Source organism: Alosa pseudoharengus, unplaced genomic scaffold (genome assembly GCF_046254945.1).
Source record: "Alosa pseudoharengus isolate Yale_2024_CS ecotype anadromous, Long Island Sound unplaced genomic scaffold, YU_APseudo_1.1 YU_APseudo_1.1_scf_18, whole genome shotgun sequence".
In the NCBI taxonomy this organism is placed as follows: domain Eukaryota; kingdom Metazoa; phylum Chordata; class Actinopteri; order Clupeiformes; family Clupeidae; genus Alosa; species Alosa pseudoharengus.
In genome coordinates, this window is record NW_027468650.1 from 28,571,870 (window position 1) to 28,643,958 (window position 72,089).

At 41.0% G+C, this 72,089-nt stretch overlaps 1 protein-coding gene and 4 long non-coding RNA genes across 9 annotated transcripts; 2 read left to right on the forward strand and 3 right to left on the reverse strand.

Annotated features, from left to right (window-relative positions):
- Positions 1-7,652: 7,652 nt before the first annotated feature.
- Positions 7,653-16,020, reverse strand: LOC143131291 (uncharacterized). Its single transcript, XR_012988083.1, has 3 exons — positions 15,928-16,020; positions 10,610-10,773; positions 7,653-10,208 (listed from the first exon to the last, which is right to left on the reverse strand). It is a non-coding gene; the product is annotated as an uncharacterized LOC143131291 (long non-coding RNA).
- Positions 16,021-16,766: 746 nt separating this feature from the next.
- Positions 16,767-28,930, forward strand: zc2hc1a (zinc finger, C2HC-type containing 1A). The gene is made up of 10 exons (XM_076290817.1): positions 16,767-16,855; positions 17,866-17,942; positions 18,241-18,357; positions 18,532-18,567; positions 19,880-20,021; positions 20,505-20,656; positions 22,799-22,904; positions 23,882-23,987; positions 24,802-24,912; positions 27,591-28,930. The coding sequence occupies exons 1-10, from the start codon at positions 16,840-16,842 to the stop codon at positions 27,727-27,729; spliced, it is 1,002 nt and encodes a 333-aa protein (XP_076146932.1). The 5' UTR covers positions 16,767-16,839; the 3' UTR covers positions 27,730-28,930.
- Positions 22,724-23,950, reverse strand: LOC143131296 (uncharacterized). Its single transcript, XR_012988090.1, has 2 exons — positions 23,864-23,950; positions 22,724-22,980 (listed from the first exon to the last, which is right to left on the reverse strand). It is a non-coding gene; the product is annotated as an uncharacterized LOC143131296 (long non-coding RNA).
- Positions 28,931-30,329: 1,399 nt separating the features above from the next.
- On the reverse strand, positions 30,330-33,237 carry LOC143131294 (uncharacterized). Of its 2 annotated transcripts, XR_012988085.1 has the most exons (7): positions 33,009-33,237; positions 32,738-32,828; positions 32,544-32,603; positions 31,601-31,729; positions 31,438-31,503; positions 31,167-31,331; positions 30,330-31,071 (listed from the first exon to the last, which is right to left on the reverse strand). It is a non-coding gene; the product is annotated as an uncharacterized LOC143131294 (long non-coding RNA). The 2 variants fall into 2 exon arrangements; XR_012988084.1 differs by lacking the exons at positions 32,738-32,828; positions 33,009-33,237 and having other exon boundaries at positions 32,544-32,714.
- On the forward strand, positions 31,676-45,444 carry LOC143131295 (uncharacterized). Of its 4 annotated transcripts, none has more exons than XR_012988088.1 (5): positions 31,676-31,764; positions 32,272-32,385; positions 40,684-40,841; positions 41,573-42,026; positions 42,197-45,444. It is a non-coding gene; the product is annotated as an uncharacterized LOC143131295 (long non-coding RNA). The 4 variants fall into 4 exon arrangements; XR_012988089.1 differs by lacking the exon at positions 31,676-31,764 and adding an exon at positions 31,850-32,142; XR_012988087.1 differs by lacking the exon at positions 31,676-31,764 and having other exon boundaries at positions 31,851-32,385.
- The last annotated feature ends 26,645 nt before the right edge of the window (positions 45,445-72,089 follow it).

Here is a 72,089-nt window from a genome sequence, read left to right on the forward strand (position 1 = left end):
TATCTTAATGTGTGTGGTTTAAAACAAAACAAAAAAAACTCCAGAAAGGAGCCTGATTTGTCATATGAGCACAAACACTTCTGCAGTGGCAGTTATAATCTCTGCAATGTATTATTGGAGACGTTTGCCTAGTCAGAGCTGGCAGTATAAAACCTTGAATTATAGACTTGCCAGTTGGGTCATGTCATGTAAAAATATGTATTTTTAAATGTTCCAGATTGGACTCACGCACACACTCTCTCTCTCTCACACACATACACACACACACACACACACACACAAACACACACACACACACACACACACTCGCTGACATGATGCAAAGGACCAGAGTGCAGTCAAGTGTGCTGCAGACAGAAAGTGACTCAGGACAGACTCAACTCCACGGCCTTTTGGTGAAGGAGCGCAAACACACTCACACGGACGATGCACAAAGATGGAAAATAGAAATGAAGAGTGGGTGAACAGATGAATAAAGAAAGAAAAGAGAATGAGAGAGGGAGCTGAACAGAGACAAAGAGAAAGAGAGAGTGAAAGAGAGACAGAGCTTGTGAAGGAGAAAGAGTGGAGAGAGTTGAGAACAAGATTTAGGGGATGAAAGAGCGACAGAGAGGAAGAGAGACAGAGAAGATGATGGAGGCTGACACACTTCATTGGTTCCTCCGTGACCTTTTGTGCTCATGTGGGGGGGGGGGGGGGGCTGTATGGTCCTGTGCTGTCCTTTGCTGTGCTCTTTTTTGGTGCTGTGCTGTTACAGTATATGCTGTGATGTTCTCTGCTGTCCTGTATAGTAATGTGCTGTGCCATGCCAAGCCGTGCTGTACTGCGCGGTGTTGTGTTGTGTTGTGTTGTGTTGTGTTGTGTTGTGTTGTGTTGTGTTGTGCTGTGCTGTGCTGTGTTGTGCTGTGTTGTGCTGTGCTTTGCTGTGCTGTGCTGTGTTGTGCTGTGCTGTGCTGTGCTGTAATGGGATGTGCTGTGCTGTGCTGTGCTGTGCTGTAATGGGATGTGCTGCACTGTACAATGTACTATAATACTGTACTGTGGTGTATTGGGGATACTCTGCGGGGTTAGTAGAGTCTCAGAGTTTAACCTTGTTCATGCCAGCCTGCCCCTGGCCCCCAAACACACACACATACAAAGGCTAGAGCTAACAGGCTCTCAGTCAGTCTGTTTCTGCAGCCCTCCTCTGCCCTCGCGCTGGCCTTGAGAAAATGTGCTACTGCCTGGCCTGTTTCTGCTCACACAAAATGTGTTCAACAGCCACTTCAGTGTGTCCATGGTATTTTCAATGGTGTATACACTGTTTGTCCATAAGCCCTTAGAAAGACCATGTATGAATGACTTGATTGCTGGGGAACATAAATATGTCAAAGATGAGGCCAAGATTCTCTCTTTTTTCTTTTTTGTAAAATATGGTATAAGATATGGTATAGAAAGCACATATTCATATTTTTTCCTATGTGGTTTGTACAGCAAAATTGGATATGTGTTGCATTTTGCATTTAGTTGTATACAGAAAAATATCTGTAACTACAGTGTGATCTTAGAATATCTTCAAGACATTCTGATAACTCCTGAATCTGAAAGATTTCTGTAAACACATAGACATTCTATCTGAGCACCAGAACAAATGACACTACATCGATCTTGAAAATTTAGGATATACATAAAAACATACTTGTTCTTTACTTTATGAAATATTCTGTGACATCATTACACAACATCACAGCTGAAATTATCGAATGATGATTGATGATTGAGCCACCAAATTTGATTCAGTGATAATGATTGCTGGGCTGTGTTCCTATGAGATTGGAGAATGTTGGGTTTTTGTTATACAACAGCGCATCCTAGTGGACAGGCATGGTTATGAAATAAAGGTGATTACACATTCTCTACAAAGCTTCTCCCTATCACTGAAACACACAGCAACTATACCGTCTTTGTCAACCCAGCGTCCAAAGGCAAAGAAGGCAAATACATTGTTGATGAACACATGTTCTTCTCCCATGACCAGAGATGCTGAGAAGAGTTTGAGGATTTTACATTTTGTTTTGAGAGAATTTTAACATGCATTGAATGAAAACTAAAAATCCTGCTTTTAAAATCCATATTACAACATAATATGAAACAGTTCAGCATAATTTGGAATATACATACAAACATAAGTAACTCTCACAGGATCACATTCCCCCAGAGGCAAAAAATAGAACCTATAAATCTCTTTTGATTTCATGGGAAAGCATTTAAATGGAGTTTAACCTTTAAACAACACAAGCATTTGCTTTTAATATGCTCCTAAAGTCCACCATATAGAAGACCCTAAGCTCTTGAACTGATGGAGAAGGCCATTGCGGAATCCTAAAGACAACGCTTGAACCATGAGAATCACGGCAGCAGCTTCTCTCCCAGAGGTCGAAGGTTAATGTCAGCCAATGCCCCTTATTCCTGGGAAGGAGAGATTCATGGCACATGACCACATATTCTCTCTGAATTTCACAAGCTGAGTATTAGCTTTATTTACGCAGCTCAGCACACAGTATGGGAATATATAGGATGGACAGGCAAGGGTAACCCGATACCTCAGCTTCACGGCACGTTTGTGTATTTTCAATTGGCACAGAGGCAGCTTAATTGTGTTATCGTTTCCCATCCAGACATGTTTATTAGTGGATGGCTTATTAGTCATGGTGACTTGGGTGAGAAATTAAACAGATCATGATATGTTTTCATTGATAATATTGTACGTTTTTCTATGGGATCTTTCTCTTTTCTTCCTCCATCAACACTGGTGTCCTCCCTACTTATGCAGGAGTTCGGAGGTTCAGTCTGATTTACACAGAAATTGCTGCAGCCTCCAAAACATGAGAGCAAGCACCCACTGTGATGGCATTCTCTAAATCAAATTACTGTTTCCTCTCTCCCTATCACATTACACCTACAGTGTTTTATTAGATGTGCGATTGTAATAAGATTAATCCACATTAATATTGTGAAATGTTTCTCTTGTGTGGCTGTGTTGAAGCTGTGGGCCCTGAAATGCAGCACCTCAAGGTAACATAAGAAATATAACAATATAACAATTTGACAGGACATAATATGTATTATAATAAAGCATATTGGAAATGTATGCTCCAATGTAATTTTATTTATTTGTAATGGGTGCATAGGTTAGGATAATTATGTGGTTAGTCCTCAAAGCTTTGTTTTTGATGAATGTGTTTCTTCTCAAGCTCAAAGATTAATAACAAAAAAAAATCTTATTAAAAGCATTACATATGATTTATTTGGAGTCTACTGGAAAATAATGCAGCCATGTGTGTCTATGGTGATAGAGCCATACATTACAGTAAAACACTGCAATATGCCTGAACTCTTTCTGGGACTTCTCAGAGCTCAAATATTTCATGCACCGATTAAATTCAAATTGTGCTGTCTGATAAATCTCCAAAAAGCATTTCTGATTTTATACAGTGATATTTTGAAAAAAAGGGTGCTAAATTGCATATCCAAATACACTTTTAAAAGGGTGAGAAATGTGTTTTCACATCTTTCTGTCTATTTCATTTGATGATTTAGACAGATTGTATCCTTCTTCAGACATCTCCACAGGAAAGCATTTGGCACAGGCATGGACTACGTGTGCCCCGGCTTTGCACCGAATCTATTCCAGAATCAGCAGATTTCTGGGATATCAATCAGCAGTGGCTGACTGCACATCGGGAGCACTGGGACATTTCCTGGTGGCGTGCATGATGGTCATTCTGCCTGCCTTAAACAGTCAACTTGACCAGCACCAAAATCACCCCCATTATTCTCTGTTGAATTGCTCATAAAGTACTTATCACATAGATATCACATGCATATCACATGAAACCACACAACTTCAGCTTTCCAATAATGTCTATCATAAACATATTGTAAGAAAATTAACTGTACAATCAATCAATTTTAATTAGATTTGCATTCTGCACACAGTTTTGCATCCATCTCATTCTTCTTGGTGGCATAGCTCACAAAGTCTTACCACATGACAAACCATACATCAAAATAAACAGCAGAATTTACAGAATGCTGCGTGTTCTCAAGTATGCCGGTTGAAATCACAGCAAATGTCTGCATTGTCTCCAACACTGGGCTGACATAATGTAATTACACCCCAAAATAATCTGTTTGCTTTCCGTAATCAATGATTCAGAAGTTGATCAAAGCATGCACAGATCAGCTGTGACTTGATATTTGCACAGGTCACTTCAGGTCACAAATGCAGGATACACTCTTCATACAATGGATCAGTGACAAGACTTCAGTGGATAAAACAATTTATTATCAATACAATATATATATATATATATATATATATATATATATATATATGTCAGTGCATATATTTTGGAAGTTAAGTTAAGCCATAGACTCCCACCATCATGATTCTGATATTGCAAGATTCCAGACAATCCCATCTACACAAATATGAAGAGATATTTCTACTGGCATGCTTTCTATTGTAATTTACAATACACACAAAAAAATCATAAGACCAAATATGTTTTCTTAGATAGAAAGGCTGTTGCAGGTATGATTACATTATGTGATGCCAGATATCAGTATCCTAAGCTGTCCTATAAAAGGAAATATATAGCATGTATAGATGGTCTTCATAACAACCAAGATAACAGCTTTAAAGTAAAGGTAGTAAAATTACCCTGAAAATCAGGTTAGCCTACAAAAATAGAGGTCTGGTGGTCTGCGTGAAAGGGTGGCCTGGAACGGAGTCAATTTCCTGGCCTGAGTTATTGTCCTACTTTGCCTTTGCCTAGCATGATTATCCTTAACTAGCATGATTATCATATATATCCTTAACTAGCATAATTATACATCCTTAACTAGCATGATTATATATCCTTAACTAGCATGATTATCATATATATCCTTAACTAGCATGATTATACATCCTTAACTAGCATGATTATATATCCTTAACTAGCATGATTATCATATATATCCTTAACTAGCATGATTATACATCCTTAACTAGCATGATTATATATCCTTAACTAGCATGATTATATATCATTAACTACCCCCCCCCCCCCCCCCCCCCCCACACACACACACACACACTTTCTCTCACTGTCATGTCCATATAATTCTATAAAGTCTTCAGATACAAATGCAGAGGCTGAGGGGAACAATAACATAACAATAGCAATCATCGTCATCAAGGAAGCAGGATAATATCTTCAACATCAATAAATAGAACATACATACATATTTCTCTTCTTCTTCTTCTCCTTCTTCTTCTCTCTATCTCTCTCTCCATCTCTACCTGCTGAGTAACACTGAGGCGTCCCATGACCTTTACCTGCTAATTCCTGTGATACATAAATGTGATCTGCTCTCTCCCTCTCTTTCTCCCTCTCTTTCTCTCTCTGTCTCAGTCTCCCTCTCTCTCTTCCCCTCCGGCCTGCCTGTCTCTCTCCACTCCTCCATCCATCCATCCTGCCCGGTTTGGTCCTCATTACTGCCGTTTCACTGTCACCTAATGTCACTGTCTAATTACTACGCATCCTGTTTTGTCAGATCATGACGTGACACCTGCAGCTCTCCACAGCACCAGCTGCTGCTGCTGCCCCTGCTGCACACACACACACACACACACACACACACACACACACACACACACACACTCACACACACACACACACACACACACACACACACACACTCACACACACAGCCATAGGCATAGACACACACATACTCAGTGTGGACACTCGTTTCTCTCTCTCTCTCTCTCGTTCTGTAGGACTCAATCCTGCTGTGTTCCGGAAACGGGCAGACGGGCCGAATGGTCATTAGAGAGCTAGCTGTTAACAAGCATCGACACAATGGCCAATTTCACTTCCTGACAGACCCGCAGAGCCACTGGCGTGGGAGGCTGTGTCGTCTCTCAACTTACACACTGGAGAGAGTTGCTGTTGCTCGGCGCATGTGTGCGCGCGCGCGTGCGTGTGTGTGTGTGTATGTGTGTCTGTCATTTGCACTCCTGTATTCAGTTCAGGTTGTGGCTAATTAGACATGTACGTAAAATGGTTGACTTAGAAAAGATTATTACTTACCCTTTAAAATGTGATAGATAGATAGATAGATAGATAGATAGATAGATAGATAGATAAAGAAAAAGGGAGCGAAGGTCAGACAAGGGTTGGAGAGAGACAAAGAGAGAGAACCTTTGAGATAAATTAGAAATGATGGTATGCCACTGCCTCATCAGGCCTGAATCCATCACTGTCTGTGTGAGCTGTGTGAACGCAGTCTGTGGAGAGCTCCTCCACTTCCACCGCAGAATCCCTTTCACTCCCCAGAGACCCAGCATCACGCTGCCCACACATGCAAACCCTCCCACGGCCCCTAGCACATGACTGTGCCCTCTCTAATGGATACATCTGAATTCAGTCCTGGTCTGGTAGTTCCTGAACAGACTGCACATATTGCATTTTTTATATAGCTGCAACCATGATAGATTCCCCAGGTTTGCGGTCCACGTGTATCATGCTTAGGAATGCAAGCGCAGAGGCATGCATAGCTGAGAATTGGAAATTTGCTAGAATTGCTGGAGCCCATCTGCAGTTTCCTAAATTACCACAAGGGGGTGGAATAGTATAGTGACACACTGACATGAGCTTTCTCAGTGGTGTGGAGAGTTGATGCTGTGCTTGTCAGGGAGAATATTTCCCTTCAGCTGGCATTGTGACATCCTGACACTACACCAATAGCCTCTAGTGACCATGTGGAGATCCAGCTTTCAAAGAATGAAGAGGGAAATTGACATGAGGGGGAGTCTGCACATAAACCACCATGTAAACTAATGACTAAATACCTCCCCTTCCTCTGGCAAGGCTCCGAATCTTGTTATCACCTTCAGATAAGTTGGCATCCCCCTTTCTTTAAATCTTTAAAGGACTTTTGGTTTAAATCTAGTAAATCAACTTAAAAAGTGGGTAAACCCCATGCAAACACTGAAAGCTGAAACATTGAAGGGGCCAACTGGTGTTTTTTGACAAACCATAAATCATAATATTATGTTGTGAATGCATTTCTTACATTCACTGAGTGTTCCACTCACAGTACTAATCACTCAATAGACTGGATGGCTTATGAGAATGACAGCTGCTTATTGGTCATTCTCGTATACCATCAAAATTAATTTGAAGGTCATGTAACTACATGTATTTGTTTACAGAAATACCTCCAAGAGGCAGATTGCTGAATAGTGTTGCTTTAACTCCAGTTTCATCTTGGACTTGAATGCGTGGATGCTTGAACAACAGGGATGAGTATAGCCTGAGAACTGAAATCTGAAGAGAAATGTTCTATTTTTATGCAACTGTTTGCAGCCTACTGGAGTCCAGTTTGATAAATGATTAATGTGTCTGTTTCTGCCACCCAGGAAAGGTCAGCCTGTGGTTTTGTTTGGTCTGAATGCGGCAGGGCTTACATTAAATGGCAAATGTCACTTTCAATGAAGCTATTCAACTGTGCTGGACATAACTCAATCAATGCTACCAGAGAATGAAAAATGGTGAAAATATTCTAGCAAGAAAAATATAACAACATAATGTTTGATTTCTATACTTTTTTATTCTTGGTAAAGCATATAACAGCATATTTTTAATTTTATATAATACATGCTTTGTCTGTGGCGAATCCAGAACTAGTAATTGTCATCTAAAAAGAAGCCATGAAGGAGGAAGTCTATGTCTCCCACTGTGAAAGGTATAAGCTGTCTGTGTCTGTAAGCATATGGGTCAAGCATCTTAACATTACAACCTGGACTTTCAGATTAGGCCTGGAGCGAAGGCTGTAGGAACTCCACAATATAGACCTTCATATACCAACCACCTAATCGTAAAAGTGGATTTTGATTCCAAATCGTAAAAGTGGATTTTGATTCCAAATCCTCTTTCATTGCCGTATTTGAATCAACTGCCTTGTGAATCCATGATATAATTAATAACATCACCCGGAAATGCCCTGTTACATATATTGAATATCATAAAACACATGGACACTGATAACTTTGAATAGTCAAAATTGAATACACACCACAAATCATGAATAAGACTGCAGTTTGTTGGGACAGATTGCTCAATAGAAGCAGCTGGAGGAGCTGCTGAAAGCTTTATTAAGGGATACTGTCTTAGTGTCCCTGGCCCAGATCTGGCCCTGGTGTGGCATGGCTGAGAGCCAGGTTAGGGAGCTGGTAGAATAAAGTCAAAGAGAAGGTCAAAAGCAGTTCAACGTGCATATCCCAGCGGCAGGACAGGGTGAATTCAAACACTACTGTAAAGAGGTCCCGACTCAATTCTTTCATTTTTTGGAGCATTTTTGTATTTATGCTCAATTTTCAAAGAAAACATTGTCTGAGCCCAACAAAATGTGTGCAGACTCCTTTCCAGTAGTTGGTGATCTGAAGTGTAAAAACTGCAGGTTAACTTTCTGTCCACAGGGTGGCCATGTTTTCTTGAAGACGGTCTAAGGGAGCCCAATATGAAAATCTAAAAATAGTCCCATCTAGTGGTCAAAAACAGTACAATAGCGGCATTTTCAATCATAATTTAGGTTAATCTTAAACCTTGCTCTCACAACAGCAAGCAGTATTCCAGCCATTCTTCCTTCATTCTGACTTACACACAATATTACACAATAACACAGAAATGCATAATTGTGAATCAGAAATGTATAACCATAACTGCCTGATATGATAGGCCTACTGTATATGAGTAACACATACAGTATTGTATGAAAATATCAAGTGAAGCTATTGTTGGTCTCTGCAACAATAGGCTTTTTACTGCACCTATAACACACCTTTGCTGACTGGTGAGCTACTTTTCTCAGTGACATTTTGAAATGAACTACTTTATTCAAACTCCTTCACTATTAGTGATAATCACTCTTCATTATACATAAGTAGCTCTTTAATTACCTTTATACACAGTATGAAAAAAAAAGTATCGACCACAAACTCAATGCCTTAGCAGGAGCATCACTGTATAGCTTAAACTTTACTGATATACAGACTGAAGAAATCTCCTACCATCCTATGACAGACTGAAACAGCATGAAAAACATGCCTTCTCCACGGTAGGCCTATGGCTGATCACAGTCTTGACTCTTGGTTACACGGGCAGTAGATTGACAACACTGTCAAAACTCTGACGTGGCAGTTATAGCTCTTCCATATAAAAGTGCACATGAATTTGACCTTAATAGTGTTTTTGTTTTTTCACACGATGGTACTAACACACATGCTGGTTGGATTTTTCAATGTGTTACATGGTATACTGCATACACAAAACCAGTGCAAATATTACTATATGATGGCAGCATAAAGTTAATAAATAAACATACCTACACAAAGAATACAAAAGTATTTACCCCTATACATACATATTGGTAAACAGCAGAGGGTGAGCTACTGTATGCCGTCACATAACACCTACAACGCCACTGAGTGGTAAATATGTGAAGACTAACAACTTTGGCAGCTTGATTTGTCGATCAAAAATCTTTGTCTAGTTATACTGTACTGTAGGTGCGGGTCCAATCTGGACGACAGAACGGTCACCCTACTGTATCCCCCACTCACCTTGTCGCCCAAAAAACAAGTGAGCCTCCCTCGGGGACAAGTCATTGGATATCTGGCGGTGCCGCAAGCAGCCTACTGTGGCGTTTCCTAGTCAACTTTCAGCTACAGAAATGGCTGAGGAGGGGCAGTAGCAAGCCACTGGAGATGTCCACTGCGGCAGTGGAGGTGGTCATGGTAATAGTGGAAGGGTTGGGTTGTCCTCTCAGCCTTCGCCGCAGACCGGTAGCTGCCGCAGTGCTGTGGGTTCCGGCAGCTGTTTTAGGTAAAGCCCTGTCCCTGTGCCTGGGCACACAGCCAGGCGGACAGACATGGACATGTCTCTCAGCGGTTTGACCAGCGGAGCATCCATGGCCTGATCTCACAGATGAGGTTGGGGCTGGAGGAAGTTCACAGCGGGGGAAGCATAAGGGGCGGGGGGGTGGGGGTTTGGGGGGTGCCCAACAAATGCCCTGATAGGTTTCATTTAGCAGTTAGGTGCCCTGCTCTTTAGTCTCCTCTGGCTTAGGAGGTGAGCCTGAGGAGTCCTGGATTTGCTCCCCTGCATCATCACCACCTGAGAGAGAGAGAGAGAGAGAGAGAGAGAGAGAGAGAGAGAGAGAGAGAGAGACTTAAACTGCTTCATTGAACCATTATTTCAAAAGAACCTTAAAAAACAACCACGTCCTCATCCTGCCACATCACAATATCATCCCCACTGTTGTGCACTGCCCACCAAAGTGCAAACCAGAGTCCTCTTTAGGTTTTGGTGCATTCTCTGTACAGGTAATTGATAAATAATTGAGCATGTTCTAATTGCAGATAGATAGCTACTTTATTAATCCTGAAAGATGTATTGGAGTGTTTAGTATATAACACATAAAGGCTTTTAGTTTTGAATGATGTGTCTAATGTATAACCATGCTATTGGCAAAAAGTGTAAGATTACACTAATTTGGTAAGTGACAAACAACCTACCGGTTTTACTGATGTTAAGCTTGGATAGTGACTCAGATAATTCGCTTGATTCGAGGTTGCCTGCGTGGATAGCATTCCTTCTTCCAGTCCTTCCTGAGGCTATGAAGTCTTCATAGGACGATGACTCCACATCAGTCATAGCTGATGCATTTCAGCAAGGTCATCTGAAAGGTAACGAAAAATGACACATAATCAGGAGACAAGAAACTACGAAGAAAAATTCAAACAGTGTGGCCTAGTGCAAGGCAGTGTAGGGTAACATAGTATAGAACACTGCGGTGTAACACATATAAGGCCACGGCTTAATTATTTGATGTGTTTTAATCTAGAAAAAGACCCTGGGGTCAATTTACGCTGGAGTTACACTTTAAATATCTTTAAACTTTCCACCTCTGACCAGACGTTTCATATCGCCAAGATAGGCCCCTAAGGGTGTTTAAGGGCGTGATTTTGTGATCAGAGACCAGGCGCATTGTTCAAAAGGGTTGTTCTACTGTTTCTTAATCAGTCATGGGTGCGTTTTGGCCGTGACATCTGTCATTCCCTTTAACAGCAAGCAGCCCAACTTCAAACAGCGCATCAGTATTTTGACAGTAAGCGCATTTGAAGGATTCTGCTTGCACGCGAGACCGTGGACAGCAAAACACGTTACTAGTAGTTTTGGCATTGTGTGGAAATGCCAAATCCTGCTGGAAAAAGAAATCAGCATCTCCATAAAGCTTATCAGCAGATATAAGCATGAACTACTCTAAAGTCTCCTGCTAGATGGCTACATTGACTCTAGACTTGATAAAAACACAGTGGACCAACACCCGCAAATGAAATGGCACCCATATCACTGACTGGAAACGTCGCACTGGATTTCAAGCAACTTGGATTCTGTGCCTATCCACTCTTCCTCCAGACCTTGATTTACCAAATACAAAATGTACAGTATTTTCATCTGAAAAGAGGACTTTGGACCACTGTGCAACAGCCCAGGTCTTTTTCTCCTTAGCCCAGGTAAGATGCTTCTACAGTACTTTGACACTATGAATATGACACTTGTAGCTCATTTCCTGGACATGTCTGTGCGTGGTGGCTTTTGATACACTGACTCCAGCCTCAGCCCCTCCCTTGTGAAGTGTCTCCAAGTTCTTGAATCGGCTTTACTTTTACCACACTTTTCCCTTCCGGTAAACTTCCCATGAATATGCTTTGATACATCACTCTGTGAACAACCAGCCCTTTCAGCAATGACCTTCTGTGGCTTACCCTCATTGTGGAGGAAGTCAATGACTGTCCTTCTGGACAACTGTCGGGTCAGCAATCTTTCTAATGATTGTGGCCCCTGTGTACTGAATCAGACTGAAGGCTCAGGAAACTGACATTTCTGTGTTATACATTGTTTATTCTAATATTTTGAAATACTGTTTTTTTATTTTTTTATTACTATTTCCAAGTGCTATGAGCTATGGCTTGAAATGTTTCACTTTATGTAATTAATCTAGAATTGATTAATCTCCAGTATGAAATGGAAAAATGTAACTTTTCCACGATATTCAATTTGTTTGAGATGCTCCTGTATTTAGTTCTGTAATCTGCAGACTTCCTTAAAATAGAACTACATCCCACAGAAAAAGAATACTAGTTACTAATATTAGCTACTAATACGAGTATTCTCAGTCAGGAGTCAGGACCTTGTCAAAAAGCACAGTGTTCTTGAAATGCATCAGAAAGAACAACAATGAAGACTGAAGGCCCCTAATTTAAATAACAGGCAAAGGGCAAAGTCAGTCAGTGACCAGAGTGTCTCTCTCATGCGTGAAATAAAGCTATTGTGTAGGGTCTCTGGGAGCGTTGTGTTGACCCACCAATTTTTGTGCTTCGGATCTTGCTCATGGTATTAAAGTGCTGATTAAGATTTTAGGCTTTTTAACTTTTATTAAAAAGGACTGTGAAGAAATGACAGGTAAGAGAGTGGGAGCAAGAGAGGGCATGTGGGTTAGGGAAATGACCTCCGGTCGGATTCGAACCTGGGTCCTCGTGGCCACTTACACCCAAATGTGGTGCGGGTGCGCAACAGCTCCCCATCCCAACCCCCCACCCAAATAGTCATTCAAATTAGGGCCCGGAAAGGTCTATCCTCTCAGTGGCCATACTTCTAATTGCCACTAGGAGACGACATTTATTTTTATTGATAACCATACCAAACATGGCAAAACACAAAAAAAACATTTACAAAGGTTGAGCAAAACATGATAAAAGACTCAGAGCAGGGGCTCAGCTCACATTAAATAAAATAAAGAAGAATAGTGATAGTTATCCTTTAAAAACAGTAGAGACTGTTCAAGATCTAAAATTCATTCTGCCAATGAATTATACAGAGTGCCATTTTTAAGGAAACCTGTTTTACCAACAAAGCTATGGCAATGACAGCAGATGCCTGTGTCAACAATAAAGTTTAATCTTGCTAATTGCTCACATCTCAATACTACCGGAGTCATACCTTTAGAGCCTGATAACATGAATAGACAAGACAAAAAAAGAGATCTCTAACTGAAACTGAAAAAGAGTGTTTTCAAGGCAATCCCCTAAAGGACAAAAACAAAACATAACTTCAATAATCCAGGTTTAACCTACTTTTTATTGTATTAGCCTCAGTTATTATTTTAGTGTGCAGAAAGGTTAATATGTGTAATCCCAGTTGGGAAAGGGCCAAGGTTGAAAAAGGAATGGTCCATTTGTGCAATAAGATATGCTTCAGGCATGGGAATGCTATCACTGTCATCACAATGGCATTGCTTTGTGTGCTGCATCTCTTTCTCTGTGTGTGTGTGTGTGTGTGTGTGTATGTGTGTATGTGTGTGTGTGTGTGTGTGTGTGTGTGTGTGTGTGTGTGTGTGTGTGTGTCCAGTGACAAAACTGGCCCCAGGTTGCAGTCAGAGTATGCCCAAGTACAAGAAAAGCACAATGATGATTACTGTAAGTGCATCTTCGAAGCTCTCGAAACAATCTCACTGAGAATAAGCGCTGTAAAAATCTCATATTAAGAAAAACACAAAGCATACTTGACCATTATGTTTTATATATATATATATATATATATATATATATATATATATATATATATATATAATGGATACCTAATATTTACATTATTTATCAATAAAATGTCAACTGGAACATGCTAATGAGTTAAAACAACAACTTCTCACGTCTTCCTCTTACCTGTCTACATTCACATAAAATAGCACTATGTTCATACAACCTCATTATTTCATTGAATATACTATGTAATAGACTGGAGGTTTCCACGTTTGTATCCCTTAATAAAGTGTATTGCTCTGAACTCTGCTCTGACCTATTGTGTGCTTTGTATCTAGCTTAACAGAATTCCTTGAAGCATTAGAGCCTGCGAGATATGCTCAGCCAAAATACAGAACAGCTGAGCTATATTTAGTCTGTGTTATCATCTCGACTCAATCGCTTTCAGCTGTTGCATTCAAAATTGTGTCACTCGACAGGGTAAACATAAGGAGGTCACCACTATAAAGTCGACCGGCCTGTTTGGGCTGTATGCATATCTAGTAGACACATTGAAAATCTTTGATACAGACTTCCTTTCTACCTCCCTTAACATGATAAGGAGATGACTGAAGAGGTATGTTGGATAAGGCATAGGCAGATGGCTGTCAATGCTGTCACAGGGCCTTATGCCGAGCTTTCGCTGAATAATTTAAAGAGCCGCCTACATTATTCAGTGGCCAACTAATATGGGAAACAACGTCACTTGACCAGGGGAAATTATATTTGAAAACCCTTAACTACCCACTCATGCCATACAGACAATAAGACATAAAATAAGGTCAGTTCTATGAACAGAAAATGCTTGACAAAATTGAACCAAAAGCAACTGCAGTGGTAAAGTCAAGGCACAAGTGCAGGGGCTCTCACTTCCAGGGCCCTCTTTCTCCAGATCCACGTCCAGAAAATCAATATGGACAGTGGGTGGGTGGAGGGAGGAAGCCCACGGGAAGAGAGACAATTGTGAACACTGTCAGTCAGTACGGTATGCCTGGTCTGTGTCCAACAAGGCCTTAACTGTAGCCTACCCTTCCTTCATAGACACATTGGAGTGCATCTGCTGGAGCACAACAGGACTATTTGACATTATTAGACTTGTTAACAAATGGTCTTGATAAAGCTCATCTACTCAATTCCAAATGTTGCCTACTCTGAGTAAAAAAAAAAAAAAAAAATCCTGGCATGATAGCCAACTCTATGGACACGGATGAGAGGAAAGTGACAGGTCAATTTTACCAACTCAAACAAAAGAATATTGCCTAACCCTACTGTTTGAGAAAGGGGCCGCAAGACTTTTTCAGTTTTCCGATTGCATGTTACTACATACACTTGCAAGCAGGGTGTGAAGGCTAAACGCCAGTAGTTTATCCACCTCTGAAATTTCAGAAACAGAGTTTATCCACCTCTTATTAGAGTTTATCCACCCTTCAAAGTTGATTCACCAATTGCAACTTTTAACATTAAAACAGTACACTGTATTATCCACATTCACAATATGTGCACTAACCATTTAATACCACTGGTATTGTTATAAACATTAGACAATAACCTCCACCGTCATCAAACATGTTCTGAATGCTTTTTAAAAAAAATCCAATACCGTATGGCGCAGTCCACCTCACCGAGATTACATAATTCATAGTTTACCCACCTCTTATTTTACCACTACATCCCTGCTTGCAAGCTGAAGGGTCTGGAAATATGCAGGCCTAATGTCATTATTTGAAAGCACAACAAAAAATCAGTTTGTCATAACATAATGTATTCTTCAGCACACTGCCCTCCTAAGTTGCTGACCTTCATAATTGCACATTTACTAGTAAAACTCGATTGATATTAGACAATACGTGTTATGACAAGCTAAAGCACTGACACTGCTAGCTCGTGTAATCTGCAGCCAAGCTGACCACCGAATCTGTCACTTCACTTGTTCCAGGCTAAGTGCAGCGTTCCAAGCACCAAATTGTAGCCTATGCTACTGTCTCAATAGTACGCCATTGAGGCTGGCATTGTTTTAAAAGGCGAAGCTATTGTTATTAGCCTACATAGAGCTAGCTACATTAAATAGCCAGCTTCGATACGTATTTAGATCGATGTCGATGTAACAGGCTATATAAAATTCCTTTGTTCAACATGTCTGAGTAAGATGCTACTACCATACGCATGGATCAGTTATTCTGTAATGAAACGCATGATCAAATATTTCCTACTTCCGACTTAAAAGCTGCACAATTCATTCTGACAACTCCTACCTGTTTTATGCTTTGAGATATCCGAATGTAGGCATGCAGATCGGCATCAATCAGTTGTCGCGTTCGTTTACACTTCAGAGATATGACGGGACACTTTTAGTGGTGCACACTATCTTGACAGCATGACGTTACTGTACTACAGTCTGTCAACAGAAGGGACAGTGTGGGTGTAGCTAGGCTGTTGCAAATGTTTTTATGTGCCCTACTGTATTATTTTAGCCCACAGAATATTTTTATTTTATTAAGGTGACGTAGAAATAAATAATAACGGCTATTGTGTACATTGAGGCTCTTCAGTCATTTTGGTTTGATTAATTGAAAAAATAAAAAAAAGTTTTCTCTCACATCACTAACATATCATTGGTAAACTGCATTGCCACAAATAGCCAAGCAATATTGGTTCATGGTCAGACATTAAAGACATTGTTGTCCTGGCATGGCAGGACATGGCAAAAATACTTCCACTCCATAGAAAATAGCTCGCTTGTTTTGCAGAGCACAAACAAACACATGCCGATTGTTTCTAACGGATTGCATGCATGGGAAACAGACATATGCAATATGCCAGCGAGCACAGCAGCCAGTGCATGCTTTTTAGAAACAGCTTCTTTGAGTCCCTTTTCTCAGTTCATTAGACTTCAGGCTACAAATTCAGTCTGCCTGTAAGGATATTGATCCCTATCAATGGTATTTGACATTTCGTTTTCAAAATTAGAATGATGTGGAGATTTACTTTTTTGCACGAGGGTAACTAGACCGTATGCGCGTCAAAGAGTTCTTTATGCGCGTCCTCGCCGCCGGAGAAAGAACGACCAATAACATTTCTGGATGTTGGAATGCGAAACGCCTTCTGGGACAATCCAGTTGCTACAGTATCATCATCATCGGGGCGCTGTACAGCTAGACTGAGAGATGGAGGATTTTGACGGTGAGCTGATTTTTAACAATAGAGCAAAGTGGAAATGTGAAGTTAGTATTACATGGCATTTCACTTCATTTTTAGTTTGGGGCATTACTGGAATGTCATGACTTTCTCGGACACGGATGTTTGTTTTCATGTCCCTGTGTGTGTGTGTGTCTAGAGAGGAGACGACGACGGTCGACCTCCATCTGTGTTCCAATTTATCATCAGACCATATATAGACTAGATGTAGGAATCAGTGGAAGTTAAGTCCACAAACACAACAGACAAGCTATATTTCCAATCCTCAATGGCTGTTCATGAACTAAAAAGATAATGTCCTAGCGTTGTGAAATGGTAGTTGTGGCAACCGCTTAGCAGTCTTTCAATTGGTTTTGTTAGCATAGTTAGCTACCCGTGGATACCTAGCCAAGGTGTGTAACGTTACGTGCAGTAAACCTTCCAGTTAATCAGTCATTCTGTCTGGTAAGGGTCACATTATGTATCTTGTGATTAATTACAGGTCTGGGTGAACATATACATACATGCACGCTGTTTAGTAGAAGCGGATATTTGGGTCAAGAAAGTGTGGCCTCTTGTCTTAAATGTCTGCCATAGTTAGCGTTAGCTTGCTGTTTTTATTGACATCTGTATGCTAACATTTGTTATGACTGAATACGCTCTGCCACAGGGACATTTTATTCTGGGGCAAGTAAGGCCCTGATGTGGCACAGATAGACACTGAGTGCTTAGATAAACACTTGACTGTCGTGATTATTTTGACAGAGCCAATGTGCCCCGCCCAGATATGCATACAGATATTCATAAATTAGTTTGAAACCAGAGCAGATAAATACGATATTGCAGATAGTTTTGAGCTGTTGTTACATTGTGGAATGATAATTACGCTACTCGCTGCCATATGCTGAGCTAGCAAATTTAATAATGTTTTACAGATAGAAGACGTGTACTATGTGAGTGTCCTCTTAACCCATACTTTGGTGATGTGCATTGTGCACCAATCTTTTATCACACAGATCCAGACTATGTCCCACCAAATGATGAGATGGCTCCGTGCAAAATATGTGGCAGAACCTTTTTCTCCAAAGTTCTTGTAAGGATTGTCAAACTTTGCTTTGCCCCTTGTATGTTTAAATGCACTTAATCTGTCATTTAGAAAGTGTAGCATCCCTTCATCTATGGATGTTGTTGACAAATCACTGTAGCTGTTTTGTTAGTCTGCACCACAGCCCCAGCTTGTTTAGTGTATGTGTTTGTTTGAAGGTGGAGTTGTCTTTACTTGTCTGTTGTGATGCCTAGCAACCAACGACACTGCACTATAAACATACAGCAGGCCGGTTTCTGCCTGGCTATCTGTAATCAGCCCTTCCCACACTGCCATATCCTTGCAGAAGAAGCATACGCCCATCTGTCAGAAGGCAGCAGCCAAGAGGAGGAAGGTGTTTGATTCTGGCAGGCAGAGGGCAGAGGGAACTGAAATCTCGACTGTAAAACCTTTGAAGCCTAAGGTACGAGGATAGACAAGTCACAAGGGAACACATAAACAAAACAAAATATACAAACAAACAAACAAACAGCAAAATACACACTAAAGCAGCTGTTTAAGTACCCTGGTATGGCCCCAGTCTTTACTTTGCCCTGATGTCATGTTATCCCTTAAGCCGCCTTTGATTATATTTCAGTCACAAAGCACATCCAGCACTCCTAAGTCTAATAAAGTAAGTTGACTTTTTTTGACATTGTTTTCATGATTTTAGCACATAAGCCTAAGTATGGCATTTAAGAATGTTTTAAGAATAACACATTGTGATCATCTTAAGATGATCTGTATGTTTGTCTTTAATATTTTACATTGAAGATAGTAGATGGCATATTGTGTAGTCTGCTTCACTCCGTTTTGCAGCCGAAAATGAAAAGTAAACAGACAATGGAAAAGTATGTTTGTAAACGTTTAGCTTACCTCAGACTAATGTTACGTACACCTACCTCTGACAGAACCGTTACGCATCGTTTGTAAGAAGGTAATGTTCTAAAGGCAATTACACATGCCAAAATCTGTTTAGGTTTGCTTTGAGAGTTTTCTCTGTAGATGGCCCTGTAGACTCTTTTAAAATGATTAGAATTGCCCCGTATTGCTGCTTTGCCTCATACTGTAGACAACTACACTGCATTTGATTGTCCCAAAATACCAATCATGTTAGTGGCTTTGATCTTAATAGTACCAGTATGCAGGGTTTGAATTTTTGGGGGGTGTTTGCCAAAAAGAAATTCATGATGATGACAAAAACAATTGGTAGATAGATGGTCCTGATATCAAAGACAGAAGTCTTAACTGTCAAGCTCATGGACCAAACATTATCCTCCAATACCATTATACTTTATGTATATATTCATGTTTTGAGAATGTTGTTTAGTATTAAGACATTAAGTCAACTTGATCAGCCAGGCATTAATATATGCCATGATTTTACTGCAGCACGCCTTCTTGTTAAAGTCAAGGCTCAATTATCCTTAGTGGTAGTGAAGACATGGAGCTAGACAGAGCTAATTTGAGGTCTTAGTCACATGACGATAGACAGGGATGACACTGGACCTGAACTATTTCTGTCAGTTGCTGTCAGTTTCAAGGGAGGGATGTTTGTTTTCAGTCTCCAGATCAGGTCCTCTTTTATCATTTTCAGATAGAGTATAGATTAAGCAGCTCAGGAAATAGACACTCTCCTGTTAAGACAAATTGGTTTTACATACTATGCATATATATAGAATTTACATGGATTTATTAAAAGCCAGACATTTCCAGATATAATGTGTTGTACATAGTATGCTTCATAGAGTTTTTTGTGCTCTTTGACTTCAGATCCCCAGAGAGCAAGTTAGGAGGTTAATATTTTAGGCCTCACAGTACAGTCTTGGCCTACGTCCTCTGCTTTCTGTGCATGATGACTCAGTCTGTAAATATTTGAAGTGTGTGTGTGTGTGCACATGGGTGGGCACGGGTATATCTGTGTCTGTGTGTCTGTGTTTCCATAGCCGGAGCCGCCCAAGAAACAGTCCAACTGGCGCAGGAAGCATGAAGACTTCATCGCAACGATCCGAGCAGCCAAGGGGCTCACTCAAGTGATGAAGGATGGAGGTCCCCTGCCCCCTCCACCTCCTCCATCCTATGATCCAGGTAAATCAGGACGCCTCAGGCATGTCAGGGGACTTGATGTTTTACATAGATGTAAATCTATACATCTAGGGATGTTTCAGACTTTATTTTTAGACTTTAGTAGAGTTTATGCTTCAGGTTTGCTAAATATTTGTGGGTTCAAACCAAACATTTAATATAACAAATAATTTATGTAATATAAGTAAGATTTGTTTTGTGCATGCAAACCTTTCACACATCAGAGTTTAGTGAGGTGGGTTTATGGGGTGGATTTCTGAGCCTGATGCCTTATGCCATCTGGGTGGATAAATTCAAGCCAAAGTAATTGAATGTTTGATATGCACCTATTATTTTATCGGTTTGAATCAATGTTTTCAAATGTTCCAGGATGATGCTTATGACTTCAAATGTGAGTCTGCCTTAATAACTGGCTTTGGTTAGGAATATTTGGCAAGTAGCAACATCACTTTGCTGGAGAATTAAAAACATCTTTCGCTCACCTAGATTACATTCAGTGTCCATACTGTCAGAGAAGGTTCAACGAGTCTGCTGCCGACCGACACATTAAGTTCTGTAAGGAGCAGTCTGCAAGGATCGCCAATAAGGCAAAGCTTCCAGGAGGTGATGCCAAAGGGAAACTCCCGGCTCGAAGCCAGGTAATCATTCTGACTCTAATCTCTCACAAGATTTCAGTATCAGATTTGCCAATGGAGATGAGTGTGTGTGTGTGTGGGGTCAGAGACACCGCTAGTGTGGACATGGCCTCAGATTGGTCCCTGTTGTGAAGAAGTTGTAGTTGGCCAGTAGGTCTCTTTAGAATGGTCAGCTTTGTCGGAATGCTCTGGGCAGTCAAGTGTTTTTTGGCTGGTGAAATGTTTGGTAATTTTACATAATGATGGTCAGTCCTGTTGAAACGTGCTACTGTTGTTGTTGTTGACAACAATACATTTGTTGATGCAGAGCATTCATTTGGCTATTCAGAGCAGTTGTACGATTATCACTTTTGTGACAATGCCATGCTAAAAAAAACACCTCTGCTTCAGAGACAATTGTCAACCCAAATTGTTTGTTGAAACATTCTGTTTTAACTGTTCCATAATCCTAAAACCCTTAAGAATATGCATATAATTGTGTGAGCCATTACAGGGTTAATTTTGTCATGTTTTGTTGATGTTGTTAACAAATAATTCGCTATATAACCTCTTACTTTTGTGAGTGTGTTTACAGTTTTTTCAGATTGATTGTAACTATTGGCTATTTTTGCAAAACTCTACACACAAATGGGAAAACCTTTCACCAAATCAGCAAAACATTGTAGTTCTCTTGCAAAAGCTAACACACCTTGCTTAAAGCAACACCAAAGAGTTTTTTATACCTTAAAATAATGTTTCCAAAATCGTTTCAGTGGTTCATCAACTCGTAACAGGGTGAACGGCAATTCTGCATTCGCTTCGCGGCCCTCTATCGGCTATAACCGCACTATGTAAGTTTGCCAGATCGGGTAGCGGATCTGTAGTTCGATGGAATGAGACATAAGAAACTACAAATTTGACTTGCATGATGTCGCAATACATCGTACTTTTATGTCATGCAAAATATTCTACCTTGTCTGTGGACATCGTTATTTGCAAAGCCGGTGCTGGATAAACAAATATTGTGCGTGCAACAGAGGGGAAAGTTCTTTGGTGTTGCTTTAACTCTTCACACCTTCGTAAAAATGGTGTTTTCGTATCAAACAGTAAACACAAGCCATCACAATAATAAGCACACAATGTGCCAACTACACACTGATGGTATGAATAAAAAACACATCTGGCTTTTGCTTTCTCTGTGCACAAAGTAGGCTATGTCAGTTTGAGGTCATACTTTTGTCATAGTTCTGTAAACATACAGGGATCCAAACTTGTGTTACACATCAAAACAAACACAAGTGTGTTTTTCCAAGTCAAAACACAAAATGGAAATTTCACTGAGAAAAAAAAAATCAGTCTACATCGTGTCGTCTCTCAAAATTTCATCTACATCACATGCAATGTCCTCTAGTCCAAGGCACTGGGGAAAATATTCTGGAATGCCGTATCCAGGCCTGACATGATGCCTGGTCAATATCCCCGCATGTAGACTGATTCTTTTGCCTGTAAAAGGCCTATTTCTTACTCTTCCCCTTCATCTTCCTCCTTGTCCTCTTCCTCTAACTTCACCTCCTTGTCCTTGTCATCCTCTCCCTCTCGCTTCTTCACCTCTGAGTCCTCTTCCTCCTCCTTCTTCACCTCCACTTCCTATTCTTCGGCCTCCTCTAATTCTTACTCTTCTCACTCTTCCTGCTCCCTCCATTGTACCCATTGTACATTACCTGTGGCTTATAGTGCTTAGGCTGATTGCAAAGTGAACTAATTATATAACACAGTTTTCACATGAGAAAGTGTGCCAGAGAGTTGGCAAAATAATAGCCATACATTTGTATAGATTTGCTAGTGTGTTGATCATTTGGAAATTGAGTGTAAAGCAGTGAGTTGTGTTTACAGTTCTGCAAAAAGAGTGCTGTGCAGTGGATTGTACCTACAGTTGTGAAAGTGTTACACAATTGCAAACGGAGTGCAAAGCAGTGTTTGTGCTTTTAGTTTTGCAAACTCAGTGAGTGGTTTTGCTATACAAATTAATAGTTTTAGAAATTTTGCTATAAGAATCACGGTTAGCGTTTGCATTCAGAAAAAAAACTGTAATAAGATTAATTCTTTAATTTATTATTGATTCATACTGAGGTCCTCTTTAAAATGAAGCCGTGTGTTTGGTTTCAGTGCAAGCCCCCTCCAGTGAAGAAGGCCAATTCCACAGTGACGTCCACTTTGCCTGCCTCTTCACGGCTACCACAAAGGTCCATGTCTGGTCCCACAGCAGGCACAGGTACAAGTGTGGTTGCATTTATGCCAGTCAGGGATGTAGTGGAGGCTAAACGCAAACAAACGCAGTTTATCCACCCCTGAAATTTTAGAAATAGATTTTATCCACCTCTTATTAGTTTATCCACCTGTCAAAAGAGTTTATTCACTAATTGCAACTTTTAACAGTCAAAGATTACACTGTATTATCCACATTCACAATATTTACACTCATCAACACTCTATGAACCATTTTTACCATTGGTATTGTTATAAACATTCGACAATAACCTCAACCATCATCAAACATGTTCTGAATGCGTTTTAAAAAAATCTGATACAGCATGGTGCAGTCCACCTCACCGTGATCACAGAATTCATAGTTTACCCACCTCTTATTTTACCACTACATCCCTGATGTTAGCCTCTCCTCTAAAGCTTCTGCTTGCCATGTATTTAAGGTTGAATTATCCTTGGAAGTCTATTTGGAGAGAATTACTACTATGTGTGTATGAAGCTTTAGCCTATCAAACTCGTGCGCTCGTTGTCACTTATATTTGTTTATTTGTTTTGAGATAGTTGTGCAGAAAATGAAGGGATGGATGTCTTTATAGATAGATGTATGGATGGCGGTGCAAAGAAGGAGGCACACTTCAGTTTGGCATCCAAGCTACATTGTCTAGGGGTGAATAAGATAGCAGCCTCTTCCTTAACTTAATCAAACGACCAAGAACGAAACCTTTGCTAAAGGACAAACCTACACACTAGCCCTATGTGATATAAATGAATAACTTGAGAGTAGTAGTGCGTTCATGTGACTGGGAAGTGGGAAGGCGACATTGAAGCCCTTTAAGCTACCATATGCCTAACCTATCCTAACAATAGGAAGAGGGAAGTAAAGAATCCATGCTTGAACAAACACAGAAACATTGAACATATTAAGGGTAATACTGAAGCTTAGCTGAAGCTAAAGTTTGTTCATACATGTATGTCTTTGTCCAGGCATTCCTACAGGCAAAGCATCTTCTGCTGGAGCAGTGAGGACTGTCGCATCTGGGTATGGGCAGATTCGCACCGGACCTACAGGACTGACAAGCCCACCGTCTGGGTAAAAAGGAGCTTGTATCTGTCTGGACTGGAGACAAGCATGATGAAATGCGGTCTTGATTCGGATGGGAAGGGAGGGGGCATAATGCAGCATTAAATGGCATTTTAAATTACTAAACCGAGAAAAATGCCTCCTTAGGACAGGACTAGCAATAGCATCTGAAGTCTTTCATTACAGAAGGTAAAGTAGAGGGGTATGCAAATGATTGGGGAGGCTCTTAGAGAAAAAGGAAGTAGACTTGCCACACACACACAAGTTTCTCAACAAGTTGTCTCCAGACTGTTAACTCCTGTCATACCAGTGCTAAAATCACATCTGACTCTGAACTATCATGTGGGAAACGGACTTTCAAGACCATACCCAGAGACAGCAATGGTCAGGCTATGACGTGTCTAAATGTACAATTTCTAATTAGGTTTATGTTTCTTAGCAGATGCCTTTGTCCTAAGCAACTTCCAGTGTCATCAATAAACATTAAATTAACATTACAATTAACAGTTTAAGCCTAATAAAAAATACAAATAACAATAGTAGACTAGATAAAAAGTAACACGATAATAAGAATAACTATAAACATATACAACCCACAATTCTGTAGGAGTTAGTTCACTAATTAATACATTTAGACTCAAAATCACTACTCCAACCAATCAACAACAAACAATTCATACCCCAACATTTTCTTAGGAGCACACAAGAGAGGGCTTTTGACATCAAATATCCACAACCTTTAACCAGGAACAAACAGTTCAACTTATATAATATGCAGACAGTGTGTTCTTAATCATTCAGTTGCTGTTCAAATTCCCTCTAGAATTAACCCAAAACCCAGAAGTGTTGGAACAGCAGGATCTGTCAAGAATGCATCCTCTGGGATTGCAATGAAAAACAGAAGAGGCTACAATTCAGATATCCACAATTCAAGGTATTTTGATTTCTAAGCCATTCTTAAGTTGTATCATTATTTCTAATTAGAAGCTGTATTTTTGTCATGTTTCATATTTATAAATGCAGTGAAATTTCTGACTGGGAACACATTCACTCCCATTGACGCAATGCAAGTAGCAGTGTAATGTGGTAAATGAAATGGCCTGTGGGATTTGTGGAATATTTGTTTTTTCAGGTATCTGTATTTGTCTACTTCTTGCTGTGCAAAATGTCATGCTTGACGTGATCTGCATTTATAAGCCTAAATATAACAGATACAGATGTCTAGTGCTGCCACTAATTAGTTCTAACGACTAATCTTTCAACAAATTTTTCAATTAATCGACTGATCTAAAAGACAAATTTAAAAAAAAATCAAGTTTGTTTTTTTGTTGTGTCCATTTTATTTTGAACTCAACTGAAGGGCCAAAACATAAAATATGTATCACCCTACTTTTGTTAGGAGCTCATAAAGTAAACTGTTCAATGTATGGAATAAAAAATCACCCATTTAAAATGCTACCCTCAGATCTAATGTCAGACCTTTACTTTGCTAGACTTTATTTGTATGCCAGTCGTTCCCATGGACATAGACAATGTTTGTGACAGGTCATGTTAGACATAATTTTAGCATGGCAGAATATGGCAAAATTACCATGAATACTTGAAGAATGCTTTCACTTTTGTTGAGGACAAAAAGGAGCAGAAACCACAGTGTGTGGTGTGCAGTTAATTACTGGCACATGAGTGCATCAAACCATCAAAACTAAAATGCCATATGGAAATGGAAACAAACACCCTACTATCATAGACAAACCTGTCGAGTACTTTGAAAGGCGACAGGAGTTGAGGACTTTGCAAATGAGCCTAACATCAGCATCTTCCAAACAAGTTACAGGCTACAGGCACTTTGTTCGTCTTACCACATAGGTTACCTCACTTTCAGTTGGTAACCTAAAAAATATGGGTTGTGACTTATTGACCATGGGAAATGATGCGCACCTTGATTGTTGATATCACTTGCGGCGTCATGTTTCGTTTTAAAAAATTTTTGTATGAATGAATAAACGACACGCCGTTGCGTTGTCAATGTGAAACACTCTTCACTTCATTTATTGCAATTTCCACAATACTATATTAGTCAGAGTCTGGACTGTTTGCGACGGACTGTGCCTAGGGTGATGGTTGGCTAGGGTTTTTATGGTTATGGTTCAGTCCGCATCAACAGGACAGACCAACCTAGCCAACCTAGACCATGCCTAGGCTGGTTAAGAGTATTTTGGGTATTGGATATTTCAATGTGGTAATATGGTGGCAGCATGGAGGGGAGTGTCTCCAGGACGCTGGTTTCACTGTTAAGCCTTCATGAGGTCGTGGGCCTAACTTAACTCATTGAGTGCCAAAAACGTAATACTACGTTTTTCCTTCCCATGCGTTGAGTGCCAAAAACGTAATATTAAGTTTTAAGCTTTTTTTTTTAATTCCGAAACTTGACACTCTAACACACCTTATATGTGATTTTGGGAACTCTGTGATTAATGAAAATGAAATATATGACGATCGAAAACTCATGAAAACACACAATCTGGACATTTTATCATAACTCGGTTGCTTTGGGTCGAATCAGTGACGCATGCACGTCAGGTCAAAACCACAAAACCAGGCCATTTTCGTGGGTCTATCAGGTGGCAGTCTCGCCAGGTCTCGCTGATCACTTCCCGGAAAGTTTACACAAGTAAGTAACAGGCAACACTTCATATTTCATGAAAGACGTTATATCTCCATTTCTAGAAAAAAACTGTGATTTTGATGAAAACTAGCCACTGTTTAGCTTGGGATTTCTCAGGAACGAGCCATTGTATGTGTTCATAGCTATAACACAGAATATGCTGTGGCTGTACAAAAATCATCAACAATGGTCTAGATTGCTGGCACTCTAGGACAAAGCTCCTGAAAACAGCTTGGCATTCAATGAGTTATAACCCCAATGACATGCCGCATACTATATACTGCTGTTGGATTGGCCATTTGTCTTGTGTTTGTGACCATTTGTTGGCAGATTTGTGGGTAGCGTGCTTTTTAAAGTTCATTTGAGTAGGGGCTTCTGAATGTGTTTTTACCTTGGATTTTGGCACAAGGGATTGTAACATCTAATCCTGTGTATTAATGTAAAGTCAGAGTCTGGACTAGCGTAACCCACTACGTTCCCCCACTTAGCTCGGCCTAATAATGAATCACGCTGAAAGCAGGCAGACATGCAGCTTTGCTGCTCGCAACACTTGCTTCGTCACTTGGTTTAAAACATGACTGCCAGAGTCTAAGTAGCCTGTTTAACATCCAAAGGCAGTCATTGTAATTCTCAAGCGTTAATAACATTACAGTAAGCTGTTTGAGACGGGAGGCCAAAAATAAATAGGCGGTCAATAGTAAAACGACTCGTCGACTAAAAAAAATGCCGTCGACTAATTTTCATTACGTCGACTAAGTGCGGCAGCACTACAGATGCCATTGAACTTGTTTTTTTCCATTTCAATTGCTCTATTCAGTGCAATTCAGTTATTGTGTGAAAATGATAACCTTTTGAGCTGAAGCCATGGAGGTCATGAGAAAATAGTGAAAAACACAAAAGACTTCTAATATTAAAAGGCTGTTTTCGTGTCTCTTTGCCCTCCTCAGGAATGATGCCCAGACTGTGAATGAGGTGGACAACTCCACAGGGCAGCTGACAAAATTCTGCCATGAATGTGGCACAAAGTACCCCGTGGAGTGCGCCAAGTTCTGCTGCGAGTGTGGGGTCAAACGAATGTGCATTTAGCTGTGCGAGGCGAGCAAAATGGGATGGGTGCACATCGAAAGAGACTCAAGTTGCTGAAATTAATTACTTAAAATACTAAAAACTCGAATGTGCTAGCACATTGCTCTCATTCAGACACTATGAAGCGCTAGACAGATCACTCCTTTTCTGTAATTTTAACCTTCTCGTTTTTTGCTGAAATTGAATTGCTCCCATCCCATGATTCCATAGCTAATGTATTGAGTGCAATATAATTGACTACTGATCAAAATAGTATTTTTTGTCCAGGTTGGTGGGTGGACCTAGATATGAGAAACTTTAGGTCTAAATTTAAAATATCTTTCAAATGGGACCATGAATTATATTGAATTGTATGCCCTCATGTAGCAAATGTCAGTTATTTTCGTCTGGGATATGACAACTGTTTGAATTAAGATGCGGTCAACTAAGTTATTATTTATGATATTGTTTCACATTTATATTTTTAAACATATTGTGACAGATAAAATGATTTCATATTCAGCTTACCAATCTTATTTTGTATATATACGTTTTGTACCATTTCTTTATGCTATGTTAGCTGATATCTGTTTTTATTGTACCAGTATTGCAAAACATTTCACAATGTTTACTCATATTTTCCACACAAATGCTGTCCATCAGAAAGCCTTCCTTGCAATCATACATAAGCCTAACTTTCCCACAGCTACTGCTCACATTTCCAACAGAAAGACAAGTCGGTTGAGTAACTGACTGCATGACTGATCACAATTACGCTTTTTTGTGGCAACTCAGTCCAAAGAGGTGATAGAACTCAAGCGTCAGTTTGCTGTGCACTCATGTAACCTTTGTAAGTTTGTGGTATCTGAATTAAGATCAACATGCTTTCATGGAAAAAAGATAGCCAAAGGTTGAAAATACACTGCATTTCAAAAAATCAGTTATCACCATAAATAATTTAAAAAAAAGGTACACATTCTGTTTGCTTGTTGTGTGATGCTGTCTGTCATATTTACTAATTTCATACTTATGATTTTCTTGCTCACTTTCATACTTTATTTTGTTGCACTGACTGGAATTCTTTGCAGATACTGATGTTAAATAACAATTTGGTTGAGGGCCGATGCTGATACCAATGCTATTTTTCATTTGTTTGGTTACTTTATTATTGTTGTTAATTGTACCCTTTTAAAACCAATATATAAAAAGTAAATGAACCATTTTCAAGTGTTTCAGCCCTTCATAGCACATCTCTGTATGTGCCAGTCTGTGCATAGCTAGTGCAAAATTGCTATATATATTAGCCACTATCAATTTTGATGTTACACCATTAGTGTTCACATACTGCAACATTTTAGTCTAGTTTCAAGGGTCTTTTTGACCCTGACCCTTGCAATGGTTCATGTTTTGATGAGTAGGTAGAGGTTTGGCATCAAGACAGCATCAAAGAATCTTGCTATATCATGGATTAAAAACACATTTCACCTAAGCAGCCTAAAAGTACCAAAAGTAACACCTGCCATATTAAGTAGCCTGAAATGTGCCTGAACTTGTTTTAAAACAATTGACGTACTTTGGATTTTATGGTATTGCGGTCATGAACTTTGCCTTAAAGGAGAATTCCGGTGTGATACTGACCTAAAGTGTGTTGAAGCATGATACCGAGTGTGAACGTATGTCTCATAGCTCATCTCGGCTTGTCCCCTTCACTCCGAAATCTGGCGCTAGTTAGCCGATGCTACCAACAGGTTTTCAAAGGGGGTGCCACGGGCATTGGCCTAGCCATGCAAATAAATCACTGTTTTACACCATTTACGAGGCTCAAAGTAACTCCACACTTCATTGGTAGACTTCCGAGGGCCCTGACATTTAAAACGAGACATTGAGAACTTTGAAAAAGCACTGGTAGTTTATTTACATGACAATTTATACAGACAGTACCTTCAGGAAGTTTACCGTTCGCCGCCATCTTAAATTTAGTCACGATAAGTCGAGCGACGAGTACGAATGAACAGGTATGATAAGGGATCAGATTCCAAAAATAATTCTGTGGAAATGCATGGATTCCAGTTGCTGCTACTGGAAACTGCTACTACTTATTAGCGCCAGATTTCCGAGTGCAGGGGACAAGCCGAGATGAGCTATGAGACATACGTTCACACTCGGTATCATGTTTCAACACACTTTAGGTCAATATCACAACGCAATTCTCCTGTAAGGGGGAATGCCAGGGCTTGTGAACATGTCCCCAGAGTGTAGCACTACTCTAGCTACCTGGTAGCTCTAGCTTGGTAGAACCGATTGTTTTCGTTTTTACTCGTACCATCAGTACTCAGTGTCCTCGAGTAACAGACATTTATATGAAAAATCACTGGAATTCTCCTTTAAATCTGTATTAAGGAATCCGAAGCAATGCCCCCAGCCCCACCTTTGAGATAGGATTCATAAACCTTCAATTCGGTCCACAATCTGCATATATATATATATATATATATATATATATATATATATATATATATATATATATATATATATATATATATATATATATATAATTATATGGTAGCTATGTTTTATTGTTTATAGGAGAGTCCATTTAAATTACTGTAGGACCTAGTGTATTGCTTCAGAACAGAACATTTAATCACAATGCATTCTCCATCATGTGTTTTTCTAATATAATCACATGGACTTCTTCATTCATGGTAGTGTGTGACAGTGATCTGACTATAGAACATGAGAACAGATATGTTGAACCTCTCTCTATATACAGTAGGCTATGTGTTTTTCAGTAATGCCGTGTTCATCCCCTCCTGTTATTGTACATCTTTTAGTTACAATCTTAACTTATCAACTTAACTTAAGTCAAGCTTGATATCCATCCTGAATGGTTCTGGCAAGATTAGGCTGTCTCTACACTGGTTTCATTCATAGTAAAGCATTTTCTTGGTGGAGTGGTCCTCAGAGGAATATACCAAAACAAACAAACAAACAAAAAATGGCGGCCGTTACACCAAATTCCATCCAGTCAATAAAGCTCCTTGAAAGGCTGTATCCATCAAATCACACTGGTAATGTGCATCCTCACAGCCTTTGTCTCCAGAAGCTTGAGAAACGCGGCCTCTCTTTTCTCCTCTCGGTCCAAGTGTCCTTCCCCTATCCTTGAGTAGTGGAGGCACTGTAGAGTTACACTGGAGCTTTTACAACTTTGAGTCATTATGACAACACCTTGCTGCCCTGAGCCAACGCTCAAGTAGAATTGAACTGACTGTATAGGTCCTTTATCTTCTCCAGCCAGTGTTTCAGTATGCAAAGTTTCTTCCTCGGCAAGCGAGATTGTGGACAGGGACTCCGTGCCTGCTGCTGTTTAGTTGTTTAAAAAAAAAGGCAAGTGTTTAATTTGGGGGGGGGGGCGACAGCAATTTAGAAAGTGTGATACATTTAGCGTGCAGGCCTACCTTAGTGGAGTGCTGTTCCTTTTCTTTGCATGAGCACCCGGGTCCTAAGGAAGTATGAACTAATTCTGTGAGCTTCTTCACTTCAGAACTCATAGGGCAGAATTTTGTCGGTGAATGTTTACAGACTCTGTTCAGAATGTGTGCTGTTGAGACATTCTGCAACTCCTGCAAATGAGACAGCCTCTATAAATAAAATATATTACATGTAATAATTTGAATGACCATCAGAGGGCATCAAATAGGCGATTCCTGTGTCTAACATTTAGCCCACCGTTGTATTCCCGCTTCTGATGGTCTGTTTGCAGGTTCCATTCATTTCGTGGACAATTTTATTTAGCTAAGGGAGAAATATATTATTATTATTCGAAATTGATAAAGATACTTTATTAATATAGATATATATATATATATATAAATCAATGCATTCTACTCACAATGATCTCCATATGTTCTTGGATGACATATAAATAATCCTTTGTCATTTCTTCTTTGGACTTTTGGCTTTTGCAGCAGAACCCAAGAGGTAGTAGAATAAGAGACCATGCCAGAGTGCACAGAAGATGCTTAAGGCGAATAAACATGCATTGAGGAAAAAAAGGTACATTAAGCTACGCACTTCATGCAACATGTTTATATTTCTGTCCAACAATATGAAGCGATTTGACATTCAAAGACGACAGTTGTAGGCTACATTATGCTAGAGTGGTTTCTAGCCAATCTGCCTCGCTAACGTCGTATGAATTAATCAGTCTTTCAAAACAGTGTTCGACAGCGTCATCAGGTGCAAAGGCTAAGCTAAAATTTTAAATGACTTTTTTCAACTGGTCATTTCCCCAACACCTTTGAGTGAATCAGGCTGAAGGAATGTAATTGTTCTACAGGAAACTGATTGTAAATCAGCTTATCAACAAACTTTGCATGGAGAATTTAACTAATTTGTTTGCAGCTAACAAGCAGCAATACACGAAGTTATTGCGTAGGTGACTTGGCTCCTAAAACCACATTTCCAGTAGCTTTATTTGTTTGTACATTTTTGGGAATTTTACATTCACTTTCCAAATGATCTCTCCTTTCCCATAAATGAATTTGGTTTCATTTTGACAAGACAAATAGACTAAATAGCCCCTGGAAAGTCCCGCCAGAGACTATTATCAGCACTGACGGAAGAGTCGCCGGTGCGTGGTGGAGAAGCAACGTGTCCTGATGGCTCTACTCTCAAGTAAGTCGCATTAATCGAAATGTCCTTATATTTTATAGCCTATTGAGTTTATTCATGGGATAGATCAAAAGAGAGTAAACATTTCGATTGCTAAATAGCTACCAGACCTCAGGGTACGTAACAGAAATTGCTTGATCTAGAATGGGGAGGCTACTTACCATTGGTCATTTTTGATTCTGTTCATAGTCGTAGAGAACCACAGTTTGCCATGTTCGGCTCTTCAGATCAAGTCCATTTCGTGGGTAGAAGTGCAAATAAGACAGTTTTAAAAACAGCCTATATTCCAGTCGAATAGTTGAATCGTAATCTCTGTGTGTGTTCATTTGAATCACTTTAACCTGCGTCAGCTTACTTTCACTTCGTCGGTCACTTCGTCGCACTCGCGTTTTGCCAAACATAACATCCTCCTCTCTGAAAAGTCTGCAGGAAAAGTAGGTCTAACACTTGGATGACGACCATTGACAGTAAGGGGACGAGTCCGCATTTTTATCGAGGAGAAAACGAAAAAAAGGAAATGCTTGCCGTCAGTCCATGCTACGTGAAATAGACAATTTGAAAGTTATGCCCCCCACCACAACACACACACACACAAGCAATCCTAAAACACTGGATAGCCTACTCACGATGAGTCCGTCCAATCAGGAGAGGACGATAATGGATAGACTTGAATAAGAGTGTTGACCTGCTCAGGAATTGCATGGTCTTTGAAATGTTTGATCTGCGATTGACATATCGGTCGGATGTCATCTTGTCCTAGCCTGCCTAGATACAAAAGTGACTGGAGGTAGGCCTATAGTTTCTTCACATCTCTTAGGCCAACATTTAGAATCCATTTGCCACACAGTTCTCTATAGAGCTGGTAAGTCCCGCCCTTTCCGCTATCCCCGCTGGACCTCTAGATTGAAAAATTGTTAATGCAAGTGAATGTGAGAAAATAATTATTTTCTGGTCCTGTTTGAATTTTGCCATGAATGTGAACATATGTTGTCTGTGAATTTTTAATATAATTTTTCGTGTAAAGAATGCTACAATTGAGCGGGTAGAAGTTTGATGCGGTTAAACTTTGTATGAGAGCACTTTGTGGACTACAACTTTCCGCTAGACGACAGCTAACTAGTTTCCCATAACAACCATCAGTTGGTCGAGAGGTAGAGGGTTATTAAGATCGACTTTGAACACAGTGAACCATACAACTTTACAATCACACTGTATCAGTGTTAATGTGTTGAGTGAAGCTAGACATGTTTCGAATATTTTTGTTACCATGTGTGTTTATTCCTGCCATTACAAAAACTAGCATCTCAGTTAATGTTAGCGATTAGAGCTAGCTCACGTCACAGGCGACATGTAGTCTTTCTCGTTATGTCTTTTCCACAACTGATAGCCGAAGAATCATATAATATACTGTCAAACTCGTAACATGAAAAATTATATTAAAAATTCACAGACAACATATGTTCACATTCATGGCACAATTCAAACGGGACCAGAAAATAATTATTTTCTCACATTCACTTGCATTGATGATTTTTCAATCTAGAGGTCCACTGGGGGTTTAGCGGATGGGCGGGACTTACCAGCTCTATACAGTTCATTTGTGCTCAATTTATTTACTCTTTTAGACCTACTCCATTAATTTATTTGCCAAACATCTTTATTTAAAGCACTTTACATGTGAGAAGGCAAAACAATCAAGCTAGGACCTATTTGCCTTAGTTAAGCGGGCCAGTTGATTAGCCTACAACTACCAGGGTTGCCAATTTGGCCAGCTGGAGTGAGATTTTCAATTTCAAGTGAGGGCTTTTGTCCGCCAATGCATACACAAACTTAATGCAAAAGTATTCTTACCTTGCTGTAGTCACTCTTACTGTGGCTAATACAGGCCTGGCTCTATGGCGGGTATACTGATACAAATCAGTATAACTCTTCAGTCAGGTACACCAGCTAGAGATATCCCTGTGTTAAGGTAGAAACAGACTACTTAAGTTGTCCACCTCTGATAATTAGCCCCCCCAAAAATCTCTGTGGTAAAAGCTTTCAGTTTCCACAACGCAACTGGCAACCCTCTAATGCCAGACACAGACAACATCAAAGTCAAAGTCAAATTTATTTGTATAACATGATATACATTATTATATATTATCATACATGATCATCATTCAGTGTGCTTTACACAGACAGAAACAAATAAAATGGAAATAGCCCAAGACACAGACAGAACAAACGGATGACATAGCGTTTGTGTAGTGGAAAGGAATATAAAAGAATATAAAGGAAAAAAATAATAAATAAATACATTTAAAAGAATAAATAAACTATAAAACTATCAATATGGCCTATTAAAAAAAACTTTTATTTTAAATAATCAAAGGCAGTAGAAAATATAGGAGCCATTGGAGCAGATGTCCTTGTTTGATATTGACTCTGGGGACGATTAGCTGACTGGTCTCAGCAGATCTATGATCTCTAGCAGGTGTATTTTATGATTACTGATTTATGTCATTAATTCCATTCAAAAAGTGAAACTTGTATATTATATTCATTCATTACACAGACTGATATATTTCAAATGTTTATTTCTCTTCATTTTGATGATTATAACTGGCAACTAATAAAAATCCCAAATTCAGTATCTCAGAAAATTAGACCAATACAAGACCAATACAAAAAAGTTTTTTTTAGAAATGTTGGCCACTGAAAAGTATGAACATGAAAAGTATGAGCATGTACAGCACTCAATACTTAGTTGGGGCTCCTTTTGCCTGTCATTACTGCAGCAATGCGGCGTGGCATGGAGTCGATCAGTCTGTGGCACTGCTCAGGTGTTATGAGAGTCAAGGTTGCTCTGATAGTGGCCTTCAGCTCTTCTGCATTGTTGGGTCTGGCGTATCGCATCTTCCTCTTCACAAAACCCCATAGATTTTCTATAGGGTTATGGTCAGGCAAGTTTGCTGGCCAATTAAGAACAGAGATAACATGGTCCTTAAACCAGGTACTGGTAGCTTTGGCACTGTGTGCAGGTGCCAAGTCCTGTTGGAAAATGAAATCTGCATCTCCATAAAGTTGGTCAGCAGCATGAAGCATGAAGTGCTCTAAAACTTCCTGGTAGACGGCTGCGTTGACTTTGGACCACAGAAAACACAGTGGACCAACACCAGCAGATGACATGACACCCCAAACCATCACTGGAAACTTTACACTGGACTTCAAGCAACATGGATTATGTACCTCTTCCTCTGGGACTCTGATTTTCAAAGGAAATGCAAAATTTACTTTCATCAGAGAAACATAACTTTGGACCACTCAGCAGCTGTCCAGTCCTTTTTGTCTTTAGCCCAGGCGAGACGCTTCTGACGCTGTCTCTTGTTCAAGAGTGGCTTGACACAAGGAATGCGACAGCTGAAACCCATGTCTTGCATACGTCTGTGCATGGTGGTTCTTGAAGCACTGACTCCAGCTGCAGTCCACTCTTTGTGAATCTCCCCCACATTTTTGAATGGGTTTTGTTTCACAATCCTCTCCAGGGTGCAGTTATCCCTATTGCTTGTACACTTTTTTTCTACCACATCTTTCCCTTCCCTTCGCCTCTCTATTTATGTGCTTGGACACAGAGCTCTGTGAACAGCCAGCCTCTTTAGCAATGACCATTTGTGTCTTGCCCTCCTTGTGCAAGGTGCCAATAGTCGTCGTTTGGACAACTGTCAAGTCAGCAGTCTTCCCCATGATTGTGTAGCCTACAGAACTAGACTGAGAGACCATTTAAAGGCCTTTGCAGGTTTTTTTGTGTTAATTTGCTGATTAGAGTGTGGCATCACGTGTGTTCAATATTGAACCTTTTCACAATATTCAAATTTTCTGAGATACTGAATTTGGGGCTTTCATTAGTTGTCAGTTATAATCATCAAAATTAAAAGAAATAAACACTTGAAATGTATCAGTCTGTGTGGAATGAATGTATACATTATACAAGTTTCACTTTTTGAATGGAATTACTGACATAAAAACAATTTTTTGATGATATTCTAATTATATGACCAGCACCTGTATCTATGGCCTAGGCTATATCACACAGTTAGGCGGGGATCACACTGGAATTAACGAAGCGGCAGCGGTAAGTGTATCACAACACTAAGACCATAACAAGTTCTATCTCGTTCCTAAGTAACTCAAACGGTTTGCCTATGTTGCGCTTTGAAAGTTGAACCAAGTTCAACTCCCGTCGCCGGCTCATTGGCTGCAGCAGCCACGAGAAGGAGTAATTGGTCGCATGCATGAAATGCCTTATGTTGCTGATGTCTGGGTTACACAAAGCTACAACAACACAATCATTGGGTTTTCTTAATGACCAACAGTTTAGTTTATAATTAAAAAATAGAGTAGACCTATTACTGTTACAAGTGTTATGGAAAGGCCTGATTACATGCACTGTTAAAGCGCAGTCATTGTGTTTGTTTTTCATTTGAGTTTGGTGCAGTTTTGAAATTCCTGTAGAAAAGTTTAAGTTAAAAAGTTAGTTCAATTCCTTTTTGATAGGCTCAGAGTTGATGTCATTTGGGCTGTGTCATTTGTTCCCACATGGACAATGATTTTGTTTACCGACAGTGGGAGAGAGGGCAGGATGTTATGGCTCCTCCCGGGTGGCTGGACAAGGGAGGCTTCCTGATCGTCTGGTCTGCCCACTGCCTCCTTTAGCAGGTTGTGCCAGGTAGTGGAGCAGGCACGCCATTGATTTTTGGAGTGCTGGTTGATGGCAGCAGCTTGATTTCCGTCACCACCAGGAGGAGGAAAAGCCGCCCCGCCTGCTGCAACCCAGACGGGGGCTAAGCCAGCTTGTGGTAGATCCAGTAAGGCCTCGGTCGGTGGCACTGCCACGGCTCAGGCTGAACAGAGGCTAAGGCTGCTGGCTGGACAATAGGAGTCACTGAGTCCAGCTGAACACCCCCGGGGGCCATCAGCTGGAGATATCTGTTGGAAGGCATCCATGGCTGCTGGGTCGTCCGGTTGAGGTGTCTGTCAGGGGGTTGCTTTGGCAGCAGTGTTGTACGCAGGAGATGTCCGTCAGGTGGTAGCCACCCTGTCGTCTGCTGCAGTCGACTGCCGTGACATGGATTCGGCTGCTGGGTTGTCCAGGAGAGGCCTACTGGGTCTTAACTTGTTCTCAAAACTGCTGTCAGTAACATTTCTGTTTCAAGTGACCCAGAACATATACAATCATTGCAATCAAAGTCAGTGCTTTGTTCCCTGTTGCTGCTATCAGTATGGCTCACTGCACATGCATTGGTCTGCAATATGAAGTGCAAAATTAAGGTTGCTTAAGAGAGCCTTCTGTAGAGATAAAAGGGTAGAAATGCCCTGTGATTTGTGGGTGCTGTAAGTGTTGGTGGGTGCTGAAGTGAGTGCTGAGGGTCTTAGGCTAGTAAAAGACAGTAAATAGGCTGGAGATTATCTGGGTGAGCTACTGACGGTCTTAGGATAATAAAAAGCAGCCTGACAATCTGCAGCAGACTGTATGCAGGAAACTTCAGGTAATTTGATGGTGATGAGAAATCTGATGGGGAGTTGGAATGGGATATTACTTCCACCTCTACATGCTCACAGTCTCTATTTGACTGCTGTGGGAAGTGTGACGCAAGGCAATGTGGGAGACAAGTTCTGGAATGACATTCCAGTGAGGTGCAGTAGTTGGCTAAACATTTTAAACTTGCGCAAAACTGCATGAACCCAGCGTTATCAGATTGATCACAGCGGCGACAGCACGCGAACCCTTTCCTCCAAACAATGATTTTTATATAGTTAATAGCAGTTATTTCAGGAGTAATCGTGTAAATAATAGTGTTTTGGTATTGAATGTTATATTTACCATCGTGTATTTTATATCGTGTGTGTGAAACCGGTTAACGTTAACGTTAGCAACATTGTGCAGTGCTTCATATCTGACTGCCATCCTGATGCATGGACCACCCAGGGTTTCCGTTGTCCGGTAATTACCGGACATTGGCCGGAAAATAAAATGAAATGTCCGACAAAATTAAATCTCTTCGGTCAAATTGTCTGATTGAAATTGGCTAATAATCCCGTCCCCTAACGCAATCTGAATTTGAGAATAAGCCTTAATATGTAAGCCTATATTATACGTCCTCTGGCTATGTTTTTAAATGAACAGGCTCGTTTGAAAAGTAAGCTATTAAACAAAACGCAACAAGCCTATGCTGCATTTCAAATATGAAGCGCACGCTTAAAACGTCCATGTTAAACAACGAACAAATGAGTGAGGCGGTTCAAACATGGCCAGGCCCAGGCAGACAAGCCTTAAAAGTTTTTTTCAGAGGCCAGACGCGATGGATGATGATACATTGGTAACGTCTGAAGCCTCAGATGTCCAGTCAACTCCACCACCACCAGATAAAAAGAAGTGTCGGGCGTATCTGTCGGAATCAGTGACATTGGAAGTGGAGTTGCGGGGGGTGCGGCCGCTCCACAAGACACTGTCATTCTCCGTGTACACTGGACATGCAAAGTGTTCTTTACCCAAAGCATAGGCTACAGTAGGCCTATGCGTTCTCTGTCTATGATCTGCAGGGTTAGGGCCTCCTCGACGAGGCGATTACTGGTCCGCGGATAATTTCTGGCACAATTAAACGTTATCATTCAACCGCGGCCGAAAGAAAAAGAAACAAAAAATTTCCCAGAATAGGAAACATGTCTTAATTTATTGTTATCAAATAAAGAGGCATAGCATTAGGGGGTAGTGGTGTGAGCGCTCATTCTTGTGTGTGCGCATCTGTGTAAGTTAAACAGTCACCACTGGAGATAACGTGGGTAGCAGCAACAAACAACGTAGCCTTTTTAAAACAACGAACGAAGCGGACTCTTGCTGTCCATGAAAAGATACTAGCTAGATCTTGTTAGGCATGTTTAAGTTAGGCTAATGAACATGTTGCATTCTATACAGCCTGATTATGTCATTCTTTAAGCTACATAGCCTGTATCCAGTTTTCCTCAATTTGACTAATTAAGAAGGGATAATAGGATATTTGACCGGCATATCATCAAAATGTCCGGAAAACGAAACCTCTGCCGGTCACTTTGACCGGCACCATTTTTTTCTAGCGGAAACTCTGGGACCACCATATTCAGTTTATTAACTTGCTGTGAATTATTACACAAAATGTTCATTAAATGTACGAAGAAGTATTTCTAGGTTAATGATTGATTATATGGCTCGTACAGTATGAAGGCTACAGTAGCCTAGCTAATGTTAACTAGCATTACCAACCTCCCTGCAAAACTCACCACACAACTTTGTAGGTTTGATAGGTCTTGTCCCTCATGCTGGCCCTTACAAAACCCACAAGCTGACCCTCGACACACAACAGTCAATAATGTGACCCGATTTAAAGTGGTTTTCACCCCTTTGGACACTCTTGATTTCATCCTTGAAACAGTGAAATATTCACGGGGGCATGGACGGTTTGCTAACCATTTTACTGCAGTGTCTAGTCGGTGGTAGCATCCATCCTGTGCTATCAGCTAGCTAGCTAGTTCAAAGGTTTAAGTACTTAATGGGGATATACAGGGCTTTTTATGCCTCGACTAAGTTGATGTTTCATATAAACAACAATTCATATTCATAGAAACAACAAGGTCACTAAAACATAATATATTTCATACCTGTGTTGCAGCATGTAGGCTAATGTTAGCAGCATTATAATGACATTCTAATGTCTGAAAGGCTAATGATTAGCCTATCGGCTACCTGAAAAGTTAAAGGGACATTCCACCAGTGGAGAAATGAATATGTGTTGAAAGTGGGTCATATATGTAGTAGAATAGTAGCATACATTTCTAATTTGGTGCCTTCTTGACCGAGAAAAGGCAGAAAATGACTTTTTAGTGCTTGTGGATTGCAGACAACAATCCCCATAGTGCATTGCAATGCTCAGCTCCGCAGGCCACTCCCACTCTCGAACTCAATTGTTCAACTCCGCCCATAATCTGTCAACCAAGGCTCGAGCGTTGAGCTCCACTCTACGCTACCTGGAAATCATTTCAAACAATTTCTAGTGAAGACTTAGTTTGCGAACTCATTAGTGAATTACTCCTCGTTTGTGTTTCGAAATGGTGTGCACTTGCATGTTACCGGGATGTTCAGCCACCACAAGGAAAATACACGGGAGTAAATTTTCATAGATTACCCAAAGAGTAGGAGTTGTGCAAAAAGTGGCTACGGGCTATCAATAACCCGAAGTTCGGAGAGGACACAGCCATTGAAGCACTAAAACATCTGACGGTGTGCAGTCTACATTTCAAGGCAGAAGAACCCCTTAGGAGTGAAGAGATCCGCGCTTGTGAAAACCGCAATTCCGTCGATATTTACCTTGCCAGATGATGTCGACGAACAGCCAGGAACTTCTGGAACTAGCAGTGCTAGCTGCGCTAAACGCATTTGCCTGGAGGTAAGGTTTTTCTGACTCGACTCTACTTCTTGACTGAGAACACACTGATATAGTCGTCTGCTGTAAAGCAGCACATCTCATATGATTTGGCTGTTTATAAAGTAAATATCTTGTATGTTTTGGTCGCTTGCTGCCTCGCTAACTCTACTCGTCAGCAACGAGGAAGTAAAGTTAGCAATGTAACGTTAGACAGTTATGAATATCGTGTCCATTGTGTGTTGCATAAGCTGCATAAGTTTGCTATTAGCGATGTAAATCCACCATGTTTTACTGTGTTAGTCTGACGTTATTCAAATGTTTTTAACGTTATTGAACTTACAAGAAGAGTTTGTAAGTAGCCTAAATAATATTATCTCTAATCATGGCTGCAGTGGAGGCTAATCGCAAGTAAATGCAGTTTATCCACCACTGAATTTCAGAAATAGTTTATCCACCTCTTGATAGTTTATCCACCACTCAATACATTCAATGCACTTCCTAATAGTGTGTATGCACTCAAGGAACTATCTACTAATAGTAGCCATACCACTTGTAAACAGTAATGTTCACCATTATCATATATTCTGAATGTCTTATGTATTAAAAAAACATCCAGTAGCGCTTTTCCTTACTGCAGTTTAGCCTACACCTCTTATTTCACCACTACACCTATCTTCAGTATATCTAAGACTACTGTCTGATTTAAATTAGTGGAATATAGTTTGAAAAGAAACCTCTTGTTTGTTTTATAGTCACCATGCCCAAGTACACCTGGCCTTGATACCAGTGCCAGCACCCTTGAAGTTGGTGAAACGGATGAAAGGCACTACAAAACAGGTGGAAGTGCATTCCACACCATGTGGTCAATGAACATCGATGGACTGACACGGATGGAAAGCAGCATCACTGTGACCATGCTCTTCTAACAGCTGAGGAGCAGAAGAGGATGTGGCTGAAGAAGGACTCGGTGGCATATCAGGACCTGACGTCACTGTCTTTGTATGTTTTGAACATATCCTATTGAACATGTTTAATTAGTACTATATATTCTCCTTTTCACACAGGGCCACTGGAGATCTTTCACAGAGCTCTCCTGAAGTACCTCCCTAAATGCCAGGCCTTCTCCTACGAGGGAGAGGGCCTACCTCGCCATCATGGAACATAATGAGAACATTGTGGCACGAGAACAAGCCACCACGGCAACAGGTGTGTTTTCAAGTACTCTAAATACTAAAATAACCATAAGTAGCATGTTCACAGCTAACTCAAAATACATACTTTGCTGAAAAGTTCATTCTATTCCTGTGGAGAGACATCTACTAGTCAAATCTTTATTCAGGCATCTGTGTAATCATTATAATCCTTGTCATTTATAGGAGAACCACGCGTCAAGCAGGTCTTCTGCAAAAAGTCAAAGCAATGGATAGTCAAGAAAATCTATAAGCCACACACCACCAAGTTCATCCAAACACTAATTGAGAAGGTCATAGAAAACAGACGCTACCCAAACATAACATTCAAGGACTCAACCGCTTCACTCACCCAACCACAACCTCCTTTTCCACCTAACATTGCCCGTGTCCCAAAGCCGTCAAAGAAAGCTGCATCATCATTCAAGAGCCACTTCTGAGACGTCAGCTCTACATTAACCCATTCCTCACAAATATTTTGTAATATTACCATGCCTTATGTCTATGTCTTATATGGTCTTTTGACCTTATCCTTGCACTACCTTACCTGTTTGCACTGCCATTGAGCACCTTACTATAGGGCTTATTCGCAAACACCGCCGCGGCCATATTGTTGATATGACATTCCAGTTCTATAGGCTATTCTATGTGACAATCGCCTGTAGCGCGTAGATTTGAGCTGAGCAGAGCACAACGGCTTCATCTCGTCAATATAAGTAGCCTAAATAAACTTATGGACCCATATCTAATAGCATTAAGTAAAGATCCGTCATTATTGTCAACTGTAAATTACCCCGATATTTGTTTATAGCCTGTCTTGTTCATACATCGACACACGTCGCAGCTGAAGGGGACAAGTCGCCTGAGTCAAGGTCGGCGAACTTATATTTGTTACACCAACGACATCGTCTAACATTGCCATGATCGCAGAGAATAAAGTTGCATCTCATTGGACTGCAATTGTATCTTGCGTTTGCCTGTTGCTCACAACCTGCAGCCAAGGACTTTGCTAAAGTAGTTTAAAGTGGGTTAGCCAGTGATCGTTTTTGTCTGTCTATGATGCAACTACATGGTCTGGAGGCAGAAAAGGCTAACATATTTCTCTGTAACATTTCCAAAATCCAAGTGAACAAAACACTATACAAATCAGAAGTATCTACTGATATCTTTCTCCGCTGAGTTTGTTCCTACTATTTGCCACTTGCCGTGCCACTAAGACAAGCTGAAAAGGGCGCATCATGAATAAATATATTATAGGCTACTGTAAACGTTGGCTAACATTGCCTACCTAGCAATGCTATCTATGCAAATGCAATATGTCCAAAGGTAATCTACGGTAGGCGACTACATCAGGCTACTGCTGATGTCTCCGCATTGCATAGGGGCAGCTGTCTGCGCTGTCTAAAACGTATTTAACTTAAGCCCACAGAGGACAATATAATATAGTATTAATAATACAAATAATAATGGCGATGTGAGGAGTTGGCTGTAAGTTTAGCCTAGGCCAGTGTTTCCCAAACTTATTTTCTGGCGACCCACTTTTTAAAAATGACAGACCATCGCGACCCATTTCACTTCAAATCTACCCTGCAACCACCAATATTGTTTAAGGCCACAGGTTCTCCAACTTTTCTATGCCTCCCCCAACCATACATTGCTATAGGATCTCTGCTTTGAACACGGTTGTGTTGCATTTTGAGCACCATCAGCGTGAAAAGTTGGAAATGACTACTGAAAATACGTTTTAATGCGCATCCGAGAGTAGGGGAAATTCTCGCATGTTGCGCAGTCGTCATTCGTCAGCATAGTAAGCTGTTCCTGTAGGCTATTTCTAAAAAAAAATGTTGTAGGCTACATTGCGTTGCAGACAAATGGGTCCATAACACTGTGGACGTCAATTCCAATGTAAACAGCAAATAACTCAAGTCGTTATATTGTATTGTTGTATTATATTATATTGTATAGTCGTTATATCAGAACAAGAGGCGTTTGCGCAATATTGCGAGGTAGAAAACGAGAGGAATAGTGTTTAAAATGCCCATTTAAATTGTAAACTAAGATTAATGCACTGTTGTGAATTTTAAATCAGAAATAAGAATGTGAGGAGGTTGCTATTAACTTTAAAGATTGCATCTGCAATCAAAACTATGCAAATTGAATGGCCTTATGTCCGGTCTATGGATGTCTGCTTTAGTTGACAGCACGGTCACTAGATTTTAATCGGTAAAGTTGAGGAACTGGTATCTATTAATGGTATGTATTAATGTTTGCAACTGCGAGGTACATGGCAGGCCCCCCACAGAACGGTTTCATTTTGAGAGGTAGATATCCATGCTCAGGCACCGCCTCTGCGATGCGTTTGTCCCCCAGTTTCATGCGCCAGTTTCATGAGCTTTTATGACAAAACCGTGACTGGTAGTTAACAATCTACATCCTAATAGAAAACTGTTAGCTTTCCTGGTATCAAATGACAAATGGTATCAGTTAGGCCTATAACACAACATAAATTGTGCTGGCGACCCAAATAAAATCTCCTGCGACCCACCCGTGGGTCGCGACCCAGACTTTGGGAAACACTGGCCTAGGCTATTTATCCTATGTAGCCACAAGTCTCTCCTGCGCTGACTACTTCTCAGTCTCATTCTTTTCTCATTTTCTGACCATGTCAACATTGAGCAACGAAAATAAGGGAGATTTTCCGGGTTAAATTTCAACATTCGTCTTTCTGTTGCTATCCCTCTGCTGAGAGCAAGAATTCGTAGGCCTACAAAACTGCTGCACTAATTAAACGAGGTGTGAAGCTAAGCCAGGTCTAATGAGATTGGCGTCAAATCGTGCTCTCTCCCACACTGTTCTGTGTAGGTCGCCTTCAGGCAAGCAAAACGATGCTTTAAAAACATATTTTCGTTGGAAGGGCAGGGGGTACAGGACAACAGTACAGAGACGGCCAAGTCCGATGGGGCTAATGTTACGAAAGTAATAAAATATGGGATATTTTACGGGAAAATATTAAAACAGGAAGACAGCTGGAAAAAAGTTGACAGGTATGTTTCTGACAGTGGGTGACTCTAGGGCTATTTGCTGTTTTTAGAACGGCCTGTATTGCTGTTGTTAGAACGGCCTGCCCTGTAGCCTAGGCCTATTGCAACATAGGCCTACCATCACGTTAAATTTTGTACAAATAAATAAATAGCCTACAGCGATCATACCGGCGCTGTCGCGCTTGTCAATTGACAGCTGCATTAAATAGAACCAACTATGCATTTTCTATATCAACAAAATGGCCGCTGCGAACGTTATTACCTGATTATTACGTAGATCGAATAAGCCTAATACTCAATCACAGGGTCAATACCTCTAAAGTGTGGATAATTTTTGTGTGTGTTTTGATGTTCATGACAATTCTTTCTTTGTGAATTAAAAACAAAATGTCACTCGTGCTCTCCTGTCTGCCTTCAACAAAGTTTAGTATCATAAACTTGGAAGGAGGTAACTGATATGCAACAAGCTCATAATGCAATGTATTCTTGTAATACTTCATAATTTATAGAAATTATAGGTATGACCACCATTCTGTTGTCATCTGAGGCAACAGTAGCTAGGTAGTTCCAGTTTTGAAATGTTGGGTGTTCAATAACTAGAATACACTTGGAGCAACACTACTAGGAAAGAACTACAACAACGTACATTTTAAGCATTTAATTAAATAACTAAATATACAAACAATACAACTGCTGAATGACAATATACAAACAATGAAACTATAGCTCCTCGAGCGTCCTCCGCGTCTTGGTGCCCGCAGTACTGGCCGTCTGGAGCTGGGTATTTCTGGCGGATATCCAGCACGACACAAGCAGGTAACACGACATGACGACCTCTGCCCAATCTCTCTCCTTGTAGGACCCACTCAAGAAAGTGCCAGTAGGCTGTTAGAAGAAATTGTCTGGACAAAACATTGAGCACAAAGTGAGCGATGGTCTTATAGCCTAGCGTGCCACAGTAGCTAGCATAACTGCAAGCTATTTGTGCAATGAACATGCCACGTTAGCGTGTTAGCAAGATTACTCCTTGACATAGTAACAAAGAAAACTAGACTGCATTTCCGGCGGGAACTGCGAAAGTGTGCTTGCCCTGGTCCGGTCAGCAACGTGAGCGGACAGTGGCATACGCTATGCTGAACCTGGCTTGATCCAAGCATTCTAACAGTGCCTTTCAGTGTTGGAGCAGTGGCAATACCTCAAAAGCTCTATTCAACTATTGCCTTGTGGGGTGAATGCGGTTCGTTGGCTTTTACCCGTGGCCTGCCTTCGAATTTAGCTTCTATGACTAAAATCAAATCAATAAAATAAAACAACAGCAGTGATTGGCTGCAAAAATAAATAATGTCACGCGTCTTGCACCTCTCAAACTGGGCTATCAGGTAACCTAGAGAAAAATTTGAAATTATGAAATATGACTAAGGCATTAAAATGCTGCTTGTTTGTCAGGATACTTTTTCACTGATTTATTTTAGAAATATGAGCTATGAGTGTGAATGTTATATATTCCATCCCCTAATTCTGTTTTACTGGTTTATTTGACAAATAATCTATATGGATTTGCTCTATAAAGACCTTATGTCTGTTTGGGATTGTTTTGAGAGCCTATTGATGTATCTCAGAATAAAGGAATGTCCACAACATTAGTGATGGGTTTTTTTTTGTGTGTGAATGTATTTTACTTAACTCATTGAATGTAGATGGATACTCCTGAACGCATGTCTCTAATAGCCACAATAGGAGTAATTTTAGCAACACCGTATTTTGTGTGGCCCATAACGACCCAGTGGATCATGAAAATGTGCCAAAATTCACATTCCTTGCTTCAGTATAGGTTTAAGGTCTGGGGCAGGGATTTGACATTCTGTGACTTCTTCATTGAGGGCTTGCTTAGCAGCATTGTCCGCTTTCTCATTTCCCCTCAGACCAACATGGCCTGGGACCCAGCAAAAAACTACACTCAAGTTCTGGTTCTTTAGACGTTCTAGTTGATCAAGCTCAGCTTTGGTTGTACTTTTTGTGTGACATTAAAGCCTACTGGAAAGATTTTTAATGCCAATTTAATTGAATGCAATTTACTTTTACGATTAAATTAAATTAATTTATCCCTCTCACCCATAGTTTTCTATTTATTTACAAATGTACATAGGCCTACTGTAATTACATTTATACAGTTATTCTACTGATCTTTATACTATTCATCCTGCACATTAACTTATTCTTACTACTCTTATAATGTTGTTTCTGCACTACAATGACACTGTTTCCACACGGCACATAGCTGTATGTTATGTACATATCTGTTATATATTTGTCATATTGAATATCCATATTTATTCTGTTTTATTATATTCTGTTAATACACTGCATATATCTATATTATTATTTCTACTATTATAATGTTATCGCTACATCTACATAGCCTACATTATTCTACTTATTGTATGAGATAACTGCTAATACACTGTACATATTGTAACGTTTTGAGCAAGCTTTATTACTCAGGAACGAGGGCAGGGACACAGACAGACCAAGACCAAGACCAAGACACAGAACACAATGCAAACAGGGCAGGTCAAGCACGCACACACACTACACATACAGGGGAGGACGCAGCCTCCCACACAAAAAGGATCACACACGAGGGAGAACTAAAAGGGAAACATGTCACAATAAAGACGCTAACATTACACACAAAACTAAGGAGAATAACGACATAAACCCCCCAAATGTTCGCTCTCGAGTCCCAGCATGCCTTTCGGTGGAGAACGCTAACACAGTCTTTATGCGCCGACGCTACATAGCTCCCCCAACAAGCCGTTGCCGTCCTCGGCAACGACCACGAGGTAGCCACATGCTAGCGTCGGCGCGCGTCGCCCGCCACTCAGTCCAGTGCGACAGTTCCGCCAACTCACGTGGGGTGCACGCGCCGCAGGAGCTCACTCAACGGGCGCCACGCTGCTAGCAATCCAGTACGGGCGTGCTAGCAGCCTCGTGGCCGACCCGCTCGTCACCAGCTCCCTCTCAGCAGCCGCCCTCAGGCTGCACTTTCCGCGGCGTGTCACCACAGCACTCCTCCTCTCCAGACGGGGCCCAAGGTGGCCTTACAACCGTCGACACTGTACCAAGCACCGGGGTTCGAGGGGGGCCAGATGAAGCTGCACCAACGCCACTCCGCTCCGTCGAGTCGCCGACCGGGACAGACAGGCACCGACTCCACAGCAACCGGACCGCGCTGAGCTCTCCCGCTGCAGCTACCGTCTTCGGCGTCCCTCCTCGTGTTGCCATCTCGCAGAGCCGTACTGCTCTGTTCCCGGCCCGTTCCACTCCTTCGCGGCCTCGGCGAAGGCACGACCCCCGAGATGGTCGTGCTATCGAACTCCACACAACGAACTTTTTTTCTTTTTTTAAAAGGCGCCAGCCAACAGGCCAACTAGAACTAGCGCCTAGCACTGCACGGTGCCCCTCACACGCACCCAAAAGTTAAAGCACACACCAAAACAGTCACACACTAGAGGGCCCTTCCGTCGAAGCTGCCCCACCGTCGTGAGTTCGCTGCCCTCAGCGGCTCCGCCAACCGTCCATCGTCTAGGAACCTCTTCCTCGCCGCACTCCCTCTCTGCTCACGCGTCGCGGCTCGCCGTGGAGTCAGCGCCCAGGCCATCGTCGTCCTCTCCGCGAACGCTTCTTCAGGCTCCTCTTCCGGCAAGAACTTCTCCCATGGCCGCAGGCAGCTCCAACCGAAAGCTCCTCTCCTCCGTCGGCAGTAGCGATAGAAGGCCCCGAGCTTTTTAGTAGCCCTTACAAGGGCTCTCTCTGCATCCTCTTGCGTGGGCCTCCACCCAGTGATGAGGTCTCCCGCTCCCAGCTGCTCCCGCTGAGTGGAGGCCATGTTCGAAAGTCGCTTCTGACACCAATGTAACGTTTTGAGCAAGCTTTATTACTCAGGAACGAGGGCAGGGACACAGACAGACCAAGACCAAGACCAAGACACAGAACACAATGCAAACAGGGCAGGTCAAGCACGCACACACACTACACATACAGGGGAGGACGCAGCCTCCCACACAAAAAGGATCACACACGAGGGAGAACTAAAAGGGAAACATGTCACAATAAAGACGCTAACATTACACACAAAACTAAGGAGAATAACGACATAAACCCCCCAAATGTTCGCTCTCGAGTCCCAGCATGCCTTTCGGTGGAGAACGCTAACACAGTCTTTATGCGCCGACGCTACAATATTTATATTTAATTCATATTACTCTAAACCACGTTCTGTAAATCAACTGTATACTACTGTCTACACTGCACTATATTTCTTGACCTGTCTCTGTATGTTTCATCACCTTTCTATACTTTGCCTCACATTGCAACACAGCTCAGATCTTTGGTTGCTATGAAGGCCAGTTGTTCTAAATGGATGGTTGCTATGGCCAAAGGCCAGTTCTATCTCTGCTGTTGTCAAGCCGTTGTCAAGCGGGCATATCGTAGAATTCTGATTAACCTCATCTTATTGAAAACATCTCTATTTTACTTAGCCCACTTCCATACAGTGGGTCCCATTAAGAAGTGGCCACTTCATTCACCGTGATTACCGTGATTCACACAGCAGCATTATTAAATTAATCTGTCACCATACGCCTATGCCTACGTTTGCAAAGAAAACATTTTAATTTGATTCACATGAAACGTTACATTTCATGTACATGTTGACAATGAGTAGGCTAGTTTTGGTTGTTGGTGGTGTTATTGCATCCCTTAGTTATGCCTACAATGCAAGTTCCCTCGCGATTGGAAGCTCCTGTAGACAATAGTAGACGCATTTCAAAACATCGCGTTAGGAGTCCTTGCCACTTCTTTTAAGCTGTCACAGACGTAGGTGCTACTTTTAGGGCTAAAGTGCTTCGTGAATTACTGTTAGTAAAAAAAAAATAGCAGTCCTAAAGTTACACGTGACGAAGTTACGAGTGCAAGCATCTCATATCAAATGACCATGGCATTACCTAAACAACATAAATCCCAATTAGCAACATACATCTCCTCCCTATAGCTAGCCACACAAGAAATGAATGATACTAAATCTCTGCTTAGCATGCTTCTCCGCTTAGCATTCTAATAACAGAAGGGGCACATTTATGTTGACCACTACAACATGACTCATTATGTCTGTAACGTTAACTGTATAAAACACTTACTTTCATAAAGGACGCACACCATCCAGCACATGGAAACCGATATTTTAGGTTCTTGGCCACAAACTCAAAACGTGTCTCTCTGAAGCCCTGTTCTAGAATCTTTGCTCTGAAGGCTGTTGCTAGGCGACATCAAATAAACGAAATGATAGTCTTTCAGTATTAAATGTGTGAAACGTGTGATTCCGAATGGATGTGTGTGGTTTGCAATTAGGATAAACAAGAAATAACATTTCCAATAATTTCCCATGATAAATTACATAATATTTGCACCTTCCTTACTTGTGAATCTCACACCGTATTTCAAGTAGGCTACACTAGTGAAATGTAATACAACGCTGCCACCTAGCGTTCAGATAGGTAGGCTATTTAACATTAACGTGACGCTTGTTTTTGTAACAGAGATAGCTGTTTATTGTCCCTAGGTTTACAGAAACACCTATTCATATTAATACAGGAAATCAAGTTAACGCTGCCGACCACTGCTTTGTCTATTACATGGCCCAGAATGCCTTGCATGTCTTTACAACAAAACAACACAGTAAAACCTAAATGCCCGTAAACATATGCATTTGCATACTTGTAACATTTTTAATAATACTCTCCCATCATGATATGTAACAATAATGAAAATTTTAATTTGAATACCGTCAATGTGAAAACAACTCTATTATGTAAGCTATATATAGCTACTGTTCTCCTTGCTATTTCAGTTTGTAAGTCTTACTATCCCATGGCAGAACAAGGATTTCATGATTGGGCAAGGTTGCCTGGAGACATTGTGTCTGCTCTGAGACATTGTGCATACATGGAAGGCATTGTGATAGAAGGTGAATGGTGTGAGTTACCAAATATCTGTGGGTGGTTTGCCAAATGATGGAAACTTTTGGAATATTTCTTTTTTTTTTTTTGCCTATGCACCCTCACACTGGAGTCCCCAGTTCATATATATTCAAAATTTGGTATCGATATGTGACAGTGTTCCTGAGATATGGACGACTTCCTGTTTCGGAGCTTCGCCGCCGATTTCGTTTGGCTGTGACGGGCAAACGCTTTCGAAAATCAAAAATCCTTCCGCTAACATTTGTGAGGCTTGGTCCAAGGATAATGTACGTCAAGTTTCGTGGCGTACGGACCAAATTTGTGACCTGTGAAAATTTAGTTTCGCTTTCTGTTCAATCCAATATGGCGGACGAACGGCACGCCCACCTGACGTCATCTTCGCGACCAACTTACACCGGTACTGACCGGACGTTTTAAAGTTGGAACGGTGTCTCTGTCTCAAAGGGCCTAGGCGCTAGGGCTGACAAAAAATTAGGGAGACGGGAAAAATAATAATAATAAAACTTAAGAAGAACAATAAGTGTGCTTTGCAAGCACACTTAATAAACGTACTTTACAGAAAGACGTCCATTTGGCCCTGTAGGCTTTGGCTGCCGTTTCCAGTTGACCTTAGGTATTCTAAAGTAGCTAGGTCTCCAGGACGCCACTATCCATATGGGGTGCGAAACTCGGGTGATCAACAACACACACGTCCGTGTCATCCTCCGATTCCGTGATTTCGTCCAGAAGAAATTGGCATCGCTGGAATTCTCGGCAGCAGACAGACTCGTTCTGTGTCCATTGTCGCACGGTTAGAGCACAGGCACCACCAATTCGCCCCAGCTCGAGCCATTGCGGGCTCCTCGTCCGCGGCAGGCAGGTCGTCTGTCTCGGCTGTTGTGGCAGCAGCTTCAGCCGCCTCCTGTTCCTCCATAGCCCTCAGCTGCTCGTCGCTATATTGTGGCTCATAAAGATAGCCACGAACATCCTTTTCTACCATATCTTCTTCAAAATCCCAGTCCTCCATATTGCATCCGTCTGTGTATTCGGTACCTTCGGCCATGTTTGCTGCAGGTCTCTGCAGCTCTCTGCCAGTGAATTCAAAAGCACTGGCACTGATCTGTGATAGGTCTGTTAGCGCATTAGGTCCAACCCCCTATGGGCAGGGTTGAAAGGGTGGGAACTAGCGCTTGTAGTTTCAACAGAAATCCACCCCCCTTACACTTTCTCCGACAATGACGCAAAATTACGATTTTTGCATCATTGTGGGAGGAAGTGTAAAGAGGTAAATACGGATTTCTCCCGTCTCAGGGGGAAATGAGAGAGTGTTGCATGACCATTCAAAAGTATGACTGGGTTTCTAACAATGCAAAGCCTAATGCAAATGGGTGGAGTGTCCCTTTAAGTGTTCAAACTAGCATTTCCAGTGTTCTATTTGATGGTGTATTGGCCCTGACTAAGTTCGTGTGATATATAAACCACAATCCTTGTTGATACAAGTACCAATGTTCGTCTAGAAAGTTTTTATTCACATTAAGAATTTCGCCATAGGCAGTAAAAGACTCCGCCATCTTTGTCAATAATTTTCGCTGATAAAGTTTCAAACTATGACCTTAACGGCCTTTCCACCAATCAGAGGCATCACTGTGGGATTGTTCAGGATTGTGGGTAATGAAGTACTTATCCAAGACATCGCGAATAAAAGACATTTATCTCAAAACAAGGTTAGTGCCCCGTGAACTTTTGGCGTCTATGAGCATACACAATCGCTTAGTACAGCTGTAGCTGGTTTTGAGTCTACCATGTGCAGTTAAGTTTTTATGGCTTATACCCGAATTGTCAATGGAGAAATTGCATTGAATTCTTACTTCCGGAATCTCCTGTGGGCGGGACTGTGATGCTCTATTGGAACTGTAAAATGTTATCATAGGCATGTAACTTTTATGACATGAAAAAGTGGAATTTATTGAACGCTTTCGATCACAGCAATACGCTGTTAGGCCTACATAATTGTAGCTTCGGTGTGTCATCACATCAAATTGAAACAGATTGGCCATATAGGCAAGCCTACTGCAAAGATGAAAACTTCGTTGGAGAGAGAGAGAGAAAGAGACCTCGGTTCGCGATTAGAGAGAGAGAGAGAGAAAGAGACCTCCTGGGTTTGCAATTAGAGAGAGAGAGAGAGAAAGAGACCTCCTGGGTTCGCAATTAGAGAGAGAGAGGTCTTTTTAGATGGTGAACGTAAATGAAGGAAAGCCCGGACGGACAGGCAAGACCGACAAGTAGACGGGCCTAGGCCCATTCAGGCCCGTCCGTAGCTACGCCTATGGACTATGCTATACAACAATATAATGCATAAAATTGACTTAGAATGTTGGGGAGAGGTGGTGGAGGGGGGAACTTGGCCATAAATGGAACGCCTGGGAGCTAATTAAAGTGCAAAAATAGGATATAATGATGATTATAGATTTCTCATAAAATTTGAGTATTTTCAACATACAGAAAATATGTATGCAACTAGTGTAACTATCTATAAGAGCAGCAAAACACGTCAAATTATTTGGTGCTTATTACAAGTTTAGAGCTTGCTATAATATCACTGTATTTTCATACATTTATCTACTCACTACTGCTGACTGGGGATATTCTCATCAACAATGATCATGGCAATTTACTGCTCCTGCAGTATTCACAGACATTTGTATTACCACTGAGAAGGGGGCTTGTTCTGGTTATTTATCATGACAATATCTTATTCAACAGATTTTTGCTGGATGCTGGATTTTTACTTTCTTCCACGTGTTGTTCTGAACAGTCATGGGAAAGGACCAGCCTTTCTGACAAAGGGTGATGGTGTTGAAATATGAGCTTTGAGTTTGGCTTATGTTCAGAAAGTATGAACAGGAAGGGCCTGTGCAATTCAAACTTACTTTTTTCATCACAGACAACCATGGTATTGTCATGATATATTTTCAGTGACTATAGACTTAACTGCAAGGTGCATCTCTTTCATGACACTATAGTTCATTTAATTGGTTTTCATAGGTGATTTTTTTAAATGCTTCATGCGTGGTGTTTTTAATAAACTGTGCTAAAGAAGAGTTGCAGTCTTTCTTGTGTGTGTTTTTTTCATGTTCTTCTAGGCATGTGGAAGAACCTGAAAGATTTGGACAGTGTTGCACAGATAAGCATACTGTCCATACACAAGTCTTCATTACATCAAAGTCTCAAAGACTTAAATGATATGATGAAAGTCTAAGGCAAACCGCAATGGGGTTTGCTCATTTTGAGTTGTGGCATTTTGTCCATTGCCACAAGTATGCAGCATATTACTCAGGATTGACTCATTAATTGTGTGGTTGGCAACACAAACATTAAGCAGTGTGCCTGATATATGCACAAACTTGTTCCCATGTTCATGACACAAATAAGGGTTTCCCATGGTATGTCTGTGCCTATCAGTTTGAGATTGTACACAGGTGGATGAGACTTAATCAGGTTTTTACAAACTATAGTAACACTAGGCTATTTACCCACCATGAGAAAAGTGTGTTCCCTTTGAAAGACAATGTGCTGGGAATAGAGAACATACCTATGACTCACTAAACAAGAACACTCCTATCCCCAAATGTTATGAATCATATAACAAATATTTCCGATCTCACTTTCAAAAAACACAAACAACTTTTTCATTTTTGTATACTTTGGAAGTCTTTAAGATTTTTCGATTTTTCGGAGTAAGCTGGTATATGCCCAGAAAAACAATTCTGTGACTATAAAGCACAGCCGGGGGCTAAATTTAACCTGATACACAAAAGTAAATTCTGGTCCATTCTGTTAATTTTTAATGTATTGTAGGCATTTCATTTTATTTTCTTGAAACTTTCTGAAAGAGAATTCCATGATCACATAATTAGTATTGTATATTTATTAATGTTACTGGTAACACTCTACCGACAGAGACTTAACAGATCATCTGTTCAGTAGAATTGTTTTTGAACAATTATGGCACTGATCACCAAAACCAAATCAAACCCCTAACTTTAAACTTAACCATAACCAAGTTGGGCTCACTCAGGTTCACTCAACGTTAACCAATGGGATGTCTTCCTCAGATAATGTCACCAATCTCCAACAACCCTTTTCATGGATTTTCATGGCCCATACGTGCATCAATATTGTATACCCTAGAAGTATTTTGTCAGTGTGTAGCATAGATGTCTTGTGGATTGCAAGGCATTTAAAGTATGAGAATGTTAGGATAAGTGGAGATTGATTTACGTCACCTTTTACAACTACATCCTGTAAAGCAAATTACTCCCTTATCTGCTCGTTCGTCATACTGATTTACTGCATGCTAGTGATTTTTAAAAAAAAGAATAATATAAATATTATAATGTAATAATAAAATAATAACAAAGAAATGCTTGCATGCATGAACTTTGGTCATTGCATGGCTTCCTTTAAAAGCTGGCATATAATCATAAGAGTTTATGACAGTAATTATACTTATACAATAGATCTGAAAATGTACCCTACTCTGGCACTAGTTCTGTATGACTAATACATCTCATCAGAGGGGTGTCACCTTAATACTTAGTTTAAAACAGTGGTGTTTGCACACATCGCTCTGAGAATGGAAGCCAAAAGTTAAACAGCTAGCAGACTATGTTGTTTCAGGAGCATGAAGGGAGGGGTGTAATTTGACAGCTTTGGCTCAAATATCCTGTCTGCCAGGAACGCAGGTTGGATTATTTAAGTCTAACCAGTTTCAAATGATCATGACTAGGGTTGCAAAGGGGGGGGAAATTTCCGGTAAATTTCCGGAAACCTCCCGGAAACTTTCCATGGGAAGTTAAGTTGGGGAATTTTGGAAATATTCCAAATTGGAAACTTTCATGGAATTAAAGGAAATTATGGGAATTAACTGGGAATGTTTGGTAATTCCTACTGTTTCATATACAGACATTAACATTTTGTTTCGTAATAAGCAATATGATTTGTTTGTTCGTATTTTCGCTTAGCTTAGCATACAAAGATAGCTAACATGCTAGCAGGAATTCCATTCTCTGCCTATGGTTTACTAGCGTGCTAAGCTAGCAACACTGAAACCACTGAACTGCCCAAGATACACCACGCCACTCAACAACAAAATCCAATTTACTGACAATCAGTTTGTTCAGTTAGAATCCCAGAAAATGGTAAAACAAATAAAAATATAATGACACAACATACCACCCCAACCAAACCAAACCTAGATTAAATTATATATAAATTGTCAATCTTAATCAGACAGATTAATCGTCCCATTACAGTTTATGCAAAATGACGTACACCCATTTGAATGAGGACAAAAGTGACGACAAGCCCATAACTGGGCAACTCTGTTTGCAAACTTCCCCCAGTTTCACACCAGTTATTCCCACATTAGGTGACATTTTCACTGGGAATTTATTTTCCCAATGCACATGAACGCATCATAGGTTTACTTTATGTCTAGTAGCCTATGCAGATTGCTGTGTGCATGGGGTTTGACGTATGTGCAGGGTAGAAATTTGACTGAAATTGCATTAAATCAGGTTGTTTTAACTAATATTATGCTGCAAGATGGGGTTTTGTCCACTACATTTAAGTTCCCTGTTATAGACTAACTTGCCATATTAAAAATTCCCAGTTTATTCCCATTAATTTCCGTTTATTCCTGTTAATTTCCGTATATTCCCGTTAATTCCCATGGAAAGTTTCCAACTATGAAAATTCCCGGAATTTTGCAACCCTAATCATGACACAGAAAATGTTGTGAACTCGTTATATAGTCATAAATGAATGTTTGAATCAACGTCTTACATGTATACGAGCAAGATGAAATGTGTTGGGTTTTCTTGCTCACATGGGAAACTATTTGAAAAAATGTATAAACCTCAGGCTGAGGTTATAATGAAATGGTGGTAGAAATGTGGTGGAAATCAATTGATGCCTGCAAGTGCAAGTCAATCAACAGGAATGTTTCATTTCATTTGAGGATTCATACCCCACCCACGTTCAGCAGTGTTTTAGGATTAGATTAGCCATTTTGGTTCCAAACCTACTACGAACCACACATCTTAGTTAAATAGATAGAACTTTATTGTACCGATTGAGAAATTGTGTTTGCCTTACATAACACACACATTTCACTGAATGGTGTCACACATTTTAAGGCTCTGTGTCATTCGTTGGCAAAGATGCTTGACCCTGAATTGCGCTGGTTTATTCAGTTGCTGTTACTCATTGAACGATAATGGGTTGGCGGACATTTTTTTCTGCAGCATCTCTGATTTCACCTATGAGAAAAAGGTGACCATTTGTTACTTTATTATATGAACACTTGTCTCGATATACTTCTCTTTTTATACTTTATGGGGTATTGGGTTTTTTCTTTCAGGTCCTCCTAGTTTTGACACATGAGTGCATTAATCGTTTCTAGATGAAAGAATCAATAAACATACTCCATTAACAATGGAGTACAAATCTTACCACTGTTCTTCTAAATCTTTAACTTTTTAGTGAAAAGATACTGTAAGTCTAATGGCTATAAGGTCATCAGACTTCAGACTTGTGTGAAGACACAACATAGATGTCTGGTCCAACCGGGTAAATTCATTGGTGGAAACAGCCCTAATAACTGCATGGGCAGAAAATACCTCATGTTATTGTCCTAAAATTGCATCAGAGCTGAAGCCACCGACTGATAAAACTCTGTTGTGTGAGTAGGTTATGTCGGTCAGTCGCACAAAAAGGAAATTAGATAGCGTTATCACCAAAGCCTCTGACATTGTGCCCTCCCTCCAGTCTACGCTCTGTACTCTGCGTCACGCTGTGTACTCAGTGCACCTTAAACTAACTTCTCCCCTCCTTAAAGACCATGTTGCAGGTTAACCACCACTTCCGATTAATGGGTACATAAAGCACTCAAGATATGTATATCATTTAAAAAATGTGTGTTAGAGGCCAGTTTTTGTCATTTTTGGTGTTAGCGGGGGTTGATGCGGTGGTGATGACGTAACTTTGGGGAGATGTGGAGGAAAGGTAGCCTAGTACTAGAACTATGGCGACTGACTGGGATGAGGAAGAGGTGGCAAGAACCACTAATAACATGTATGATGGCCCGCAGCCGTATAATTTCAAACCTGTCAGACGTGATACTGTCAGACTTAGTCGGAAGATCTAGAAATAGAAGGCATCATGCTAGCTATGGGTTAACTTGCCAGTCCCACCTGTGAAATCCCCCCCTCCAGATAATCCCTAATTAAATCTTTCCCCCGATGTTGTAAACACATTTCCGTTTAGTTATCCCATGTTTTGATGGTAGCCTACTAGCTCCAGTAACAACATCTTTGCCAAGTGTTTATTTCTAAGATTTTACCTCTTCCTCCGGTGAAAATGTTGTTGCAACTGTAGCCGCCGCCGAGTAGGCTGGTAATGTTTTCGGCGTGATTATTTTTGATAACTACTCCTCATGATTGATTGTCATCGACACCGTCAGGGTACCGCTTACTGAGAGGAAGACAGTAGTAAGCGTGTCTGTGGGCGGTGCCGTACCATGGAAAACCGCGGTGGAGAGCTTGTGCTGTAGGGAAGTGAGTGTGTTTTGGCTCACCCCATGACCAGCAGATGTGAAATGCCTCATTTAGCATCCAGGATTTGAGGCATGCTGCTAGAATGTGTTTGTGCTAGAGATGCACCGATAGATCGGCTGGTGACCGGAATTGGCCGATTTTCACATGATCGGCCATGACCAGCGACCGGCCGGTCAGTCTGAGACATGCCGATTTTATGCCGGTCAAATGCACTCGTGCGCCGCAATTGTAACAACACCCAGCTAAGTTTGCAACGTTTGAAGAAGCTAGCAACCAGGCCAACACTCAGGGCTGGATGTAGGGCTACAAAGAAAGTGCTAATAGGCTACTGAGTTTTTCTATGCAGCAAACGCTGTGCTTTGCCATAGGCCTACTGCGTGGAATTTACTAAGCTGTCACTTCATTAGGCTATGTAAACATCGCTTATCACCGCCCTTCACTGCCGCTAATTGTGTGCCCACAGCTGAACCACAAGCGCTGATGAACGGAAATAACTGATTGAGACATTAAAAACTAGATGTACCGCATAGCGGTACAAAATATGACCGCCGCTCAGTCCTGTACATCCATTCCGCGAAAATAAATCATATTAATGAATTTGTCTCCATCTTCTACTCCATCCCCCACTCTTGAAACTTTTGTGTATGCTTGTTTGGCACACAAAGTAGCCTACTGGCGCTGCAAAGGTGAAAAGATTTGTTTCTGGGCCAAAACATTTGTAGCATTGTTATAAAACCTTTAAAATCTCTAAACAATCACAAGTAGGGCAGTTCATCACAGTCTTTCCATTGCAACTAGACTGATGAAAGGTACACCTGTAGGCTACATTGTATTTGGGAAAAGCAGAAGGTAGCAGCATAATGTATTTATTTATTTATTATTAAACAAAACAATCCCTATCAGTTCCATGCAGTTTTCAACAGCTATCAAGAAGAGAGGTCATGTCACGGATTTTTGTGAATGTTTCTTCTACATTCAAGTTTAGTCATCTAGTTCATATGATATTCAGCTTTATTGTCAATGCACAAATGAAATACCAGTAGTCTAAAACAAAATGCCGTTTTACCCAGTGGAGCAAATAACTGACATGTCCAAAAGGGCCTTCATGAAATGCGTTGCGAGACTGTTCATACACATTTTAACGGGCAAAGTTGAAGAGCTACTGTCCGTTATTGTTTGTGCAAATAATATGCTGATTCATGTTCCCTTGCATTTTGCAACTATGAGGTCCATGGTTAGTCTGGCTTTCGCCAGACCAAGCTCAATCTTTTGACGCAATCTTTTGATTTTCACCCAGCCTAGTCCATGCTAGGCGCCCGATAGAAATATTGTTTAATTTTGCGATTGAGATATCCACGCACTGGCGCCCCCCCTGCGACGTGTTCGCCCCCCGGTTTCAGAGCTATTGTAAATGCAAAAATGCATAGAGGGAGTTATGACAAAACCGTGACTGTTAACAAACTATAAGCTATATAAGGTAGGCCCTATGATAGGCCTATTACACAACACAAATTGTCACTAGGCTATGCTGGCGACCCAAATAACATCTCCTTTGGAACCAATGGCTTACACCTTACAGTATCAAGCTGCCACCTCTTGGCGAAAAGTTATGCATATCAGTAGTAATACATTTCAAGTAGCTGTGTGAATCACCGAAAGGGCGAATGAAGTGGACACTTCTAAATGGAACCCAACCCACTGTACAGTAGCTCAAGGTCTGTGGCTAAAGCAGCCATAATGAAAGCGTTATCATTGTTTGGATACTTCACACACACGTGTTTTTTAATCGCATAGACTACAACTACCAAGCTGGAATCAAAGCACATCGACTCCCCTCTCACACCCTAAACACGCACTTCGAACAAACAAAAAGCGCCTCAGTCTCACGATATAGCCATAGGCAAAACTGTATCTGACCGGTGTAACGTTGATACTAAATCTTTCATCGCAAAGAATGATTTTTGTAGCACGTGCAACAAATATGTGTAGGTACAGCCCTGCCCTGAATACATCTCAACGTGCGCTCTAAAACATCTGGTTTAAATGGAGATGTAGATCATCACGGGTGCGTTAATAAATCTACATTGCGGCGAGTTGACACAAATTATTCACTTTGACGAATTTATGTAGTGTCAGTTACTTTACTTTGAGCCATGCTCTTCCTTACTTGAATCACCTTTAAAAATAGAGGATTGAAGTAGCCTATATGGGTGTTTGGGAATGAACGTTGACTGCTTTTTGAGACTTCGAGCAGAAATGTCCCAGCCCGGTGTTTAGGATGCATCATAGACAGGTTATCTTTCAGGCCTATATATTTTCCATTAAAAAACCATCACGTAGCGAACGTATTGTGGCTAACTCACTTAGCTGCTAGCTCCCGTTAGTAGCCTAGGTTATGGTCATAAGCAAATGAGATGACAGTCGAAAGATACAATTATTGCTGTTATCAATTTGCTTGGTAGCCTATAAACGCATTTATGGTTTTCTACAAATACATCAATAATCAAATTGGCCTCCATCACTCAACCATGCTAATGGTAACATTATTTTACCTACGTTCTGCTATTGATAGGATTAACGTAGCCTACCTGCAGTAAAAAACAAGCATGTCCGATAAACATTCTCAGATTTATTTCGGCTTCAAGAGGAAATGGGAATTACATGTCATGCAGAAATCATCCTACCCTTAGACGTTCTCTGCGGTAAACTACTGTAGGCCTACTGTCTTGTCCTTGTAGGAAGCATAGTGTCCCTCCAAACCACTTTAGATTAACTTCCAACAAAATTACGTCTCACTGCAACGATGCGCCATCTAGTGGACAAACGACTACGGGACGCCAATACTGGAAATGCAGCCAAATTATTATTATGATGAATATTTGGTTTTCCTTTAATCCTACTGAATTTGTAATTATGTATCGGCCGTTCTAATTGCCGATACTGATGGTATACGTGCCTGTGTGTGTGTGTACGTGTGTATATGTGTGCACCACCATCTACAGGCCAATGAGTGTACAGTACAGTCACTAAATGTACACATAACTTCATTTTTTAGACCCCCCCATGGATGAAATTCTACGAAACTTGGCATACCCCCAGAGAATGTCAGGTTAATCATACACATAAAATTTGGTGCAGTTCTGAACTTCTTAACTGAAGAGAGGGGCGATTAAAGCAGAATTATATTGCATTTTCATTTTTTACCGGGGGGGTGCAAATCACAAATGAGTGATTATGGGCTAGGTTTATGTGGGCCCTTGAGACCAACATACCATAAAAATGTCTTCATCCTCGGTGCCACGGTTCAGGTAGTTATTTAGGAAAAACTGCATTTTTTGGGTTTCGGGGGGCCCCGCGCGGAGGGGGAGTGGCCCCCGGGGACCAAACGAAATTTTTCCGTAAAAGTCTAGTGGGGCTACATACCCACCAAATTTCATGTGCCCCGGTGTTTCGGTGCCCCGGGTATCGTTGACCAAAATTTCAGGAAGTAGATGACGGGAGAAAAAAAAAAAAAAAAAAAAAAAAAAAAACTTTGACAATCCCTATATGACCGCTTCGCTAGCTTCGCTAGCGGCGGTCATAATAATCAAAGTTTAGCGATCATAGGCTACATGATAATAAGATGTCAACAAGCAGCGACATACAGTAGCCGTAGTAGTTCTACTCCACTTAAAAATGTACTGCACGTAGACTAGGGCTATTCCTTAAAATACCCTAGTCTAACAGATTGAGAAGTGGATGTTGTGAACAAGTGAACAAACGATAACCTATTAGAAAGGCAAACAAACGTTAAAGTTGCTTTTGACATAGTAGCCTACAATGAAGACAATTGATGCTCTGAAGCTGTCTCTGAAAGTTTCTACCCAATTGATGCATTGAACCGGAATTTGGATTTAACTTTCACCGCAAAACAGACGTGCGCTGTTTTATATGGTGGAGCACCTAATCCCTATTAGCACTTCTCCTCCCATGTGTTTGAGTGATAGCCTACTCCCACTTTTCCCTCGCCCTCTCATAAATTCATTAATGCATATAAAAATATGTTCCATGGTAGCATGTTCAAATGTATCATGAAAAATGTTCTTATATCTTTAGTTGGATATTGAATGTGAGAAGAAGAAAAAATGGGTGTTCCATAACTTAACTTAATCCATAATTTGATACTGCAGCTGAAGTTAGATTTGAAGAAGAATCTGTCTGCTCACCGGTTCCATTTTTTTAACAGACATTTCATTATTGATAAGTTGATTACATTTCTATATTAACATGTTCTATCAAAGAAAAGATAGAAAATAACTATTTGTGTGTGTGCTGTAAAATGGTTATAAGAAATGAAATCGGAATCGGCTAAAATCGGTATCGGCAGGTCAAACTCTATGAAAAATCGGAAATCGGTATCATAATCGGTGCATCTCTAGTTTGTGCTGAAGATAGCATACACACATTTCAGCCAGGATCATTGTCCACTTCAAGCCAGCACGTACGAGTGTTAATTGTTTATGTTTACTTTACCATGCTTTTTATACTGAGTCCTATGAACCCACTTAAACAGTTATCGGCGACTAGAGATGTGTTGCATAGACAATAAACATGCATTAAAAAAACAGGAATAAAATGAAGTTTCCAACATACTTATCCCTAGGCAATACCGGTACACTGCGTACAGGCAGGCTATATGCTGGGCGTATGGAGTTCTTGGCAGGCATAAGGAAGCCTCTACCCTCCTGTCTGGTTTCTGCCATCAGGCAAAAATTTCAGGGGTGACGAGACCTATCATGGCTTTCAATGGCCTCGTTGGGATAAAAATTAATAAAAAAATAAAAAAACATATTGGCATGTACAACATTCATAAAATTAAGTCTGTTTCAGTTCAAGATCAATTCAATTCAGTTCAAGTCATGCTTGTTCTATTGTGATCACTCAACTGCCCTTAAAATGTAATACAATACGCAGAACATGTGAATTCCAGTATTATTAGCGCTACTGGCGTGTGTACAATGAAGGGAATGGAAGATGGCTCTTTCATTGGTTTAATAGATGTTTTGCCCAAAACACATCCATGCTTAATTAAGAAAATTTTAGAACAGCCATTTTGAACCATTCCCCTGGCATCAGATCTTTTATTTTGCTATCAAACTAAACAAGCAAAAGTGAACTGGACGCGTCCTACGCATGTATTTTATATAGGGCCTTCTATCTTCAAGATGCTTTTAAAGACCCAACTCTTGTGAGATACTCCTCTCCACACACAACACAGCTAGTATGAATTTAAGTTGCATTTCCCTTCTAATTATTTCTACATTATATAACTACACTTTGACTAGTGTTTAAACTTCTGCACTCTCATCCTCTTACAGTAGTTGATGTAGTGTCATCTGTTGATCCTCTGCAATGCAGGTTGAATGTTCTCTTTTTAGTTACTGTTTTATTAAAATAGAACAAGAGAAACTCAATAACAGACGTGAACAGATATGTAACTAAATGTGCTGCAGTTAGCCCAGGCTTGGTGGAGGAGAGGTGGCTGCTGATCTTCTCAATTGTCTTGCAAAAGACAGCTGTATGTCTTTCAAAGACTTTGAGTCTGTGGTTGCACCATAGATATACAGTATATGGGTTGCACCCTCATGTATTGTTTACTTTTGAGCTAAAACATCTAATGCAGAGATTAACTGCATTTCTAACATCCTTTTGCTGTTCACATGGTCCGTTACATTATTTGTGATTGCTCCAACAGCAATGTTGATATGTAGGACTGATAAGTTCATTGGTTACAGGATGTACACAATAGGTTCTTTCATAAACACCCACAGTAGAAGTCCAAACACATTAGCCTAACTGTAAAGCAAGATGGATGTTTCAAAATGCAGAGGCAGCAAATAAACTTTGGAACAGGAGGAAGACTACGTGCAGTGCCTTGTCACAGCTCACAGTTGTTTGACCTTACAGGCCTCCAAATTTGCATCCCAGTTTTCCCACTCAGGGAATCTTTACTCCCTGCACTCCCTGTGGAACTCCCATGCATATCACATTTCTTGTTGTGTGTGAGAGGAGATCTCTCTCTCTCTCTTTCCTCTCTCTCTCTCTCTCTCTCTCTCTCACACACACAAACACACACACACACACACAGAGAGTACCCCAGTACACATACACAACAGACACAGCACTCATCATTTTATCAGTCTTGTCCTTGGGCTAAGTGACAGCACCCTGGAGGACCATTTGATGAGCAGAAAAGTAATAGTCGCTCTGTAGATTACAGTGACCAGTACTTCAATCAATTGCTGAATGCCTTTGTCCTCCTCCAGCACAACTGGTAAAGGAAAGTGGTAACAATACCAAGGCCATAGATGCAGGAATATTAACTGACACACAGCATGGGCACATGAGGAAAAGATAGGCATTGCTCCTTTTGGCAGTATGATGTCAGTACGATGTCTTCACAACACACCATATGATTGGCTCAATGTATTCATATCACACCACACCACATGATTGGCTCAATGTATTCACATGTCGACGTTTTGCCGAGGAAGGGGTGGGATATGTGTAGACAACGGCCATATTGGCGTGACAAACTAGCCCCATGCATTTCTATGGAGTATTTTTTGAGTGCTGTGTCTCCACATTAGAAAGTCTCTGGTATTATATATAACTGAAGAGAGTGATTAAAGGAACCGTATGTAAGAAAAATATTTCAATTAATCATAAAATGGCCCTGATATGTCACTAGACATTAAGAAATCATGTTCATTTCAAATACTTATATCACTGACAACAGTAGTCCAGCCAGGATATTGTCATTTAAAAAGTGAAGTTGCAGCCCTCAACTGTTGTTGATGTTGTGTTTTGTCATGTCATGTTGTGTTTTGGCCTGATGCGCCACCTATCTACTAATCACGAAGTCAGTAGTGTTTCGCCATCAGGGTTGGCAACCTCGAGTCAGGGGGGAGGGGGAGGGGATACACCGCTCTTCAGTATTTTGAAAGTGATTGCAGTACCAGTTTTGGCCACAATCTTACATATGGTTCCTTTAAGTCCCGCCCTCCATACAAATGAATGGCAGAGGCTAGGCTAGTAAGTCTGGCCAATTCATAGTCAACGTTATATTGAACACTAGGGCTCGGATCCAGCGCCAGTCGGCTCTGACCATGCGTCAAGTTCCAAAGCTGGAAATGATGCATGGACCAACGTCGATTTTTATTGGATATTCTGTAAAAAGAGAGTCATCCTCCAGTTCAGAGGGTGGCGACAATGCACATACCTTGCTTGCCATGTAACAAGAAGAAGAAAAAGTTGCTCGGGAACGCGCATGGAGTCATAGTGGACTCTGAAGTGCAACTTCAACTTAATTTCATTGGTTAACAGTGGCTCTAACTAATAGCGGTCTGCCTGCCGTAGGCTCCTCAAGAAATACACACTGAGTAACGTTTGGCTGTAGCCACCGCCCACCAACATGTACACGCATGAGAGCTCGACATGAGAGCACCAACACAGACTTTCGTGAACAGAGCTGGTTCCAAATGCTCCATGTTGCGCCATACTTGAAAATGGCGTATGCTAATATGCCAAAGCTAATCTGCATGCTCTTGACTCCCTGTTCTATACTCTTTGCTTCTAAGCTACAAGGATATCTGGGTCTTGTCTTCGAGGCTTGATGTAGGCTCGAGTTATTGTCAATCAAAGTTGGGATGCCTGATTGACAGCTTGTTTACCCAATTCACTGGTTTCTTATAGATTCTTATAGGGTTACACTTTACTTGACAGTATCGACATAAGAGTGACATGACACTGTCATGAACGTTCATAAACAAGTAATAAATGTTTATGACATAATGCTTCTGTTATTAAGTGACATTCAGTTTTTGTCAAAACAAGTTAGGGTTAGGTTTTGGGTTAGGGTTCATGTGTCATGACCGTGTCATGTGTTCATGACAGTGTCATGTCACTCTTATGCCGATACTGTCAAGTAAAGTGTTACCTTTTATTGTGTACATCGGTTGCACATGAATGAAATGTCTAAAATTAGTCCAGCATTTCTCTTTCAGTTCACAAAATTGATTCATTCTGTGGTTACCCAATTTGATAAATTCCAATCAATTCCAATTCAAATTGTTTGAATTAAGTTTTCGTGAAATATTCATGTAATTCCAACACCATTGTGTTATACAGGTGTGTACTGAGAGTAGGATTTCAGATGTACTTAGTATTGCAACACCAATGTTAAAGGAAAATTATTTTTGTATAATAGACTTCAAGATGAAGTCTTAAAATGAAACATGCTAACTTGTTGTGCCACAGTATTCAGAATCATTTATTGTGGGTGGAAGTATAACATGGAACCACTGATACTTTATGCATGCTCAATACCTAAGAAGAATAAAATAAGATAAAATGAAATAGGAACAACAAGCACACACACACACACACACTCAATTAAAAATATACAGAATAATGATTAGTGCTGACAAGACTGATTACTTAAAAATGTTTCACTTCACGTGAGAAAGTATGGAAATCTGTAACACTTCTTAGATTACTGGGGAGAGTGTTCCATGCTTTAGTAGCTCTAAAAGAGAAAACTGATTGCGCAAATGCAGTGCTCCGATTTGGGAGGCTACAATCTGCCCTAGTAATGGACCTGGTGGCTCTGCCTATTCGTTCAGAGCAGGGTTGGACACATTTTTTCAGAGGTGGTGGAGCAGCATTGTGAATTATTTTATGTATTAGGCGCACGTAAAAATATAGTATGAGGTTTTCTAGGCTAAGCATGTTATACTTGCCCAGTATGGCACAGTGGTGGTACTGAATTGATCTTTTGTCTAGTATTTTCAGAGCTTGTTTGTAAATTGATCTAATGGATTTCAAGGCAGTTCTGTTAGCCTGGGACCAGCTTGACATACAGTAATGCAAGTGAGACATAATCATAGCATTTACATAGGTCTTACAGCATCAACAGTTAATGAATTACGAATGTGTCTGAAATTAGCTACAGTATGCTATACTTCACTGTATTCTCCAGCTTTTTAATGTGTTTTTTAAAAGTGAGTGTAGAGTCTAAAGTCACTCCCAGGTATTTAAACTCATCAACATTATATATGTACGTATATGTTTGGAATAGTACTTTGTTAAATCTATTTTGATGACAGTTTTATCATTAATGTGAGACAAGAATTGTTGAGCCACTTTGTGACTTTAGTAAGTGTGTCAATTTGAGGGCAACCTGTCCTGGCTCTTTGCCATGTGTAAACAGGACTGTGTCATCAGCATACATCAATATCTCCACACCGTCACATACCGATCCTATGCCTCTCCAGGTAGATCCACCTGTGCCTCCTTCACGTGAGCCTCATCTTCCCCCTTCTCAGCCATATGCTGGTGAACCTGGTACGTGCCGCTCTTTTTTATCCAAGTGTACTTTGTCCATGGAGTTACAAGCCTCTGCATATCCCACGGATCGCTCTCGTGTAGCCTGTCATCTCCCTCCAGACAGGGAGGGCACGGGACTGGGGAACTGCTGTATGGGATTCTGGCGCACCTTTTTGCTCCAATTTTAAGAATTTTTCTAAAGAAATGCTTAAAGTGTTTGACCGATCTTTGAGGGGAAGGGAGGTGGCTTGAGAGTTAATGTGCTTAAAACAAGATTTTGCCATAGAGTTTCGTACTCTAGTCGCTTCTGTGGATTGGAACCCAAGTGCTTTGATTGATGCATTTTTTCATGGTCTTAACAATTCTGTAGCTAATGAGATTACTGCTCTTGAATTGCCCAGCAGTTTGGATGGGCTAATTGACCCAGCTGGCCGTGTGGATTCTCGTCTTAGACGTGGAGAGCTGGGAAGATACAGACCTCAATTCTGGACCACGCCCCCACCAACTGATCCCACTGTCTCTGAAGTTGAGCCCATGCAGATTGAGAGAACCCATATATCTGCAGAGGAGAGAAAGCGCCGCATTGACACCAATTCCTGAGTTTATTGCGGCAGGTCTGGACATTTTGTCTCTCACTGTCTTTTAAAAGGAACAGCCCACCAGTAGTTGTGGGACTGCAGGTGGGCAGGCTTGGACAATCTTCCCCCTCAGAAAGAGCTATTTTTTCAGTTGGATTGCTTATTCATAATAGGCTTCACTCTGTTCAAGCGCTCATTGATTCAGGGGCGGATCAGAACTTTATTTGTACAGCAATGGCTGATAGAATGGGAATTAAGTTACGCAGACTAGATTCACCTCTAGCAGCAAGAGCATTGAATGGTGCCAGGCTCCCCCCAGAGCCTGTTATTTTAAAGGTTTCTGGGAATCATGTCGTCAATTACTTTTACTTTTCATGTTTGACTGGTATTAGGCCTTCCATGGTTATGTCTTCACAACCTGCATGTCAGTTGGAGGGATGGTTCTATCCTCTCATGGAGCACTCATTGTCTTGCCACCTGTCTGTCCTCTGCCCAGCTTCCGGAGGCTGCTCCAAGGTCTGAAATAGAAGTGGACATGGACCTCTCTTCTGTTCCTCCAGAGTATCATGACCTTCGTCAGGTCTTTAGCAAGTCTAGGGCTACTTCTCTCCCTCCACACTGGCCTTATGACTGCACCATTGACTGCCTGGCACTACCCCTCCTGGACACATCTACTCTCCCCTCCTGAGCAAGAGGCTATGAACAAGTACATTACATCACTGAGTCCTTGGCTGCAGGCATTATTCTCCCTCATCTTCCCCAGCTGGGCTGTATTTTTTTTTGTCGCTAAGAAAGATAAGAGCCTCCATCCCTGCATTGATTATAGAGGTTTAAATGACATCACCGTCAAGTATCGATACCCTTTGCCTCTGATGTCCACAGCCTTTGAACTCCTGCAAGATGCACCAGTGTTTTCCAAGCTTGATCTCAGCAACGCCTGTCATTTGGTCAGGATCACACAGGGAGACGAATGGAAGACTGCATTCAACACACCCAGTGGTCACTACGAATACCTTGTCCTTCCTTGTCCTTCCAGCTCCTGCTGTGTTTCAAGCCATAGTTAATGATGTTTTGAGAGACCTTATCAATAAGTTTGTTTTTGTATTTCTTGATGATATTTAGATTTTTTCACCTTGTGCAGAGTTACACCGCTCCCATGTCAGAGAGGTGTTGCAACGTCTCTTCCAAAATCAGTTGTTTGTCAAGGCTGAGAAATGCGACTTCCATACAGAAGAGACGTCATTTTTGGGGTTTGTCATCTCTCCTGGTGTGGTCAAGATCCAGGGAAAGTAAAGGCAGTTTTTGACTGGTCTACTCCTCCCTCTTGCCGGGAGTTACAGCGCTTTCTTGGCTTTGCCAATTTTTATGGGAAGTTTATTCAGAACTATAGTTCTGTTGTGGCTCCACTCACGGCACTCACGTCCACCAAGCGTCCATTTATCTGGAACAAGGAGGCTGAACGTGCCCTTTCCATTTTGAAGGCCAGGTTTTCCACTGCCCCAGTCCTGATCATCCCTGATCCTTCTGCCCAGTTTTTACTGGAAGTGGATGCCTCTGATTCAGGGGTGGGTGCTGTGCTGTCACAGAGATTGTCCAATAATAACAGGATGCATCATAGTGCTTATTTTTCTCGTAAAATAACACCTGCTGAGCAGAATTATGGCATTGGCGATCGAGAGCTACTAGCGGTCAAACTCGCTTTTGATGACTGGAGGCACTGGCTAGAGGGCACAGAGAAGCCATTTATTGTATCATATAAATCTGTATTTAAGGTCTGCGAAGAGGCTCAACTCACGTCAGGCCAGGTGGTCTCTATTTTTTTCCCCGCTTCAACTTTGTTCTCTCCTACAGACCAGGTTCCAAGAACGTTAAGCCTGATGCGCTGTCCTGACAGTTCGCTCCTGATTCCCCACTGGACCAGCCTGAGACTATTCTCCCTCCTCACTGCCTAGTGGCTGCAGCTCAGCTGGATATAGAGACCGTAGTTCAGTGGTCTCTCGCTCAGGATCCAGGACCAGGTGAGACCATTCATGGATTACCTGTTGATATTGTATCGGATAGGGGTCCTCAGTTTTCAGCACTTTTTTGGAGGGATTTCTGTAAACTTATTGGGGCTAGACCCAGTTTGTCTTCAGGCTATCACCCACAGACCAACGTCCAGACTGAACGTGCAAACCAGGAGCTGGAGGTGGCCTTGAGGTGCATGGTGTCTGAGAATACGTCTTCTTGGAGCCAGATGTTACCCTGGATAGAGTATGCTCACAACAGCCTGCCCTCATCATCTACTGGTTTGTCACCTTTCCAATGTTGCCTAGGATATCAGCCGCCCCTGTTTCCCGCTCAGGAGAAGGATGTGTCTGTCCCATCTGCTCAAGCTTTTATTCGCCGCTGTCGCAGAATATGGATACGGGCCGGGAATCATCTCTTGAGAGCATCACAGGTGATGAAGAGAAAAGCGGATCCTGCTCCTGTCTACGAGCCAGGTCAAAGAGTAATGCTTAGTACAGCAAACCTACCCCTTCAAGTTACGTCACGTAAGCTGGCTCCAAGGTTTGTGGGCCCTTTCACTATTTCTAAAATCATAAATCCTAACACTGTTCGGTTATGTCTGCCCCGGTCCATGAGACGTGTTCACCCGTCTTTCCATGTGTCCCAGTTATGACCCCTTGTCTCCAGTCATCTTTCTCCTTCCACCAAGGCTCCACCAGCACCTAAGATCATCGATGGTGGTGAGACCTTTACAGTTAAGGAGCTGCTGAAGGTCCGTCGACGTTGTTGTGGCCTACAGTACCTAGTAGACTGGAGAGGGTACGGACCAAAGGAGAGAAGCTGGGTTTCAGTGCGCTTCATCTTGGTTCGAACCATGATCAAAGATTTTCATCGTCGGAACCCAGAGGCCCTGTTTAGACCGCCCGGAGGCGTCCGTAGGAGGGGGGGGGTGCTGCCACGAATCATCCAGGACCTTCCAGATCCTGAGCCGGGTTTTCCTGTATCTACCTGAATGGCTGCACTTTTAAGGTGCTCCATTCCCAGGTGGTCAACTCCATTCCATGTTTTGCTGTTGACCTACTGCATCTCCTGTCTCCCTGCTTTGCTGCTCAGCATACCTGTGTCTGATTACTTAATTAGGCACAGTATTTAGGCTGGGCTCTTGGAATCCTTCAGTGCGGAGTTATCTTGCCACGTCATCTTGTTGCTACTGCTGCATTGCTACTCTAGAATTTGGAGCCGGGTTTTATCTTATGTTATGCTTTGAGATGAACCATGCTTTGTTCTCACCATGAATGTGTTATGTATTGAGCATGTACAAAGTATCAGTGGTTTCATAGCTCATGTTTTCAACTTCTTAATGCTTCTTAATATTGAGGCACAGCATCAAAGTTGTCCTTTAATATTGATGTCGCAATGTTAATTTCCATGCCGCCTGTATAACACAATTTCATTGAAATTACTTGATC

Excerpts from the sequence above, each read along its gene's own strand:
- zc2hc1a (XM_076290817.1), top strand. Across the intron at positions 17,943-18,240 it reads CCTTTTTCTCCAAAGTTCTT|AAGAAGCATACGCCCATCTG; the intron begins GTAAGGATTGTC and ends ATATCCTTGCAG. Across the intron at positions 18,568-19,879 it reads GCACTCCTAAGTCTAATAAA|CCGGAGCCGCCCAAGAAACA; the intron begins GTAAGTTGACTT and ends GTGTTTCCATAG.